The sequence below is a fragment of the Ylistrum balloti genome, unplaced genomic scaffold, assembly GCF_031769215.1.
Source record: "Ylistrum balloti isolate Yb309-2 unplaced genomic scaffold, AGI_CSIRO_Ybal_v1 Utg370560, whole genome shotgun sequence".
Classification (NCBI taxonomy): Eukaryota; Metazoa; Mollusca; class Bivalvia; order Pectinida; family Pectinidae; genus Ylistrum; species Ylistrum balloti.
In genome coordinates this window covers 151,883-223,971 of record NW_026782352.1, presented here as the reverse complement: position 1 = coordinate 223,971, position 72,089 = coordinate 151,883, and the positions used below count along the sequence as shown (strand labels likewise).

The window sequence follows — 72,089 nt, the reverse complement described above, 5'->3', positions numbered from 1 at the left end:
GTAAGGTTCGCCTCCGGTACGAAAACGAGCAGTATGTCGGAGATACCCCGCTGGTGTATACAGATTCGAGTGCAGGGAATGCGGAAGTGTGTTCGAGGCAGATACACGAGGGTAAAAGGAAGAATACGTCCAGAAAAGAACTTGTAAGTGATTTTAACATGTCAGGTGCAGTGAGCGCTAATCAGCTCAGTGAAAACCCAACCCGAACCCCTACCCATAGTGTCGATTTGCTATATTCCCCGACCAACTGAAGTGCTATTGTATACAGGAACGACAAGATTCAGCGTGTTCCATCAGTGGCTATCAAGCCCACTTTAATGCCGCCATGATAATAAACATGTGATTCCCAGACATGCGCAATGCTATCTACATATAAAAGGGAGGCTACTCGTTAGTAGATATGTTAAGGTATCAAGTAACCATATAATTAATATACATCGAGTGTATGATTATCATTACAAATCAATGGACATTTGATGTATACACAATTATCATTACACCATCAGCCAGATGTTCTCCCACTCTGAAAGGTTGGCCTATCACAAGGAATATGTTGAAAAACTAGTTAAAGCTTTACTACATCTCCCCCGTGAACAATATGTAAAGACAATGACTGAACTATGTGAGGGGTCTCAAGGGGCAATCAGCTGGTACAGAAATATTTTGTGGAGTCGAGCTAGGGATATTCCCGGTTGTCCCAAAGGTAAACTAGCAACAAGGGAAACCACAACAAGTAGCTGGAATCATGTCAAATACGGGAGAGACTGTTACATAATTCAGGCTTTGATACTCGGAGATTCGACCGAAATCGAAAACGTATATAGTAAGGATAACACGACACCGAAATGGACTGCGGGGATTCTAACGGACAGTCTGATTGATGGTACTCCGCTACATAACGCCCAACACAATCGATCTGTACCAAAAGCGACAAAAAATATTGAAAATAAACGTTCTGAAAAGACAACAAAAGTGTTCTTCATTCTATATGTGAACGAATAAAAAGTGTCGAGGACTCTCTGAAAGAGAGCCACAAAAATGACTGTCAGATGTTGAAAATATTGGAGGATTTGCGTATGGAAAACAAAGTACTTCGCGATAACCTCACAGATGTAACACGGGGAATTGTACATCATTTGTATTTCCTTGTTGATATTCATTCCCTAATGTTTTATCAAAATAATGTTATATAGATATTGTCTAAGTCGCATGACAGCCACGTGATACAAATGTACAATGTAGTTTAACACTACATGTATTTCAATGATATAAATTATTGTTGTTATAACCATATTATATTCTATGGATAGGCTCAGTATATGTAACGATTACGTAAGTTTATACACGGAATAAAACGAATTGCGTCGACTTATCGAATTTCAGCGATCAGTTCAAACCAATTTCTTTGTGATCGATCTGGCAGTTTGAGATCTTATAGCAGACGGCAAGAACCTGTTTCCAATCGTCTGAGTTAGCAATTTGATTTCTAAGTAATATATCTGGAGTTAGAACTGGCTAATGCTGATAAGGACAAAAGTCAAGAAGGGACAGCACCAGCCTGTGCAGGCTGAGCACACTGATAAGACATTAGAACTAATGACAACACAGTTATCTACACTTTGCGAGAAGCTCAAGAGTTTAGAGAGCAAGGTGGACAAGTGTAAATCTGGGAACAAAAATAAATATTTTTTAATAATTCCAGAGATGATCGCACCAACCAACAAGGACAAGGGAATGGCAGTGGACACTGCAAAGGTGGAAAGGACAGCAAGGACAAGCCAAAGGACGACAAGGCCCAGCAGCCAAAAGATTAGCTTCCTCTATTGAAAGGCGAATAGGTGAGGCAATCGGGTAAGCCCTAGAACGCTAGATAGGAGTAGGGTTAGAGATTCACTAGCAGGCAGTGCCATTGAAGCCTCAGTGGAAACTTGTGGAGTGTCTACTAGATGTTTAGTGGATACAGGTTCCATAGTGTCAACTTGTAGTAAGATATTCTTTGAAGAGTTGCCAGGTGGTGAGTTGTTAGCAATGTTGGATTTTAGATTAGATTTGTACTGTGCACACGGAAGCATTATGCCTTATCTAGGCTATTTTGTAGCTGAAGTCTTATGCAGAGGGTTGAGTGAAAAGGAATCGGTGACAGTGCCTATGTTGGTAGTCCCTGATACAGATTATAACAAACGTGTGCTCATTGTCATTGGTACTAATGTGTTAAACCTTTTTGATGAATGAGATGTGACATATGGCGATGACTTTAGAATCTGGATGAAGTCCGTAAGAAGTTTGTTAGGATTGGTAAATGTTAAGACTACAAACCGTACCCCTTTCAGTATAGGTCCAGGGGAGATTAAGGCGATCCACGGGTTGGTTAGACATGGGGTAGAACTGACACTGTGGTTGTTGAGTCAAGTTCCGAGTCCCCTAGTGGGTTGATGGCATGTCCCAGGTTAATTAAGTTGGAGTCTGGGAGCACAGAGAGGACACCAGTGAGAGTCTGCAATGTATCGGTTTATCCGGTGCAGAGTAAGCCTAAGTCAGTGCTCTGTTCTGTGAGGTCAGAGTTGTAGAGCATTGTGACCCAGGTACTGAGTCTGAGAGTCGTTCTAGTAAAGATGATTTGGAAGATGGGGAGTCTATTTTGAAGTTATGTATAAAGTTAAACACAAAAAGTGTCTATCGTCTGTAGAATTACTTGAGGCTAAGAGTATGCAAAGTGGTTGGAAGATTTTGTTCTCTACTAGTCAGTTTGACATTGGATGTTTAGACTTGGTGAAGCATCAGATAAAGTTGACAGATGAGAAACCTTTCAGACCACCGTAAAGAATGATTCCTCCAGCAATGTATGAGGAGGAGAGGGATCATTTGAACGATCTCAAGGCATCCAATTTTACTTCATTTTTTCAATAATAAAATATAACCACAATGCTGGGTGCAACTATTTATTGCAATAGGACATCATAACACAATAATACATAAACATGGCCTAAATAGGCTGAAACTATGAAAAAACCCAAGCATTTGACAATAATCATGTAGCCATGTAATACATTGTACATGTAGTAGCAAAAGCAAAATAGCAATAAAATAAAGCTGCGTAAACAACAATGCCCTAATGACTTAATGTCTAAAAGCAAGATATAAGCTAATGCATCCAGCCAATAAACTATTGGCGTGGGAGGGTGGGTTTTGGCAAAAGCAAATTTAAGCATGCGGCCTAGCTGCGGCCATGATGGCACTACTAAACGCTAAAAACGTATCCGGATGGGGCTCACAAAAATTCCGTAAAATGAATTTCCAAAATTCTACTTTACTTCATTTTTTCAATAATAAAATATAACCACAACGCTGGGTGCAACTATTTATTGCAATAGGACATCATAACACAATAATACATAAACATGGCCTAAATAGGCTGAAACTATGAAAAACCCCAGACTCAATGTGTGGAAATTGTGAAAAAAAAGGAAAGCAGTAGGGAATGCAATAATATATCTCAACCTCTAATTTGGAAGTTTCTGTCCAAAACTGCGAATGGCAGTAACTTTGCTAAGCAAAGAAGGCTCTATGTATCTCCGATATGCATCGCTTTTCCAAAAGCCTATGTCCTGGATCACTTCGCCTGGTAAACCAGCATGGAATGCCAATGTTGCACCTCCCCTACGAAACGAATGTCCTGTCAATTTGGATTGATACCCTGCTCCCATAAGTATAGCGTTCAAAAAGTTAAAAACTGTCATGGGACAAAGCTTTTAAAACATTTTCACAAAGCAATGGGGATTGTTCGTTTGAACCTAGCAGTACATGTAAACTAAGGAGACGAAATAAGGCTGAGGCTGGGCAGAGAGGATGACCAGTGATAAACGGGATGATGACATGTAACCTTTTCTCAAATTTTAATCAAATGATATAATATAGTCCATGTCCTTATTTGTGACTTGAAAAATGCGCAAAACTGGAACATTTGGATCACGCATAAGAAAATTTCCTGGTCTCAGCATCCCATAAAAACCGATCAAACATGCACACCATACCGATAAATCAAAAAGACGGAATAAATTCAAATGCTTCTTGATACAAAGCAACATATCTGGAGTCAAGAGAGGTGCACCAGTTTGTGCATCCCCTAAGGCTCTTTTCACACCATGTAGCAAATGTTCGACATGCCAACTGTCCTTCACTGGGTCCTTGACGACACAAGATTTATGAAGATGTTTTACAATTACTAAATAATTCTCAATTGTCCGATAACTGAAACCTTTCACATGCGCTAGAAAGGCAATGTAACTAGAAATACCATCCTCTGATATTGGTACCGCAGAAAATGACATTTGCTTACAAAAAGTCAGATAGCACTTTAACTGCGAGCTATAAACCCGCTTTGTACTCTCTGCCCAACCTTGTATTCTGAAACTATCCACAGCCTTTTCTAGGGTGTTTGCGTCCTGACAACCACCTGAAATAAACAAAATCATAAGACATATGACGTAATAGATCAAAAATGGTAAAGTGATCATACATATATTGACAAAAAGGCAGTAGTGTATAAACGTCACTCAATCTGTGTTCTTCATGTAATCTAGATATACTGTCTGCGATTAAATTCCTCTTCCCGGGAATATGTATTGCAAAAACAGAAAAATTACAAAAGGCTTGCATGAAAAATAGAAATCTTACATACGTAAGATAGTAGGGTTTTTGCTCGACATCTTATTAATTACACTTTTGGCTGTGACATTATCAGTGTAAATAATTACTTTCTTATTTTGCAGAAAAACAGACCACCTAAACAATGCCAACACAATCATAATGGTTTCTTTACAGTTAATATGAAGAGGAGAAATGTCCGGCATATCAATTGACCAATTAATGTACATATAGTCTCCTGAGAAGTAAGCACCTCCCCCTTCACAACAGGCATCACACTGAATATTAGTCACAGGTTTATCATCTAAGATTTTAGTTTTGCCATTAAACATTTTTATAAATACAAGCCACCATTTGAGGTCAGCAAAAAATTGTCGTTTAACAACACTTTGTCTGAATGAGAAACTAATGAGTTTTTTTTTAAGTCAAGCATACGGCGTAAAAAGGATCGACCCCCTTGAATAACTTGTGATGCCCAGTTTAGACTGCCAATCAATGATTCTAATTGTCTCTTTGTAGAACGCCGCTTCTTGCTAAATGTTTCCAATAATGAATGAAAGTCTGCAAGTTTGTCTTCTGGTAAAGAGAGTGTCATATCAATGGTATTAATTAATACACCAAGGAAAACTAGACTTTGAGTAGGACCTACAATTTTGCTATAATTAATATGAAAGCCAAGCAAACGCAGTAAACCGAGTAATTTATCTAGAGAGCGTCTACACCTCTCATAAGACTTGTCAATAATCAAAAAATCATCTAGGTATGCAATAACGATGACACCATGAAGTTTTATAACCCTACATACTGCACTTGACAAAGCCTGAAACACCCTAGGTGATTTTGAGGCACCAAAAGGGAGCTTTGTGTCATAAAAATATGTGAACTCCGAATCCCCATCAAATTTCCAGTGTAAGCCTGTAAGTTTATAATTGGATTTATGAATACGCACACTTCGATATGCATTCTTAAAATCAACTTTGCACAAATAATCGTTAGGCTGAATAAGCTTGCAAGCGTCACGAAGATCCATATATGTACAAGACTTTTCATTCACAAAATTATTGATACAAAATTTTGTGGGCATACTCGCGTCATGAATAAGGCGAACAGAATTATTTCCCTTTTGAACACTTCCTAAGGCACTAGTAATTAAGGGCTTTATTTTGGTTATAATATAGTTTCCATTCAAGATTTCAGACTTGATAACATTTTCAACTTGTGTTTTGTTTGATAGTGCAGATCGATAATAGTCACAACACACTGGCACGTTGAATTCCGGAAAATAATCCACAATAGAAAAGCCAACTCGAATGCCATTAATTAGAAAATGAAATTCTGGGTCACTGCAAGGTAATACTGAATCCCAATCTTGTAAATTCAGACCATATGTACGCTTGGGTTGAACACTACTTAAAAATACTACTTCGTCAAATTTGGTGTGTTTACATTCTCCTTTTTTGAATGCTCAACTGCCTTATGCTCACGTGAATTATGTGCCATGCGACAGCGCTGAAAATCACAAACTCCAGCATTGTATTTCCGACATATTTCACGTCCATCAGGCATAAATGGACCACGCCCCTTAACTTGTGATTTCCCACTGTCCTTGTTTTGAGGTTTTGTCATTGAATTCAATGCTCTCATCATGATACTATTTGACTTTGGTACAAGATGGAAATCCCGGAGATCCTTCTGGGGCTCACCCCACTTGAAACCTTCCTTAGCTTGAAAATCACGGTATTCCTTATCATATAGTAAGACGCTATGCCATAAATGATTTGATGCCAAACGAAAAATGCTCTGGGTATAGCAAACATAACCGTCAACTTCTTGCAGAGCTAAGTCCCCTGTACGTAGGAGATCTTTCATGATACCCAAACTTGCGTATCCCCACTGTTCAATGGAAACTTGACTTAAAGGGGTTTTCTTTTTGTCAAACTGTAGTTTTGCCCCACTGCCAATATCAATCACACACCCCTCATCTTGGATAGAATCCACTGACGTGAGAAACAGATAGTCAACAATATTTTTGGCTTTCTTATTAACAGTACATGTACCTGGCTCAATATGTCTGGAAGGGGCACTCTTCGGTTGAAGCTCCAAAGACAGCGCATGGGATAAGTCAGCTTGGCGCTTGTCAAGTCTGGCTTTAGCTAACTGTAATTCCAAATCATCACATTTGGCCTGAAGCCTAGTTATCTCAGTCTGTAATCTATCCTTGCTGGTGCGTATTGGAACATCAGGCTGGGTTTGAGTGTCTCGTCGGAATGAGGCCGAACATGACCTTGGGACAGTAGGCCTATGTTTTGTAATCTTAGGAGTGATTTCAATTTGCACGTCGTCATCGAGTTCATGCAAGACATTATTACTCTCGGACTCAGTTTGCAAATCACGACGAGGATGAAAACTGATTTCGTCACAGTTGTTGCCATTCAGCGCCATCAGCACCTCGGCATACCGATTGCCAGCATTTTTTCTAGGTGTCCTCTGCATCTTTGATGATGTTTAGTTTTTGGCAAAAGCAAATTTAAGCATGCGGCCTAGTTGCGGTCATGATGGCACTACTAAACGCTAAAAACGGATCCGGATGGGGCTCACAAAAATTCCGTAAAAATGAATTTACAAAATTCTACTGTTTACAAAATAGCATCTGGGGTTAAAGCTAATAGGTTTAAATCTGTGCTTAGGAAACTTATAAGTAAGGATCAGACTGGGTTTCTAGCAGGTAGGTATATAGGTGAAAATATAAGACTTTTATTCGATGTTATGAGTTATACAGAAGAAAATAATATTCCAGGTATGATATTAATGGTAGACTTTGAAAAAGCGTTTGATTCAGTCTCATGGAAATTTATAGAAAAGGTATTGATTTTCTTTGGCTTTGGTAATAATATTTTAGATTGGGTGAATCTTTTTTATAAAACTGTAGGTGCATCGGTAAATCAAGGGGAGAATCTTTCTTCGAATCTTAATATCAAAAGAGGTTGTCGACAAGGGGATCCAATAGCACCATATGTTTTTATTATATGTGCAGAAGTTCTTGCAATTAGATTCAGAAGTAACAAGATTATAAAAGGAATAGAGGTTGATGGTGAAATGATTTTACTATCGCAATATGCAGATGACACTTCTTTGACATGAGATGGTACTGAACAGTCTTTATGAGAATCAATAAATGAGCTTCATAGTTTTGAAAATATCTCAGGCTTTAAGATAAATATTGATAAAACAGAAATCATATGGATTGGGAGTAAAAAATATAGCCAAGACAAATTCCTACCAGATATAAATTTACAGTGGGGAAAAGAACAATTTTGTTTATTTGGGATTGAGTTAAGTATCCATGAAATGGTGAACCTTAATTTTGATAAAAAAAATAGTTAAACTAAAAAGTCTTATTAATACATGGAGCAGAAGAAAATTAACGCCTATTGGAAAAGTTCATTTAATAGAATCATTAATGATCTCACAGTTTAACCACTTATTTATATCGCTACCAAATCCAAATAATAAAACATTGAAGACAATTAATACAATTCTGTATGAATTTTTGTGGAACAGTAAGATTGATAAAGTGAAAAGAGAGATTATAACCCAAGATTATGCTTTTGGTGGCATTAAAATGCGCAATATCAGCAACTTTATTGATTCTCTAAAATTAAGTTGGGAGAGAAGACTATATCTGTCTAGTAGTGGGTGGAAAACTCTTTTAAAGAAATCATTAAATCTGTGAAGACTAATGTGTTTTGATGGTAGTTATATAAATGAAAGCCAAGAAAATTGTACAAATATCTTTTGGAAAGACATCTTTCAGGCATGGTCCAGACTAGAGAGCTGTGAAAATATGAAAAAAATAAAGGGGAAGTCACTTTTGTTAGTACCGGTTTGGCACAATAATGATATAACTATTCGTGGTAAAGCAGTTTTTTTCCACACTGGCATGAAAAGGGCATTTATGTCATTGGTGACTTTGTCAAAAATGCAAGTACAAAAACTCTATTTACTTATAATGAATTTATTCATAAATATAATATCAATGTTAACGTTTGCAGTATAATGGGTTAGTTTCAGCAATTAGAAGATGTTTATCAAACCATGAGTTACATGACCATCAACTAGCCAGACCTGCTTTACCAGTGAATATTTTGTTATTTATAAAAGAAATTAAAGCGTCAAAACACTTTTATGACTTGTTAAACAGTAAAACCACTCTTGAAGCAAAGGGCAAAGAAAAGTGGGATGGTCTGTTTGATATAAGTAAAGATGAGCAGACAATCAAGTCATTTTGGTGATAAAAAATATATATATACAGAACTAGGTGTCTGCACAAGTCCCTGAATATAAATGCACTTCTTTATTCTATATTTGACCGCTATAAGGTCCAGAAATATATCATTCATAGTAAGGAACAGACTGGTAAAGAATTTTTTTTTTAATTTTTGGAAAAAATGGGAAAAATTAATTAAAATTTTAGAATGATTTTTTTTACGCATGTGGGAATTTCAGAAATCGCCAGTCTCTGACAAAGCTCCATGTATAGTTTTTTGGTCTCTTATTATCATACACTATATACAACTTAACAGTAACTACCATCCTTTCCCTTCCTCCATTTTCTTATCTTTCCTCTCAAACCCCTTTTCTATCTGTCTATCTATCTGTTTGTCTGTCTGTCTGTCAGTCAGTCAGTCTGTCTGTCTGTTATTCCTTATCTATTTCCTTTTTAATGTATCAGAACAGTGAAATATATTTGAGTGAGGTATAAAAGTGTAAGAGTGGGAGTGAGGTGTGTGTACAAGTGAGATGTAAGAGTGTATGAATGAGATGTAAAAGTGTATGAGTGAAATGTAAGGGTGTATGAGTGAAATGTAAGGGTGTATGAGTGAAATGTAAGGGTGTATGAGTTAAATGTAAGGGTGTATGAGTTAAATGTAAGGGTGTATGAGTGAAATGTAAGGGTGTATGAGTTAAATGTAAGGGTGTATGAGTTAAATGTAAGGGTGTATGAGTTAAATGTAAGGGTGTATGAGTGAGCATAATGTTTAATAATTATTATATGTGTACAACATATACATACCTAAAGCTCCTTTGGATGTGTCATGTTGTGAAAGTAAATGGTGTCTAAGTGTTAAAATAAAATACATATATATAAAAAAAATAATAATAATAATGATGGTGGTGATGATGATGATGATGATGATGATGATGATGATGATGATGTTCATGATGATGAGGATGATAAAAATGAAGATGATGATTGCATTATATTGATGATGATGATGATGATGATGATGTTGTCATCATCCTCATGACCTAAGCGTGTGTGTGTGTGTGTGTGTGTGTGCGTGCGTGCGTGCGTGTCCTGTGTTATGTACATGTACTGAAAAATCTTGGAAAAATAACAAAATTAAAAAGAAAAACTTTGTTCTGACATATTAATGTCAATCTGCATCTGTTATTAAGAACCGACATATGTTTGTTATTCTTGACATTTTGTGTTTTGAATTAAACAACATTTAATATGTTTACTTTCAGGCGCAAATTTTGTTACTTAATAGCTTTCATTGCTTTTCCTTATTTTAATAATTACGACTTTTAAAAGAAAAACAATTCTTTCCTACCTACCCACCACTTGTTAAGGTGGATCGCGTAAGGGGAAACAAACAATATTTTAATTTATGCCTTTTGGGACTGGCAGCTTGTCTTAATTATATCAAAATTGTGATATTTCAAGATATAAATCATTTCTTTTGATGACAACAGAGGTGAAAAGGTGTCCAATGTCACGGATGGGTGCTCCGCCGGTATGGCTGCCTAGGTGTACCCGTCAGTGGACTTCATTGGACAAACCTGCTATATTACACCTGGTCAAGCCAAATTGTTTAGTACACCTGTAGTAGGCGCTGATCTATCTAAGCGCATGTTAAAGTCGCATCAAAATGAAGCAGATGCCCCTTATAAACGGCGACACTTCTCGCAGGTGTGAGCAAAGCTTCAATTCAAAATCCTCTGTTTATTAACAAAATGGCAAATGCACTTGTTACTCATTTCATCGAAACCGTTGCTGCTTTGCTAAATGACTTATTCGAGAAAAAGATTAACTAAATTATTGCAAACGATTCCAAAATAAGAGAGATTGTTGAATCTGAAATCAAATGTGAAGTGACTCACGACTTTGAAACCAAAGTCTGTCAGTCTGTCAAGAAAGAGTTCGACATGGAACTTGAGATGGCGATCCTTGTTAACTCACGGTGATTTCGCGGTGAGCAAGTTTGGCATTATTGATAATTATTAGTGACAAAACGGTAATGTGATCTAGCTATGACAATCTACTAACAGTCTGGAAACTAGATATTGTGATATTGTTGTGTTTTCTTGCCTGGAAGCTTTATTTTTAGACCTTTTCCCTCGGAAGCGAACATTCCTTTGTGTTGTCACCTGTGTTTTCCCGTGCATTTTACTATCTTGACGCATATATGTGAAATACGGCTCCATGAACCCAGGAAAACAAATGGCCCTATTATTACTCCTTGTACAACCTCCAAGAGGAAGACACCAGAAAACACTACCCCCAGTCCTGGCACTCCTTACCAGCTATTTCATCGACGCAGGAATTCAATGGAGGACAGGTAATTGACATGAACACACTTATTCACAGTACTGTGTCAATCCCTGCCCTTGCCTCAGCAGTCATCGAACCACTTAAGCGCACCATTAGTACCCATTCTGACCAGTTGAAAGAACAGTCTATTCAGATTTCTGAACTGAAACAGGAAAATACAAAATTATACGACCAATGCCGTACACTCCAGAATAAAATTGAGTTTTGTGAATCTGAAATAGAAGACCTTGAACAGTATGGAAGGCGAAACTCTTTGAGATTCCATAACGTTCAAATGACGAATGTTCCAACTCGGACCCCGTTGTCGTATCTATATGCAAACGGATGAATGTTGACATAACTGTTGATGATTTCTCAAGATCTCATATTCTAGGGAAGACTAGAGATGGTAAATACCAAGTCATTTGTCGATTCAGAAATTGGAAGGTCAAAAACCAAGTGTATCGTGCAAAGAAGTCACTGAAGCACCATCCTGACAAACTGTTCGTTATAGAGGACCTCACAAGATACCGCCAATCTATCATGAAAGAACTGTCGCCCGCCAAAGCACAAGGAAAATTAGAATCATTCTGTACCAATGATGGCAGAATATTCGTAAAACTTTATGGCCGCCCCTCAAAAATCCTCATCAAATCTCACAGTGATCTTCAAAATCATCTTCCACAATAGCGTGCATCTTCCTCCGGGATAACATTGACTTTGATTTACACAGACTTTATCTAACAGATTGTTGTGTACAAAGTATAATGTACAGAAAGTGTAATTACCAATATCTATTTTTATACTAAGTACCAGTTACATAAAGTATGATTTCCAGCACACAGCTGTGTACAACTAATCTTTATATAAAGTATGATTATCAGTTTATATCTGTGTACAAAGTACCATTTACACAAGATATAAGCAGTACATATTTTATTACAAAGTATTATCTATTCAAAGTATGATTATCAGTATATATTTGTTTGCAAAGTATCATTTACACAAAGTATGATTACCAGAATCTATCTCTGTACAAAATATCTTTTACACAAATTATGATTTATATATTTGTGTACAAAGTATCATTAACACAAAGTATGATTTAGTATCATTTACATAAAGCAAGATTATATTTATCAGTATATGTGTATTTACAAAGTATCATCTACACAATGAATGATTTATCAGTATAATTTTGTGTACAAAGTATTATTTACACAAAGTATCTATCTGTGTACAAAGTATCACTTACACAAAATATGATTACCAGTATATATCTGTGTACATAGTATCATTTACACCAAGTAGGATTATCAACACATGTATAGTGTTATTACCAGTATCTACAAATGTTCTAAGTATCAAATACACAAGGTGTGATTACCAGTACCTATCAGTGAACTTAGTGTAAAGTACACTAGGTGTGATTACCAGTACCTATCAGTGAACTTAGTGTAAAGTACACAAGGTGTGATTACCAGCACCTATCAGTGAACTTACTGTAAAGTACACTAGGTGTGATTATCAGTACCTACCAGTGAACTTAGTGTTAAGTACACTATATGTGATTACCAGTATACTATAGATTGTATACAGATAAGTTTATCAATAGCTGTTTGTCATGTTATACTAGGCTTGATTTATCGTTTTTGTAAACTTTCTTTTATGCCAAACTTTATTATCTCGTGGAATTTTTAAACATCATTTTAATGAATTTAATTTATTTTTCCGTCTACATGTTCTCTAATGTTTGCTTCATTTGCCCATCTTATCATCTATTTACTTTCATATCCTTTGTATGCGAATGTAATGACTGTTTTCATTTAAGTATGGTACAGACAGCTGATAGCCCAAATGCACGTATGTTTTGTTCATTGATTGACGATCATGGGTAATGATTTAAATCAATATCAAGCGGCTGTCGGTTGTTTTTACCATCGAACTCATGCTTTCTGGAATCAGTTTCGCTTTTCGTTAGAAACTGCTCTCCATGAAACTCCGTATATTTAAGAAGGCTAACCAAAGAATGATTTTTTTGGACATAATTAGAATTTTAGATCGCTACTCGGACCCTAAACATTTTTTAAAAATTGTACGAAGATTATTAAAATCTGCTGAAACAACGAACATGATACCCCCACTTTTAAACGACAATACTGGTAATCTTGAATTTACAGACAAAGGTAAAGCAAATATTTGAAATGATTATTTTGTCTCTGTATCAACCATTAACAACACAAACATAAATATACCAGAAGTAGAGTTACGGACGGACGCTACTATATCGGACATACCATTTCAACTTGACATAACGGACATTCTTAAATCGTTAGACATCAATAAAGCCGTAGGTAACGATGAAATTAGCCATCATATGTTGAAAAATACAGCTCTGTCGATATCTTTCCCATTGTCAGCAATATTTACATCTTCCCTGCACACTGGTATCTTTCCAAACCAATGGAAATTTGCCAAAGTTATGCCCCTATTTAAAAAGTGTGATAAAAAAGTTCTTCTAATTATAGACCTATAGTTTTATTAAGTACCATTGGAAACGTTTTTGAACGTATTGTTGTAAAATATTTTAAAAACTATCTAAGTAATAATTCGTTAATATATGAATATCAATCAGGTTTTCAGCCTGGTCATTCGACCGCCCATCAAATGATTGAAATATATCACACTATATGTGAAAATCTTGAAAAAATGAAACCAACTTGTTTAGTTTTGTGTGATATTTCTAAGGCGTTCGATCGTGTGTGGCACAGGGGACTGAATGTTCAACTAGCAAATTATGGAGTAAGTTGGAAACTATTGAATTTGTTAAACAACTATGTAGGTGATAGAACGCAACAGGTCTTTGTTGGAAATAGTCTGTTGTTAGGACTACGAATGCTGGTGTGCCTCAAGGCTCTGTTTTAGGTCCTTTACTGTTTATTATATACATAAATGACATTGCTGATAGCCTTGAAAGCCTTTCAAAATTATTTGCAGACGATACCTCTTTATTGTGTTCTGATAATTCTCTGATGTCAATCGAAACTAAAATCAATAACGATCTGGTAAAAATTCAAAATTGGGCAGAAAAATGGCTAGTTAAATTTAACCCACTAATAACAGAGGCTTTACTCATTTCCAACACAGAAAACGATTATAATATAGACGTAACCTTTAATAATGTAAATGTTGAATTTGTATACCATCATAAACACCTGGGAGTAATATTAAATGAAAACTAAACACATTGAAAATGTATGTACTAATGTTTCTAAACAGTTAAATGTTCTTCGTAAGCTTAAATATATACTTAATAGACAAATTTTATATAAGATTTACAAAGCTTTTATTCTACCATTGTTTGCGTATAGCTGTGAAGTTTGGGACGGGTGCACTCTCAGCGATGCAGACAAACTGGAAAAACTACAGTTAGAAGCTGTCAGAATCATAACCGGACTACCATCTTATGCCAGTAGGGAGTCTATTTTGAGAGTGGGCTACAACCATTGTCTGAAAGACAAACTTGAAGGAAGTCACAGTTATTTTACAAAATTACTAACAAGCTAACACCAAGTTACACGTCTTCCTTACAACCGCCGTTAGTTTCCGAAAAGTCATCTTACAATCTTCGTAATGCACATAATTTTTCGTTACCAAATTGCCGACTACAATTAACAAACTCATCTTTCTTCCCCTCCACTATTAGGCTCTGGAATCAGCTCGATTTAGAAATAAGGCAAAGTATATCATACCAATCTTTTAAAAATCCCTTAAACGCAACATAACTGTTCCAAACTTCTATTATTTCGGCGATAGAAAAAAATATACTCCACGTCAGACTACGAAATCATGCCAGCACTCTAAACAATGACCTCTATAGAGCTAATTTAATAAATTATCGACACTGTCGATGTGGACACCCTATTGAAAACACCTTTCACTATTTCTTTGTCTGTAACAACTATGTTAATCAGAGACATATTTTATTACGTGAATTAAATAGTTATATTCCGATTGACCTGCATCTGCTCTTATATGGTAATGACAATCTATCTGCAAATGATAATTTTAGAATAAGTCAAGTCACTCAACAGTATATTATAGACTGTAATAGATTTTGATTTCCTTCTGTTTCTTATATACTTTTTTACCCCGTTTATTTATAATATTGTTGCTAAAACCAACATATATCAACGTAGATATATAATTATAATTAATGTACATAAACATAATTATTGGTCTCTCCCGCAATGTATGGCACCAAGGGTGTGTATTCAGAAGGTTTCGAAATGAAGAGGAGAAAGCACTTGAGCACGGGACTTGATGAACATTAGAAGAGTAAGAAAGCAATGTACAGTGAACAGTTCATGGTGTTGTCCTTGTCTGGGAGAGACCATATTAACTATATTATCTTTATTAACGTCATATTACAATTGCTGTATATTTGTTTGTACAATAGTTTTCAGGAAAGGGCTTAATATAAGTTGGCCAACTTGTGCCCAATCCCAATGTATATATTAATACAATAAGATATCTGTAAATAAAAACAGAGTTCGACTGCCTCCATGATCAACTACGAAACCAGCGTACTGATATTTCTCAGCTGACAGCTAAGATATCCGAGTTAGAGTCGCGTCAGTCGAATGTATGTCGTTAGAAAGTCATGAGCAATACTCCAGACGCACGTGCCTAAAATTCTTAAATGTGCCTGTTCCTCAATTCGAGTCAACTGAGAGCTGCAAGCCCTTCCCTGTCGTGTCCAGGGCGAAGCCAAGTAGCTGACCCTTTGTATGTTAAATGTCCCAGCGGCGGCCGTAGGTAAGGGCCTCGTCCTGTCTGCACTTGTTAAATGTTTTCCCTCACGTAATAAACTACTTAATGTTTTCTTTGTGAGTTGTTTATTTATTTACATGGGACCACAAATGGAACACCAAATTAGAACCTGGGTTTACTCTATACGAGGAACGGGGAAATTACTCCTACAAATGGTGCCGTGACAAAATTCTGGGTTACTTCCACGTGGTTTCCACGTGTTTACATGTTTACGTGTTTGGGATATTTTCTGTATGTTACCTGTGTATTTTTGATTTGTTTTGTGAATTGTTTCAGGTACTTTGGGCTTGAATTTTCAACTTAATTCCTATTACTGTTGGTTATATTTTGTTAACGGTATGCAGAACATTACGTCCTCTGACAACGGGAGGTTAGGGGGAACCTTTGGTGTTGGTGCAAAACCCAAAACTCTCAATTCATTCTACCCTTATGATAATGTAGATAGTGGGCGTCATTCTGCAATAAGGGGTGGCAATTCCAATAATACATTCCCTGTAGTTTCTGATGTTATGTTAGCTAGCGGTGTAGGCCGTGGACGTGACGTTCGCCAACCAGCTACTACTAGCGCGACAGCAGGTCAAATGTCATTTGAGGCCCTGAATAGGCATAGCATTAGTGTTGATACTAACCACGTGGTTTCTAGTCCATTACTCACGCCGGGTGTATTTAACACTGTTAAGATGGAAGGTTTAAAACCTGCTATGTATTCTACACCTGTTACTAGCTCCCTTGGGACATTATATTTAGATTATCAGGGGTTTGAACCTCATGGGCAGGCTCTCACACCTTATCCTTATGTTTCCTGTTGTCCAACATTTACCCTGACTGTGACTTCTACTGGGTTTACCCTGATATACTCCAGTACCCCTCTCATAACTACTACCAATGTGGTTAGATCTGCTTTTACGGTACCATCATGGTCAGAAAGGGCGCTACCTAGACCCCATTCTACAGATACTAATTCACAAGTGGTTAGTAACTCTCAGTCAGTTATCACAACAAAGAGAAAAGAAAAAGAACCCCAGACATATGATGGTACAACCAGTTTTGAAGACTTTTTGATTCATTTTGAACAAATTTAAGCTTGGAATGGTTGGTCTGATTTAGAGAAGGCACAGCAGATAACAATTTGTTTAAGGGATCCTGCACAGAGAATTCTTTCAGAATTGCAAACCAGGGATATGGGGAATTTTCAGTCAGTTAAAGATGTCCTGCGTAAAAGATTTGATCCCCCAGGTAGGGAAGCGGCTTATGAGTTCCGAAACAGAACGAGAAGGGAGGGAGAAAGTTTAGTAGATTACGGGGAGGTTATTAGAATTGCTACTCGTAAGGCCTACCCAGGTAAACATGTTGACCTGTTAGAAGGGGACATAGTTGACCAATTTATAGATGGTATGAACAATTATGAACTTGGACGTTATGTACAGTTCTGTCACCTCACTACACTAGATCAGGCAGTGAGTACTGCCATAGAGTTTGAATCTTTCATTGCTAGGCAGGTTGGTCAAATTCCTGTTAGGAAGCCACGAGAGTTTAACCTTGAAGGTCCTGTGTTTGCCCAGGCAGTACAGACAGAATCAAAAGTAGACACTACGTCTGACTCTGATTTAGGTACTCTCATTTTAGGGTACGGGAGAAGGTGAAATGTGGGCAATAAAAACTTTGAGAGGTTACCACTTTCTCAGCGTAAATGTTTTGTTTGTGAGGAATTGGGTCATTTGTCTTATGATTGTCCTGAAAAGAAAGATTCTAGTAATAAAAAGTGAAACTAGACAGAGCTGTTCTCGGGGCCAGAGGATCAGCTCCCAATTCTGAATGTGAAGGGTCCGTCATTGTGTTAAACACTATACAACCAAGTTTGAATGCTGGTGTCAGGATAGGTGATTGTAATGCCTGTCTGCTAGTTGAATCAGGTTCATCGGTTACTATCATAGATGTAGACTTGTATCAGAAATTACAAGGTAGGCTTAAGCCTGTTTTGAGAAGCTGTAATATTAAGCTAACAACAGCCTCAGGAAGTAACCTTATTGTTTTTGGTAAGGCTGAGTTTGTATTGAAGTTGGGAAGTCACAGTTTTGTGCAAGAAGCTGTAGTGGCTACACTCCAAGATTTACAGGGTATATTAGGTTTATATTTCCTATCGAGGCATGAAGGAGACTTGAGTTTTGTGGACAATACTCTGAAATTAGGAGGCCACAAGGTGTCAAAGAGGTTGACAGTGAACTTGGTATTATTGAGCCTACCAAATTTGTGTCTAACCAAGGCCTATTGTTGGCCAAAACATTGAGAGCCCCTCAGAAAGGAAGGGAGATAACTCTGTCGGTCTTAAACTTAACTGCTAAGGATATATGGTTGAACATACCATAGATACCCAGGGAGCTCTTCCCATAAATATACCTCCTAGAAGGATATCTCCTGCTCAGAAGGTGGTTGTTGAAAAAGAAATAGACAGTATGCTAGAGAAGAATGTTATTCAACCAAGTACCAGCCCTTGGTCCGCCCCTGTTGTGTTATGTTCTAAGAAAGATGGTTCTGTACGCTTCTGCACTGACTATAGGGAATTAAATTCCATTACCAGGAAGGATGCTTATCCTCTACCAAAATTAGATGAAGCTCTTGAAACAATGTCAGGCATGAAATGGTTTTCTACATTAGACTTAGCAAGTGGTTACTGGCTGTGTAGCATGGACCCATACAGTCTGGCAAAAACAGCTTTTGCTACTCATAAAGGTCTTTAATGTAATGCCATTCGGTCTATGTAATGCTCCTGCAACTTTTTCTAGACTCATGCAGTTAGTACTAGGGGGATTACAATGGCCCAAGTGCCTGTGTTACCTCGATGATGTAATCTGCTTTGGGAATTCCTTTGAGTCAGCTCTAGTTCTTTCAGAATATTTTATTGTCATGGTGGTATTGACAGTAGGAATTGGGCAACAGGCAGAGCCTATGAAAGCCCTCTCCTTACAGTGCATAAACAAGTATACAGACACATCAATCAAAATTAGAGATAACAGATAATAATAATATTAGGAATAAGAATGTAGAAGATAGATTCAAATGGGTGATTATATCACCGAAATGCAAAATAGGCATCACCATCGTTTGTATTATTGAGTACCAGAACAGTAACATAAACTAAAAAATACAAATTAGGTATCACAAGATATTACAAGACTGGGTCAAAATATGTCCATTTGTGGTGGGCCTGGCTGCAGGTTCAAACAGTCCATTTGCACATAATCCTGAGCTGAGTCCCTAAAATGGACAGGCGGACCCACACTTGAGACATCAAATACAAACGAGAGATAGAAAAGATAGAAGTATAGAATGGGATGTACATTTGCTAAAATAGGCGACCAGTGTCAGTTATGAATCTCTGAACTATATCAAGAATAAATTTATTCATGTTTGCATCAAGTATAGGAGAACCTTTGAGAAATGTATCAATTGTAGGAGGTATAGAATCACTAAGGTCAGAAAGGGAATTAAAGAGGAGTTGTCTCTGGTTAGTAAAGAAGGGACAGTGGAAAAAGAAGTGGGCACAATCTTCAACTGGGTGGCCACAGTTACAGGCAGGGTTATCTTTAAGGTGGGAATTGAATAAATCAAAATTCAGATTACTTGCAGAGTTTCTTAGTTGACATAAAATTATGTTAGCTTTTCTTTGTCCTTTATATTTGAAAGTATCATTACAGTGGAAAGGAGGAATGGTAGCTTGCTGTGATAAATAGAAGATAATGAGGGATACAGACAAGATGGGTCATTCCATTCATTCATGAGTTTTGGAAAGAAGCTAGTGCTATATTGACAAGTTCTTGTATGGGGCACATCAAACAATCTATTGTGTCGAAGTGGATAAGGAGCATTATTATTGTTTATAAAAGGTTGGGTAGAGTCAAATACATGAGGAGGGCATCTGTTATTTAAAATCTTTAAAAAATGGATATTTTGATGTAAGTGTCTTCTTTTAGCTAAGGGTATTAATCCAGACTCATTATATAGAATTGCATGACTGGTGCCCCGTCTTAGGCCAGTAATAATGTGAATTGCCTCTAGTTGAATTGATTCTAAGATGTTGCATTCCCTTTCTGTGCAATTAGCCCAAACAATATCAGCATATTCTAAAATAGGACGAATAAATGTAATATATATTAATTCAAGTGACTTTCTGTCAATTTTATACTTTAACATTCTAAGTACATTTATTCGTTTATAAGCTTTCTCATAGATAGAGTTTATGTGGTTTGACCAATTAGCATGACTATTAAAAGTTAGACCAAGGTGCTTATGGAAGGTAACATTTTTAATAACTGAATCATTAAAGTACAGATTTGGATGCAACATCTCCGAATCAACTCTCCTTGAAAAAAGTAGGGATTCTGTCTTGTCAGGATTAAAAATAATACCCCATCTATTGGCCCACCTAGAAATTTTTTTGAAGATCATTATTGAGTATATTAGCTGCATCTTGTCTATCGCCCTCAATTAAGCCATATAAAGATGTGTCATCAGCAAATAATTTCACATTAGATAGTAAATCATCACCAATATCATTAATATATAACAAAAACAGATAAGGACCAAGAACTGAACCTTGAGGGACCCCAGCCTGTAATGTTTTCCAGTTGGACTTGTATCCACCCAAGACCACTCTCTGTCTCCTGTTAGTTAAATAAGATGAAAACCACTTTAACATGTTATTACTAATGCCGTACTTTTTCAATTTAAAAATTAACCCATCATGCCAAACTCTATCGAACGCTTTGCTTATGTCGCAGAATATCATTCTTGCTTCTTTACCTTTATCCAAATGCTTAGTAATTTCATCATATATAATTAATAGTTGATTAACAGTGGAATCTTTAGGTAAGAACCCTGATTGATTTCTGGAGATAATGTTATGTCTTGAGAGATAATTATAAAAATATTTAAAGACAATTTTCTTAAGGATTTTACTGAAGATGGGAGTAACAGAGATTGGCCTGTAGTTGGATGGATCACTTTTTCCTCCTTTTCCTTTATATATAGGTGTTACATGAGCATTTTTCAGCTCTAGTTAACATGAAATGTGTGTTCGAGTGTTTCCGTACAGCTAATTTTAAGCTTAAACCCAAGAAGCGTACCCTTTTTTAAGCTAAAGTATCTTATCTGGGCCATGTAGTTTCGGAAGCTGGAATCAGCTGTGACCCCAAGAAGGTTAAATCGGTCAGAGACTGGCCGCAACCTGAGTCCTCTTCTGAAATTAGGAGTTTTCTGGGCTTAGCGGGATACTACAGGAAGTTTATTCCCAACTTCTCTCACATATCAACTTCTTTGATAGCTTTAACAAGGAAAGGGAAGATATTTAAATGGGATGAAAAGTGGCAAGATGCATTTCAACAGCTTAAAGATCTGTTAGTATCTAGCCCTATACTATCCTATCCACAGAGTACAGGTACTTTCATACTAGACTGTGATGCAAGCAATGAGGGAATGGGTTGTGTGCTTAGTCAGGTACAGGGTGGCGAGGAAAAGGTAATTGCGTACGCCAGTAAAACCCTCAGTAGGTCACAACAGAACTATTGTACAACCCGTAGGGAACTACTCTCAGTGGTCACCTTTTTAAGGCATTTTAGGCATTATATTGGGGGTTCACATTTCCTCATACGAAATGACCATGCAGCTCTAACATGGCTGAAAAACTTCAAAGAGCCCGAGGGTTTGCTTGCTAGATGGATTAGTGTCATAGATATGTTCGATTATGAGATTCAGCATAGGCCAGGTAGACAGCACGGAAATGCCGATCGGCTGTCCCGCAGACCCAAGAAGCAATGTGGTAGACAGACATGCCCTGATTGTATTACAGCTACCGTACATGTTGTCTCTCCCCCAGAAGACGAAACTAATATGTCTGAGGAGTTGACCCAACAACTGGTTAAATGCTTGTGGTCTGGAGAAACTTAAAAAAGAACAAAACAGTGACCCCCACATAGCCAAGTTTAAACAACTTAAGTAAAAAAAAGACAGAACAAACCAAAAAGGGATGAAATGGTTGGGTTTGCTGATGAGGTGAGAAGAAGTGGGACCGCATTTCCCCTTTGGAGGATGGGTTGCTATCTGTACAAGATATTGGGCCAGATGGTAACACCATTTATAGGGTGCTTGCCGCTGTCAGGTTAAGGGAACAGATTTTGTATCATTTGCATGACAGTCATACAGCAGGTCATTGGGGAAAAGATAAAACTACATCCCAGATAAGGAGAAGGTACTATTGGCCTGGTTAATCAAATGATGTTAGGAGATGGCGCAGAAAATGTATTATTTGTGCACAACGAAAACCTGGTCCTGGGATGGGAAAGGCCCCTTTAAACACCTCCATAGATCAGGTATCTCGTCCTCTTGATTTCTATAGATATATAGAGTGGGGTACCTGTGACACCAAATGGGAACTGTTGTATCATGGTGGTTTGTGACTATTTTACTAAATGGGTAGAAGCTTATGCTCTCCCTAATCATACAGCTATAACTGTGGCTGATAAGCTATGTTGACCTTGACCATGACCTTGACTGTGACAGTGACCATGGCAGGATGGATATTTCTCCCCGTCAGCCTCCTTCAGTAACTCCTAGAACCAGTAGATTTGGCAGGAAAATAAAGCCTAAAGTTCCTTTCAGCCCCACCATGTAGTTTTCAGATACCGTCCGTTGTGATTGTCTTGTCTTTCGTTTGGTGGTGTTCTCTTGTCCAATTGTTTATATCTGTAATAAAATGACATTTAGGAAATATTAATTTTATTTCTTTGCTGAGTTTCAAAAAGTTATTTATTTTTATAGTAGAATTTCAACTAATAAGGCTGGATGAGAAGACTTTAAGCCTGAAACCAAATGCAATTAAAAAGGAAAAAAATAATTTTGTAGAAATGGATATATTGGAGATAGATGTACCTGTCACCGAGTTAGGTGATATTCAGAGGGCCACCAGACCCATCTGGATGCCAGGTGGCATGCCATGCCCCGTCCCTGTCTGTAGCCAAGGGGTTATAAGGACCTACGCCGCTATGCTCCGGCACTGGGCGGAAATCCATACTCGGACGGTACAGAGGGTGCATTGTCCCCGCTGTACTTATTTTCATATTAGGGTCAATCAGGTGACTCGGCATCTTAAATTCAGGCACCATGTGGAGACTGATGAAGCCAAAAGGCTGATTTCTGCGACGAAAAGGGAGCGGGTGATGAACACTAAGTTCGTGTCCTCAGGAGGGGTCCAAATCCCGATCCGGTCAGCAAGACCAGCTGCGAATGAGGATTCTGAGGAGCCAGCAATCCCTTTGGATAGTCTTTTGACGTATGTGGACGACATGTGGCATTAGGTGAAAATAAGTGGAACATTTAAAGGACATGACCGCTCCGGCTCTCTAAGGGAAAGGAAAAGAAAACAGTAAATAGCAGTTGTCATGTGTTTGTGAGCGAGCCCTTACTGCGAGCTGTAAATAGTATTTACTATGAGTGAACTTTGGAAATTTTTTGTAGTTTATTTTTGGTATTTTTGTAGTTAATTTTTTGATAAATTTTTGTTTTGTTTGTTAAGTTTTTACTTTGTTGGGAAAAGAAAGGGGACAACGTTTATATAGAGGCTGTTAGGGAACCCGGAACCTTTAATGAATTATTTAACATTTATATCTATACAGCTATAAATGTGGCTAAATTAATATTGTTAAATCTATATTATGGATCACTAAATTTTTTCGTTTTTTTTTTTTTTTTTGAACGTTGATAATTTAGAGTAGCAAATATTTGATGGACCATAATTCATTGAAATTTTGTTATTCGCGTGTGCTTTATGTAGAAAAATAATAATTATTTTTCTAAAAATGAAAGGGAAGCGTGTGAGAGTTGCTTTTGTTTATGAAAGGATTCTGGCCAGTGGTGTGTTGTATGTGAATGGTGCGATGTGTGTGTGGTCGTATGGTGATATTGAATGGGTAATGCGATGGTTGAGTGCACGTGTGTGAGGATGGAGTGATCGCTGTGTATGTATATATACCTTTTGTCTGTTAACAATGTATTTGCCGCTACTGGGGCTCATATGCTGTCACTTGTTTTGTGTGAATATTTTGTATAAACATGTACGATATGAAAATAGCAAATGTATATAGCTAAAACTTAATTTTACACCGCCATGTGTACCTCCAGGTGGAGGCCGATTGTATCTCAAATTAACATCATTATTATCATTGTCATTCTAAACTTGGAATTTACCTGTTATTGGTATATATGGATGTTGAAACCAATCTTGGCCCGAGTTTTGATGAGCTTTCAGTCTTTCGCCAAAATGTCAGAAGTGTTAGGAATAAGTTAGATTACATTGAAGATGTAGCTGGAGAATTCGATATTGTTTGCCTTACTGAAAGTCATTTGGATTACCAAGTGTGTACAGATGATCTACTTATACCAGGTTTCCATGCTCCGTTCAGGTTAGATATACAGTTTGCTGGTGGTGGTATTATTGTCTATGTAAACGATCTATTAAAAGTGAAACGCTTATTTAATTTAAAATATCCAGGTGATGAAGTAATCTGGTTACAAGTTGTCTTAAATCATATTAGTTTTATTATTTGTACTGTATACCGGCCCGAAAGTTCAGTCATGACATTCTGGGAAAACCTTCAGGCGTCTATTTATAATCCCTTTGATATTTCTCCAAAGTTGATTTAATAACTGTTACACCAAATCATATTTTTGTAGATATCATTAGTTCTTTTATTTTCTCAAATGTAATACATGAACCTACGCGTATAGGTCTAGTCTAGTCGATCCAATTTTGTTGAGTGATTTCTTATACAGTATTGATTCTTTTCTCATTAATATAGATAGAACTGTCAGTGATCATGAAGGTTGTACTGTTAGTATAAAAATACCATGTACTTTTAAATATGTATATAAACGCAAGGTTTGGTTGTATAAAAGAGCTGATTTCGCTAAGTTAAATAATCGTATCGGTCAGTATGATTGGAGTGGTTCTTTATCAAATGCTGACTCAGCAGATAGTAGAAACTTTTACCAAGGTTTTTATTAATTTTGCAAAACAGAGTGTACATACTAAAGAAGTTGTAATTAGGCCAAACGACAAACCCTGGATGACATCAGACTCGTATATAGCCAAAAAGTGACAAAAAGTACAAGGAACGTCAGGAACATTAAAAATCTTTGCACCAAAACTCATCAACTCGGCTATCTCGAAGACTCGGATAACTCGAAGTATTTTCGTGGTCCCATCGACTTCGAGTTAACGAGGTTTGACTGTATAAGCGATCACCGTGCTATTTTAGTATCTATACATGATAAACTGTATTGACTTCTACCGTTTAAGCGAAAAAGACGGCCGTACAGTGTAGGAAATAGTGTAGGATTGCAAACTGAAATAGCTGGGATGAAATGTTTAGAACTGAGATTGGTATCGATAATAAATATAAAAGGTTTACTGATGAAATTTTGACAATATTTGAAATAGATATTCCATCAAAACATGTAACTGTAAGACCAAATGATAAATGTTGGATGAATGGCAATATAAGGAAATATATGCGAATTAAAAACAAATTGTGTTTTTATCAGTAACACAAACAGAGTTATCTCTCGCAAATTATAAAAAAAGCTAGAAATAAGGTAAGCAATATGATAAAGTATGCGAGTGAACATTCTTATGAAACTATTGATGATGTCACAGCAAGAAAAGTTAAATACAGATGTTCCTCCTTTATTTGATAATACATCTAATAATATATTTTACGATGATTAAACAATCATTTTCAATCTGTTACCGACCTTGGTGACTCTAATGAATCCTCGCCCTATTTCGAGAACAAACACTATTACTGGTGAGTTAAATGTCACTCCCCAAGATGTAGTATATAATATTCAATTTTTAGACGTAAACTTCAGGTCCATACAGAATAAGTCGTTTATTTAACGAGTCTCGTAATATATGTCAATTTCCATGTCCTTGGAAACTGCCTTAAGTTATAACACTTTACAAGAAACGTCGTTCTGAACACTACCGACCAATTTCGTTATCAAGGTGTATTGGGAAAGTTTTTGAACGTATCTTGTATAAACATGTATATGATTATTTTGTTGACCAAAATTTGTTATATAAACTACAGTCTGGGTTTCTCTCGAACCACTCTACTACTCATCAGCTGATAGAGGTTAACCATAAAATTTTAACATATCTAGATAACAAAGAACATACAGCGATTATTTTTTGTGATTTTTCGAAAGCTTTCGATCGTGTTTGGCACAGGGGATTGATTTTGAAGCTTGAAAGTTACTGAAATGGCGGGAAAGTTACTGAAATGGTTTGATCTCTAAGAGAAAACAATCGGTTGTTATGAAAAATGTACTTCTTCTAAAAGAATTCTTAATGCTGGAGCTCCTCCGCGGTGAGTTGTAGGGCCGTTGTTATTTATTAATGATATTGCATATACTTTACTATCAGTTGCTCGACTATTCGCCGATGATACAGCATCGGCACACGCAACTAGAAATTTGACAGAATTGGAGCAAGTTATAAATTTTGATTTAGAGCAACTAAGACTTCGGTCCGAAAAATGATTAATGTCTTTTAATCCACTTAAAACTGAATCATTATTGTTTTCATTTGTTAACCTACCTACCTTATGGACCTAAATTTGAATTTGATGGCAACACGATTCCCTTAGTCAAGTCAAACAAACATTTAGGAGTTAACATTAGTGAAAATGCCAAATGGAATGTTTATGTTGATAACATTATAAATAAAACTAAAAAGTATCTGTCACCTCCTAAAATATACTCTAAACAGGAAAAATCTTGAACAATTATTTTTAGTTTATATTAGGCTTCTTCTAGAATATGCTTGTGAGGTTTGGGATAACTGCAACGAAGGAGATACAGAAGCTATTGAAGATATCCAGTACGAAGCCGCCAGAATTACCACTGGTTAGCCCATCTTTACAAGTAAATCACTCTTATATCTAGAATTAAACTGTACTTAACTTAAACTTAAAAGAACGTAGGGTGTTTAGAAAACTCTTTTAATTAGATTTCAGTCGTGTAATTCACCAAACTATCTTGTGTCTGTCCTTCCTCCGAAAGTATCTGACTTGTCCACTTATAATGTCAGAAACAAAGATAAATATCAAATTATCGTCTTAGTCTAACTCTGCCTTCTGTTATTCCTGACACCTTTAATTTTGAAACAGCTTCAAAATTCTATCAGACCAGCATAATTACCTTTATATGGGAAGATTTTTAAAGAATAGGGTTAAAGGAGAGTTAATATTTTACATTGTCGTCTCCGTAATAGTGTTAGTATTCTTAATAATGATTTATTTCGTATCTAACTAACAGTCCGTCCTCTCGATGTGGACATACTGTAGAGGACAGGCCACATTTTATATCTCATTGTCCATTATACAATGTAGAAAGAAATAAAATGCTGAGACGTTTGATATGGTGTGGTAATTTTACATATGAAACCTTATATATGGTTATAATTCCTAAGACGTAAAATTAAATGAACCCATTTGTAAACACGTGTAAAATTTTATTGTCGGTAGTAAAAGATTTGTGTAAGTACAACTACCGGTCATTATATTTCTACATGTCGACAGTGTCATTTGACTAGCCCTTAGCACCTCCTTTGTTTTCTTATTCATTATATCAGCATCCCTTTGTCTTTCTGTTGTTTGTACCTTTCTTCTTTACTGTCCTTTTTCTTCTTTAATTAAAATTTGAAAATTTCATTTATATACCGATTAATTTAGACCATTGCTTAGCTGTGCATGTGTATAATTGTATTATGGAGAGGACATTAATAAGTTGTGACAACTTGCGTCCAATCCTTTTGTGTAATATCTATGCAATAAAATTTATTTAAATTCAATATTTGTTTGTTTGTTGTTGTTTTTTTTCCCTTTGCAATCTTCACCCAAGATCAAGAAACAAACTGAAGTATGTTCCCCCTTAAAATCAGCGAGAGAGTGTCGTTCACCAAGTAGGAATTCTGAAATTTGAAATCAGTGATCCGTGGTGATAATTCACGCAAAATTCCACATATCAACGAGAGAGCGCTGACATTTTCGATAAATCAGTCAACTCCGCTGTCAAAAATGTAGGAAATTAGGAAATCACTTCGGTAGTCAAAATGGATGTACAAAAAACTTTTCTAAACTCACAAAGAGCCCGCTGTTGCCAGAGATTAAGAATATGACATCTTCACTGATGGTAACTGGAATTAATTTTCTTTCAAATTTTGACCAGAATCTCAAAATATACATTTTGTGTATTCGAGATATCCATTGTTGAAAACGATTAAAAATGATCGAGAAACCGAAGAGGAAATCAATCCGGATGACTGGTAAGTATGAGAATGTGGATTAACAGTAACGGATCAGATGATTGAACATCGACATCTAACAACCCAAAAGTCGAAATTGGCAAAACGAAAACATTTTGCTAAACAGGAGTAGTAAAAACAAAATTCTGTATGTCATGAACAGTGGCACGGTTCAAAATACCTATACATACTTCTGAAATTATCAGATATATGAAAATCTTGAACTTTGTTGATTACGATAATTTGGGCATTTCTTACAATCACTTAGGATTTTCCCCACTCGATCCTAAGTTTCAAATTTCAGTCCCATGGCATCACTGATGAGAAGGATGCAGTTTATTCATTCTTAATTCGTAAGAAAAGTGCTGCTCACTTCCTTCTGTTCAATTTTCATTACTGATTTCAATATGACTCCACACATCTGTTGTTACTGTATCAAAACCATTAACCTACTCCAACAATTGAATTAAAAGTTCAAAGATTCTTCACGGTCTAGTCGTCGACTTTTGAAATAGAGCTCCAACTGATATTCCTATAATCCCGACACTTAACTTGCACTGGTTTCTCAATCGACGCAAAAATAGCTACAGCAAGATGCTGCTCTATCAACTACATTTCATTCTGTCGCCTTCCTCATGGTTTTTCTATTGTGAGATTGAAGAGTGTACATAGTTGAAAATGAATAAGTTTCAAGATAATTGACCATATTTTTTTTATCTGTAAAGAAATTTGGCAGGGCAGTCCATCGTCGAGTACCCCGATCTGTCTGTTAAGAGCTGACGGAGTGAGGGAGACAGTCAAGATCATCGGGGTCAGTTTAGACAGATTTAGTGTGATTAGTTTAGATTTATCACTTTTGTTTGTTTGATACGGGTGACATAGTGCGAGGATATCCGAGTGACATAGTGCGAGGATATACGAGTGCGATAGTGCGAGGATATACGAGTGAGATAGTTCGAGGATATACGAGTGATATAGGATATACGAGTGATATAGTGCGAGGATATACGAGTGTGATAGTGCGAGATTTATCACTTTTGTTTGTTTGATACGGGTGACATAGTGCGAGGATATCCGAGTGACATAGTGCGAGGATATACGAGTGCGATAGTGCGAGGATATACGAGTGTGATAGTGCGAGGATATACGAGTGATATAGGATATACGAGTGTGATAGTGCGAGGATATACGAGTGTGATAGTGCGAGGATATACGAGTGTGATAGTGCGAGGATACACGAGTGTGATAGTGCGAGGATATACGAGTGAGATAGTTCGAGGATATACGAGTGATATAGGATATACGAGTGATATAGTGCGAGGATATACGAGTGTGATAGTGCGAGGATATCCGAGTGAAGTCCACATAAGTGATGGTAATTATTAACTATTAAGGCCCGTATAATTGGAAACTATTTTGATGTTTGTGACTCGCCATCTTTATGTATGTGGACATGTATATACTTTTTATAGATAAACTTTAAATATTGTACAGACTTTTGTCCTTGACTTGAACTCCGTCACACTTTTCAGCAGACATATGCCATTGTTTCTGTGCTATTCTTAATCACTTTGATTTTCGTGAATACCTTATACCCCTCAGACAAAATTTGCATCCGCATTGTTTCGCGAACTGAAATGACTTTAAATTCGAGAATGAAACTTGGATTCTTCAAGTCTCTGATATCGGTAAGAGAACCAACACGAATGCCATCCATAGTTATTATAGCAGGAATTTTCACAAGGAATTTGATTGGCGCTCCTCGCGTGTTAACGCGAAAATAGAGAGCACACGAAATAGAAATGATTGATAGTACAGTGTATATTGCACCAGCAATCGTGTGCTAAGACTCTTTATCAGTCGTATAATGTCTTAAAACTCATGACATGAAAAATACCTTAATCCAAAACGCAATATTCATGATACATCATATTTCAGATAACATTCTTCTGAATTCCCGAACACTTTGGAATACTCATGAATGAAAACACAGACTAAGCAGTCACATATGTTGTAAATCTTATGCAGACCAGCATTTAACTGTCATATATACTGATCTTGGACTGACTGTCACTGCTGTAATTAAAGATGATTGGCAGCAACAGTGATCTGGTGGAATGAATAAAACATTCAAATTAAAGTTTAATATTAAAACACGCCTCCTAAACAGATAAACTGTAGAGAAACGGCAATAATCACAAATATGTTTTATTTTACAATATTTTTTTATAATCATTTTGACAGTATCTGGAATCATTTTTCAAAATACAAACAAATATAAAGGATATAGAGAGGTCCTTGTTAAAGACATTGGTCAATAGTATGAACATCTGTTACAAGTAGAGGTACTCCTCAAAGTTTTACCAAAATGCATGATTTCATGTGTTGTATTTTATGTACCCTTTGGTTTTAACCTCAAAGTCTTCAACTAATTCGCATACCGAAGCTTCCAATAATTTGGTTCAAAATACATCCGATACAGGTGTCAGTGGTGACTTATCTACACACCAGATACAGGTGTCAGTGGTGACTTATATACACACCAGATACAGGTGTCAGTGGTGACGTATCTACACACCAGATACAGGTGTCAGTGGTGACTTATCTACACACCAGATACAGGTGTCAGTGGTGACTTATCTACACACCAGATACAGGTGTCAGTGGTGACTTATATACACACCAGATACAGGTGTCAGTGGTGACTTATCTACACACCAGATACAGGTGTCAGTGGTGACTTATATACACACCAGATACAGGTGTCAGTGGTGACTTATCTACACCAGATACAGGTGTCAGTGGTGACTTATCTACACCAGATACAGGTGTCAGTGGTGACTTATCTACACCAGATACAGGTGTCAGTGGTGACTTATCTACACACCAGATACGGGTGTCAGTGGTGACTTATCTACACCAGATACAGGTGTCAGTGGTGACTTATCTACACCAGATACAGGTGTCAGTGGTGACTTATCTACACCAGATACAGGTGTCAGTGGTGACTTATCTACACACCAGATACAGGTGTCAGTAGTGACATATCTACACACCAGATACAGGTGTCAGTAGTGACATATCTACACACCAGATACGGGTATCAGTTGTGACTTATATACACACCAGATATAGGTGTCAGTGGTGACTTATCTACACACCAGATACAGGTGTCAGTGGTGACTTATATACACACCAGATACAGGTGTCATTAGTGACATATCTACACACCAGATACAGGTGTCAGTGGTGACTTATCTACACCAGATACAGGTGTTAGTAGTGACTTATCTACACACCAGATACGGGTGTCATTAGTGACATATCTACACACCAGATACAGGTGTCAGTGGTGACTTATCTACACACCAGATACAGGTGTCAGTGGTGACTTATCTACACACCAGATACAGGTGTCAGTGGTGACTTATCTACACACCAGATACAGGTGTCAGTGGTGACATATCTACACACCAGATACAGGTGTCGGTGGTGACATATCTACACACCAGATACAGGTGTCAGTGGTGACATATCTACACCAGATACAGGTGTCAGTTGTGACGTATCTACACACCAGATACAGGTGTCAGTGGTGACTTATATACACACCAGATACAGGTGTCAGTGGTGACTTATCTACACACCAGATACAGGTGTCAGTGGTGACATATCTACACCAGATATGGGTGTCAGTGGTGATGTATCTACACACCAGATACAGGTGTCAGTGGTGACATATCTACACACCAGATACAGGTGTCAGTGGTGACTTATCTACACACCAGATACAGGTGTCAGTAGTGATTTATCTACATACCAGATACAGGTGTCAGTGGTGACGTATCTACACACCAGATACAGGTGTTAGTGGTGACATATCTACACACCAGATACAGGTGTCAGTAGTGACGTATCTACACACCAGATACAGGTGTCAGTAGTGACTTATATACACACCAGATACAGGTGTCAGTGGTGACTTATCTACACACCAGATACAGGTGTCATTAGTGACATATCTACACACCAGATACAGGTGTCAGTAGTGACTTATCTACACACCAGATACGGGTGTCAGTGATGATTTGTGTACCCGTACAGTATGAGCTCTGAGGTATTTCTTGTCTATAAACCCTTTTCCACAAACCTCACAGACATGTGGCTTTTCTCCTGAGTGAATCTTTAAGTGTCGCTGTTTATCTCCTGAGTTTGTGAACCTTTTCCCACACACTTCACATTTAAAGGGTTTTTCCCCGGTGTGTACCCTACGATGAACTTTTAGGGCAGACTCCCTGCTGTAAAACTTCCCACATATATCACATTTGTTCAATCTTTTTCCTACGTGTTCCACACTATGACTCAGTAAAGCTTCCCTATCATCGAATCCTTTCCGACATATGTCACACTTAAACGGTTTCTCTCTAGCATGTGCCTTCAGGTGTTCTTTTAATTCGTACTGTATGGAATAACCTTTCCCACATTTTTCACAAATGAATGGTTTCTCGTTTGTATGAATCATATGATGTTTCCGTAAGTTACCAGCTTCACTGAACTTTTTTCCACATATATCACACATGTGTGGTTTTTCCCCAAAGTGGATGCAGCGATGACGCCTCATTCGATAAAGGTCATAGAAAGGTTTGTCACAGATATCACATTTGTGCTGTTTTTCCTCTGTGTGGATCTTGATGTGTCTCTTCAGGTGACCTTTACTGGACAAGATCTTACCACAATGGTTACACTGGTGCGGATTGTAGGACGGATGTGTGGACATGTGGGATTCATATTTGTTTCTAAACTTGTAATTTTTCCCACATATGCCACAGATAAACAATGAAGGTGTCTTTGGTGTTTCTTCTACAGTTGAAACTTTGATAGTTGTGTGTATCTTTCTGATTTCTTCTGAATCTTCATGTTTACCATCATTATTTTCTGAAAAAAAATAAAAACTCATAATAGACATAAAAGTATATAGGACTTTACAGTATTTCTTCTGTAATAATAAATAACTTAATTTATGCAAATTAAAAGTATTGCATACAAAACATTTTTGATATACAGTAATAAAAGCGTGACAAACTCATATACCCTGACTTAAATTAAGGGGATAAATATGGATGGGCTTATTACCAGGTGTGGGTTTCACTAATACAGTAAAATATTTCCATGATAAAGATAGATAATGATTTTATAACCAGTTACATTAACCAGGGAACCTGACAGGAATCAGACAGGGTTAAATTACAATAAACTAACCCTCATCAGCTTTGACAGGTTTGTCATTTTGTGTTGAAGAATACCCTAAAAACATCTTTTGTTGATTGTAATTCTGAAGAAATGTTGAACACTTCTTCTCCAGTCCACCCACACGGTACTGACGAGCCACATGTAACATAGAAGTGGCAAGATCTGCTGTCAGTGATATAGTGTCTGTATACAGGTACCTGAAACATAGAACTAGTAAATATCAGAAAATCTCAGAAAGATAATACCATACATGGTCATTTCAAATTACAGACATATAACAAAGGTAAGAATTTTTTTTTTTAAATCAGAAAACAGACCACATTTTTGTATCTCAAGAAATAAATCTTCACATAAGGTTTGTTTAAGAAAAGCCTAAGAAACAAATAATATGTGACCGTGTAAAAGTTTATTCAGACATGAAGTATAATGACTGTCATGCATGCATGGAAGAAGGATAGCCAAACAGACAAAGTTGTCACGTGACTAATTCAATCATAAATCTAAAATTTAGAAAAAAGAATATATATGATTTTAGTGTAATTTCATGTCTTACTTATGTTTAAACATTTTTCACTTCTGACAGACGTCATATGTTATTTGAATCTAATAAAAGTTAAACTGCTTTTAACTATTAGCATTGTTTGGATATCAATGACTGTTAACGTATATGATTCATAAGTTTTGCTAATGTTAGCAGAAAATTCATGGCAGTAACTGATATCTAGCCCGTGGTCATTTAAATTCAGTAAATAAGATATGTTACCAATCAATGACTTCTATTGTATGTAGATTTTTATACCAAAAATGATATTTATAACGACTACCCAGTAATTAATGTTCTTGATATTAACATTTTTAACTAAAAGTTCATGTTATTTATTTACAGCTATCATTATTATTTATTTTTGTAACAAACAGATTTATCGTACATTTATCATATTTATTTGATACCTGTTTGTTATCCTGTATTCATCACTAATTGTCAGTAATCAGTCATCTATAATTTTGTTAGGAAATTTATTTTTTCTGTTAGCATTCACAAAAGTTGTGTTCAATTTTTACAGTGTAATAATTTATAATTATAACTAATTTTCTATTATTTTTCATTATTCTTACATTAGTTATCTTACTTGATAAAACAGGTGATTTACCTGAGAAAGATAGTGAAGGTATCCAGTGTTACATCTGGTACACTAACTTCCAATAATTCTGCGTTATGTTGTATAAACATGGAGTAGAACACTGAACTCCTGCTAAGTAAAATCATTCTGTGGGCATAAATCCTTTTGTTCTCGATAAGGAAAATGACATCACTAGCGATCCCTTTTGAGAAGAGGTAGTCCAGGCTCTGTACCAAGGATCGATCAAACTGCCAGTTTTCTCCTGGTAGAGACTTGTCCATACCAAATAGTTACCTGATATAGGTAGAATAGAAAAAACATAAACATACTTATAGATTTCAGTTGCACATATCTTCAGCAATTTTAAACATTTGCTCCGTGATACAAATTTAAATATACATGCATGTATGGAGGTCAGGTATTCTTGTATATAATTCATTAGGATGTAATACTGATCTTACTTTACACTTTTTAACAGGTTCCATCATTAGCTTGATCAAACCTTTTCCATCCTTCTTTATAATTTCTACATTGACATATCAAACACAAAAACATAAACTCAGTTTTTAAGAAAAAAGTCCTAATGTATAATAAACTGTATAAGCAAACATATGTATATTTTTGTTACTCATATTTCTATAAATAAAAACTTATTTTTCCATTTCACAACAAGTGCGAGCAAGCTCTAAGCTATACATCATTGTTGTTGGCCCAGATGGAATCATACATGGTTTTGTCTGTGGGAGAAAACTAGTGATCCAGAGGAAAACTTGTATTTCTGTGAATGCTTAATATTTTAATTAGATCAGGCAATTTCTTTTAATTAATTGATTAATAGCTGATCGTCTGACATTAACATATGGGAGCGGGCGGGGGGTGGGGGGTGGGGGGACTTGGGGGGGGGGGGGGGAGTATGCCTCAGACAAACGCCTGTGCAGTTGTCCGCCATTGATCATGACCCTCCACAAACGCCTGTGAATATATATAAAAAAATAAAATTAGCTTACAAAGTCCTGCATAGGCCAAGCCAGGATGAAAAAAATGAGCTGGTATAAATATTCAGATAAAGTTGGATTTTTCAACTTCCTGTAATGACTGTTGACAAAAATGATTATTCAGAAACAACATCTAAACCGGAAGTAAGGAAAGTTATGAAAATACTTCTAATTACCGCGCGAGATATTTCTGTGCAAATTATTGACGAGTGATTCCTGATTCCCCATTTCTAGTTTTTATCATACCTTTCTCTTCTTCTTCTTCCCATCCTACAAAAAAAAAACAAAAACAAAAACAAAAAAACAATCATACCTCTTTCAATTATTTCCCTACAACACCGTTACAACGTTATTCCGTGCCCCATGGTATACATTTGACCCGTACATGTTATTACATACATAGATTGTTTTATTTTAGCGATGCTTTTATTTATGTATCATCAATTTAGATTTAAAACTGGCAGTTCATATCATTTTCCTCAGTAGTGCACGGGGTTTGAATAAACTCTGTTGCGAGCTGATACGTGTTAAAATATTTCTTTAATTTGTAATTGTTTTAATTGGAATTCCGTTCAGCTTTACCAGTTACTCCCCATGTACATCATGTTGTTGACAGTTGTTGTCGTACCATTCTGTCATATGTCGTTGCTTGTTAATCTGTATATTCGTCACATCCGGTATGCGTGCACCTGCACATTGACCTGAATAAGGTGGATTTGTGATATTTTTTAAAAATGAAACAAATAACAACGATACCATGATGTAAAACTGAATTTCACATTCAAGGTGAGATATCAGGTCACAAATGATATTGTCATGTTCTATTGTACAACATACTTGCGTGAAGTTAGTTGGGATAGTGTGCACAGGGACTTGGGTCGTGACAGCAATTGAAAGATATTTTACGTCCTGTTGCAGGCTCCACGTTTGATATTGTGAAAAAACACATCGAACACAAAACGATGAAATGACGGATGGTTTTATTTCTATTTTTTCATAATGATTTTGAGGACGTTTGATGGTCATACTGTTCTACGTATTAACTGCTATTATTAAATAGAGACAATAGGACCTAGTCACGTGACATAAATCTTTGCCAATGAATATTCAACAGGTTCTGAAAAGGAACACCATACATCTTACGGTGTATGTCTGGTTAGATATATGACAGATGGATAATCAGCCCTCCAGACTGAACACATACATGTATGTTTACCAGTTTCAAGGCGGATATAACAGAGTAGAATATGATATTCCATGTTCAACTTTAATTATTATTATGAAAATGGGCTATAAATAGATATATATAAATCCAGTGGTAGAGCCAATGCCGTAAATTGTTATTGAGGTTCTGTTGGTTCTTTATATCCCTTGCCCGGATACCACCCGGTATGCAGGGCGATTGACGAATAGGAGAAACTTTTAATTATATAAGTCAATCGCAACAGGTTTGGTATAAGTTGATTTTTTATTAGTGTGAAACGTTTACCGGTTTCGCCCGAACAGTGGGCTTCTTCAGGACAAAATTTGAACAAATTTTTACCCCTAAGGTACTAAAAATCGGGAAAAGGTTTTTATTGTTATTTGTGACGTCTTACAATAGACATCCTATGATTATAAAAATAAATCTTAAAAAGTACTATGATCTTCTATAACATTCCATCACGGTCATTTATAGTTTTATTTTCGGAATTAACAAATTAAGGTGAATACGGGTTAGTTTCTAATCAGGTTGTATGGTGGTACGTGGTAGAAACATATATACATATATATTACATAGTCATTCTTCTGATCCTCATAGACTAGTCATCATAGACTCGTTCATCTAGGCACACCGTCGACATAGACTCAGACCGGTATACTTAGATATATATAAGATATCACAATTATTTCTTACATACTGAACATCAACTGACCAGCATTTTCCTCGAAAATACAAGAAAAAGTTCAACAAAACTCCCAGATCATTTTAGTACATAACTTCAAAGTCATATAATATTTTGTTTGTGTGCAAGGTAGGATATTAGATATGTATCAGATAGTTCAATATTTCTAGGTATATATGGACTCTATATTTGAGTTTAAGTTGAAATTCATTTGTTAATGTAAGGAGGAATCTTTTCTGTCGGCTCCAAAAACCAGGCACACCCCAACTCCTCCACAAAAAAAAAAAACATTTGTTTAACCTTGACAAACTTCCAAGGTCACAAGTGCCAGTTGTATTAAAGTCTTCCAACAACTTTTCCTCAATTATCAAAATATAGGGCATGTTGTATTTTGAACTGAAGTGTAACCATGTTTATTCAAATGGTTTATCATGACTCATTTTCTGGGTTACAGGGGTCAAATGTGTTGAAATCTTAGGGTGTTGATATTGGACATATTGAGTACTGGGGTGAAGACAACCTAGATTGCTGTGTGTCAGTTTTTATGTCGTAGGGTGAAATGTCCTAAGCATTTGATTCATTTCTCATTAAGCAATAAGCCCTGCTAGGATACTTATATAGGACCTTTAGCATGCAGGGATGAGGGGTTACCAAGTTGTTAAAATGAATAGCATCAACTAACTATTGTGGTCACAGGGGTCCTATCTAATAAGAACTTCAAATTTTTGAATTTTTTTTTTTTTTTTTGAAATAAGTGTTAGGTTTGCTATAACACATGTAGGTCATGGTATTTGTGTAGTGGCATGCTTGGAAGCTGAGATATATAGGCTTCCCATGACTTTAAAAACAGACAAAATCATTTTTGTAAGCTTCTGAACAGGTTAGTGGTTCAAGCTTGATGAGGTTTGTGGTAAATTGGAAATGAGGAAGATGTATGATATCTAGAACACCTGTAATCATTTTCCATATTTTCCTTTTCAGATGACTGCATTGCAGCTTCCTGGTGGGGATTGGCAGTGTGAGAAATCCCTCCTGGATTGCTTGGAGTACCTGTTGTCATCTGGTACTGCTAGTGATGTTGCCTTCGTGGTCAATGGGGGCAAGGAACAAATCCTGGCCCACAAAACAATACTGGTGTCACGGAGCTCTGTCTTCTGTTCTATGCTGGATGACCCAACAATTAGTAAATGGGAGATAACTCTTTTGGATACACAACAACATATATTCTCCCTTTTCGTGAGGTATGTAGTGAAATCACTATTCAACACCATCCTTTATAAGGAGAAAAATTGCAAGTTATTGTTCTTAAATTGTTAATGAATAGATTTCATAATATTGCAGTTTTTTTTTTAATACTTTTGAAAAAAATTCACAATCTGAAAGTATTTTTAAACTGAAAGGATATTTGGATGTGCATTTTCAGGTAACAATTTCCTTTTACTACAAAATTGAAAAGACGTGCAAACATAGTGAAAGTGTTTATCAGGTTACTTCCCTTTGTATCAGTTGTTCATTTTATTTAGATTTAAACATCAACAAAACCAAATAACTGTCCTTTTTACTTTTTCAGACTTAATTTTCTCAAGAGCATTGCACTAAAACTATACCAGTTATCAACATGAAACCTCAGTTATCAACATGAAACCTCATAAGTAGATAGATCACAGCAAGGAGGAATGCAAGGCTTGAGAAGCATCACTCTCTTTTGCATAATGGCTGTTACATTGTAGGGATAATGTCAGAACAGACTGTAATAATGGCTGTTACACGTAGGGATAATAATGTCAGAACAGACTGTAATAATGGCTGTTACACGTAGGGATAATGTCAGAACAGACTGTAATAATGGCTGTTACATGTAGGGATAATGTCAGAACAGACTGTAATAATGGCTGTTACACGTAGGGATAATAATGTGTTACAGAATAATGTCAGAACTGTAATAATGGCTGTTACATGTAGGGATAATGTCAGAACAGACTGTAATAATGGCTGTTACATGTAGGGATAATGTCAGAACAGGCTGTTACACGTAATAATGGCTGTTAATGGCTGTTACATGTAGGGATAATGTCAGAACAGTCTCTGAAATAATGGCTGTTACATGTAGGGATAATGTCAGAACAGACTCTGAAATAATGGCTGTTACACGTAGGTATAATGTCAGAACAGACTGTAATAATGGCTGTTACATGTAGGGATAATGTCAGAACAGACTGTAATAATGGCTGTTACATGTAGGGATAATGTCAGAACTGTTAATGGCTGTTACATGTAGGGATAATGTCATAATGGCTGTTACATGTAGGGATAATGTCAGAACAGACTGTAATAATGGCTGTTACATGTAGGGATAATGTCAGAACAGACTGTAATAATGGCTGTTACACGTAGGGATAATGTCAGAACAGACTCTGAAATAATGGCTGTTACATGTAGGGATAATGTCAGAACAGACTGTAATAATGGCTGTTACATGTAGGGATAATGTCAGAACAGACTCTGAAATAATGGCTGTTACATGTAGGGATAATGTCAGAACAGACTGTAATAATGGCTGTTACACGTAGGGATAATGTCAGAACAGACTGTAATAATGGCTGTTACACGTAGGGATAATGTCAGAACAGACTGTAATAATGGCTGTTACATGTAGGGATAATGTCAGAACAGACTGTAATAATGGCTGTTACATGTAGGGATAATGTCAGAACAGACTCTGAAATAATGGCTGTTACATGTAGGGATAATGTCAGAACAGACTGTAATAATGGCTGTTACATGTAGGGATAATGTCAGAACAGACTGTAATAATGGCTGTTACATGTAGGGATAATGTCAGAACAGACTCTGAAATAATGGCTGTTACACGTAGGGATAATGTCAGAACAGACTGTAATAATGGCTGTTACACGTAGGGATAATGTCAGAACAGACTGTAATAATGGCTGTTACATGTAGGGATAATGTCAGAACAGACTGTAATAATGGCTGTTACATGTAGGGATAATGTCAGAACAGACTGTAATAATGGCTGTTACACGTAGGGATAATGTCAGAACAGACTGTAATAATGGCTGTTACAGGTAGGGATAATGTCAGAACAGACTGTAATAATGGCTGTTACACGTAGGGATAATGTCAGAACAGACTGTAATAATGGCTGTTACACGTAGGGATAATGTCAGAACAGACTGTAATAATGGCTGTTACATGTAGGGATAATGTCAGAACAGGCTCTGAAATAATGGCTGTTACATGTAGGGATAATGTCAGAACAGGCTCTGAAATAATGGCTGTTACATGTAGGGATAATGTCAGAACAGACTGTAATAATGGCTGTTACACGTAGGGATAATGTCAGAACAGACTGTAATAATGGCTGTTACACGTAGGTATAATGTCAGAATGGACTGTAATAATGGCTGTTACACGTAGGGATAATGTCAGAACAGACTGTAATAATGGCTGTTACACGTAGGGATAATGTCAGAACAGACTGTAATAATGGCTGTTACACGTAGGGATAATGTCAGAACAGACTGTAATAATGGCTGTTACATGTAGGGATAATGTCAGAACAGACTGTAATAATGGCTGTTACACGTATGGGCCAATACATTTTCAGATATATTGCTAGATAAATGGGACAATGCCTGTCCCGTCTATTCACTATTTTGAAATTTCCAAGTTTTTGAGAAGAAATAATTTAATGTAAATTGATCCTAGTTCATTCTCTATGACGATATTTTACATGATCATCAATATTTTTCTTTCAGGTACCTGTACACTGACAGGATAGAGTTGACTGTAGATGTGGCTACCTCCATTTTACCGTTGGCCCGTCAGTATAGTGTAAATCATCTAGTGAGAAAATGTGAGACATTCCTGAAAGACAACTTCGCATCTCAGAATGCTGTCATGTTTGTCCAGAACTCCAGATTACCGACTGTTGATTCGCACGAAGATGACATGGACGATAATCAAGACACCACTTTAGAATCAGAGAATGAAAAGATTCTAGAAGAGTTGGACACATCTGAACACAATCAAGATTTACAAACAGGTAAATACCCCAACATATGACGACGGCTTTGATACACAGTCATTCATTAACTCTAATAAATGACTGGACTCAGCAAAAATATTTCATGTTGAAATTACAATTTGTAAATTTCTTTTTGATGTAATTCTATATTTTCATGAATTAGTGTTGAACAAGACATTTTGATATTCTGTCATGGCCAGCAGTTGATCTTAGAAGGATTTTAAATGTTGATTATTTCTTGAATCTTACCTATTTGATACTTTTCATGGCAGAAGCTCTGGATTTTTTTAACTTCTGAAAAATAAACTAACTTGTGTGAAAGAAATTCAACATTCAACAACCAATCATTGTTTAACCGCTATTTATAACAGTACCTGGGATGAGAAAGTCTTACCTGTGATAGTTCTGATATATAAAACATATTTATCTGACTATGTGGGGATGGGGGTTTGGAAGGGGGGAATTTGGAGTCACAATATCCCTCAGTTCAATTCAATCCCGATTGGAGACATGTCAACAACCTTTCATCTGTCTCCTATCAAAGTGAAGTAAAGTTTGTCCCTTTTTACAGATAAATCTGTGAAGGCAGAATCTGGAACAATGGATGTTGGTGGTAACAGGCTTACTGTTGATGAAGATGTTCACTCAAACTCTGACAATAGTGACGAGGATTGTGATGTAGATTCCAATGTTACTGATACTGGGAATGAAAAACAGTCTGCCATGGATGAGGAAGAGGATAGAAAATGTTTGGATGAGGAAGACAAACAGTTAACTGATGTACACCCTGACAATTCATCAAAGAAATATGTTTCCATATTAGATAAAAGTATGTAGTGTTTGATTATTTTATACTGACATTAACATACCCATTTAAGATATTCAGCATTTGTCTTTAACCTTTTGGTTTGTTTAATGTTATTTCCTTTTGGATCGCTGTGTGTTTTACCGGTTGATGACCCTGATGACCTTTTATGTGTTGACGGGCCGTTAAGACTGTAAAAATAATTATAATAATACACCAACAAATGTAATATCAGTAATTTTTGTGGGTTTTATTTTCATTGTTATCGTTGGTATTTATCGTCCATGCATTCATATCCCCGCGATTAATGAAAATTGGTAAAACTTTGATAAGTACGTTTAGTGTAAGATATATTCTGAGCCCTCTTTAACCAATCAAAACCTCATATAAACCTCAAGTCCCACAAAGTGCGTGATTTTACAGGAGTATGACTGCCATATCAATAACACATTGGATTTGAAACACAAGTTATGTTAGGTATTTAACCACCAAATATTAATGTTATACTATTTCAATGTTATATTAGTGACACACATCTTGTGAGTTGTAACTTGTATAACTCAGTAGATGAATTGATAGGTACTTTCTGTTTAGAAAACTAGAGGAAATTTACAGTAAAGTCAACTTGAATAAATTTCTTTATCATTTGTGTGAGCCAGTGGATGGAATACCAAACGCCAATCCTTCAAAGTCAGGCTAAAATGAACTCTTTTACTGTTAGACCTTATGAAATAAAAAAAAAATCTATCGATATGTTATCATTTTTCTAGAATTACAACCGCATTCAGTTCCTGTTCTAAAAGAGGTGTCGGCTATGGACCTCTCTATGGAAACCCCTGAAGTTGTACCAGAAAAACTCTATGCAGCAAAAGAATATTTAACTACAGCCCAATTAAGAGGTAAGAGCACTTCTTCAGTAATTTGTGATGATGTATATATGTTATCACAGTCATTAGAATCTCAAAACTTCTATAAAGTTTTAAAACCAAAAAATTGTAGTAATTTGAATGAAAACTTTTCTGACTAAAATATCATGGCTTCATTCATTTTCTTTAGGTGTCACCCTCCAAAAAAAATATTTTTTTGATTCAATTGAAAAAAAAAGCTACACAAATTACTTATATCTTACAGATAGTTTAATACATATCTATGAGTCACAGTACTGTGAAATTTTCTGATGTTTATATATGAGAATTATAAAATCTATTGAGTTATGGGGCTAGTGCACTTCCCCATATAGGCTTTGGCTTTTCTTTTGAGCACTTCGGATTTTCCTTAGTCGCCTCCTAGGATTCAAAATTTAGGCCCTTAGCATCACTGAGGAGTTCTAGAAGAATGAAATAGCTCTATGATGCAGTTTAATTCACTGATTGGTTCTACTGTATCTCACACTACATTATTATGTTTGGGACTACTGTATCTCACACTACATTATTATGTTTGGGACTACTGTATCTCACACTACATTATTATGTTTGGTTCTACTGTATCTCACACTACATTATTGTGTTTGGTTCTACTGTATCTCACACTACATTATTATGTTTGGGACTACTGTATCTCACACTACATTATTGTGTTTGGGACTACTGTATCTCACACTACATTATTATGTTTGGGACTTCTGTATCTCACACTACATTATTATGTTTGGGACTTCTGTATCTCACACTACATTATTATGTTTGGGACTTCTGTATCTCACACTACATTATTATGTTTGGGACTACTGTATCTCACACTACATTATTATGTTTGGGACTTCTGTATCTCACACTACATTATTATGTTTGGGACTACTGTATCTCACACTACATTATTATGTTTGGGACTACTGTATCTCACACTACATTATTATGTTTGGGACTTCTGTATCTCACACTACATTATTATGTTTGGGACTTCTGTATCTCACACTACATTATTATGTTTGGGACTACTGTATCTCACACTACATTATTATGTTTGGGACTACTGTATCTCACACTACATTATTATGTTTGGGACTACTGTATCTCACACTACATTATTATGTTTGGGACTACTGTATCTCACACTACATTATTATGTTTGGGACTACTGTATCTCACACTACATTATTATGTTTGGGACTACTGTATCTCACACTACATTATTAAAAGGAGCAATACACCATTCAGCAAAAGTCAAATTCTTCAAATCCTGCTTTTTCATTTATATTTAATCCAAAATATGAAACCTTGTCTCGAAACAAACTAAAGACCATTCCACCATTCGGTATTCGGATTTCCACTCTTTTACGAAACATAAATATTGATTTTGACAAATTCAGTCATTTGGAATGAAAGAAATTCCACCCTTTCTCTTGAATTCACCTGAAGTTGAGTTTTCACTTCATGAAATGGTTAAATCAGACACAGACAGTTGCACCTTTCGTTCAACCTTCGGGAAATTGCAGTTAAAATATAAAACATTTCTACATTTATATACTGATGGTTCAAAAGATAATGATAAGGTTGCCACGGCCATGGTTTCACGAGATGAAGCCTATGGATGCCGGCTATGGAACAACACCTCAATATTCTTGGCAGAAGTGTGAGATATCTACCTCACCCTTGAATATATTCAAAGAAACAAAGTAATGAGAGCTGTTATCCATTCAGACTCTCTTTCTATACTGCAGAGTCTTAGCAATAGAAATATCGAAAATATTTTCATTCATAAAATACCTTAATACTATACCATGAACTTACCTTTAATTTTCGTTTTGCTTTTTGCTTGGTTCCTGGGCACATGGGAATACCAGGCAAAAAAAAGGCAGATCGTACCGCAAAGGAAGCTTTATCACTACCACCTGTTGTTTTTAAACTTCATTTTACTGATTTTAAACAATTTATCAAACAATCATTAACAGTTCAGTGGCAGGAGGAATGGAATCAATATACCGATAATAAATTGCACTCCATAAAACCTATCATCATCGGTGAATGGTCTCCATGCTATAGAGACAACTATCGAGACCAAGTTGTCCTTGCCCGTCTTCGGATAGGTCATACCTTACACATTTATATATGTTAAAAGGCAAAGATAACCCTCGGTGCATAGGATGTGATGAGCCATTCACCATTAGATATTTTTTATTGAACTGCATTGACCTTCTGTCTACTCCAGAACTTTTTTATCGTAACATTACATGTCTAAAGATCCTTTTTGAAACTATTCTGATTAATAAAATTCTAGGTTACCTGAAGGATGTTGGCCTGTATTATAGACTATGACTTCCAGTTTTTAATCTTTTGTGATAATGTAACCATTTTAATTTTTTCTAATATATCTGTCTTTTACCTTTTAGTTTGTTTGATGTTATTTCCTTTTGGATCGCTGTGTGTTTTACTGGTTGATGGCCCTAATGGCCTTTCATGTGTTGATGGGCTGTTGAGAATGATCTAAAAAATATGAAAAGGTGCTATTTAATTGTGTTTCTTTTGTACAATCTTTACAAAACTTACACTTATATTACCCTGATTACTGTAGAAAGCATCTTAACCTGAAGTAACGATACTGTGTTTGTCATATAAATACTGTAACAATCATATTGCTTTACCTGTGATATTGTTAGCTTAAATTAACGGCCAAAAAATGGAAATTCCACTCGCTTAATGACACTGTTTATAACAAAATTTGCTGTTAAATTCCCATCTGATTATAGAAGTCATTAAAATAATACACTATTGTTAAAACAGCTACGTAAACATATTGATCAAAAGCCAAGTGCAATATTTTTCTGGTGAGAATGATAAAACTAAATTGACTGTATAGTGTGAAAGTTCCCCACACAGGATGTCAAGAATAATAGGACGAACACTCTGATCAACAGCAAGATGCAATACTGGTGTTGAAAATGGCACTGCTGTGTTTGGTTCAGTTCTACTCTACATGTGTCAATTTAAAGTCAGAACTAGGCATTGAGTGATTGAAAATTGATGGTGATGAGCTAAGTGGTGTAACAGATCAGAAAAATACTTCATTGGACTTCATTTTATTGATTATTTTAATTGGTTATTGTGAAATGAGAAATCACTTCCACAAGGAATGTTGACAGATACAAAGGTAGAACTTCTATTCCAGAACCTGTCTAAAGCTTGATTAGCATGTATGGTTTCAGACATCAGTAAATCTCTGTATGGTTTCTGACATCAGTAAATCTCTGTATGGTTTCTGATCACATTAAATCTCTGTATGGATTCTGACATCAGTAAATCTCTGTATGGTTTCTGACATCAGTAAATTTCTGTATGGTTTCTGACATCAGTAAATCTCTGTATGGTTTCTGACATCAGTAAATCTCTGTATGGATTCTGACATCAGTAAATCTCTGTATGGATTCTGACATCAGTAAATCTCTGTATGGTTTCTGACATCAGTAAATCTCTGTATGGTTTCTGACATCAGTAAATCTCTGTATGGATTCTGACCTCAGTAAATCTCTGTATGGTTTCTGACATCAGTAAATCTCTGTATGGTTTCTGACCTCAGTAAATCTCTGTATGGTTTCTGACATCAGTAAATCTCTGTATGGATTCTGACAATAGTAAATCTCTGTATGGTTTCTGACATCAGTAAATCTCTGTATGGTTTCTGACATCAGTAAATGTTCACTGGACTGGTTGAGGATGCAGGGGAAAGGACTTTGTTCCTTTACAGAAGTAAAATAAAGTGATTTCTTGTGTTAAACATGTGGTGTGTCACTGATCAAACAAGTGATGTACTTAGTGACTGATGCTTACTGTTTACCTGTAATTAGTTCTGTTTATGTGAAGTGTGATTTACCTGTACTCGTCATTATCAATATGAAAATGTGAAACATGACCTGATTCTGGTGCAGCTATACATACTGGGAGTATATACCACTCAACATGTCACCAGAGAATCGACTCGATTAAACAACGCCCACCTATCAATATCTATTCAAGGTGGCACGTACATAAAATATATAAGATATAACACTGGATAAGACTACATATGTATGTAGACACCTCCAGAGTGAGAAAGGTAGCCAGCATACATCCAGATATATATCATTGTGTGGAGACACGAGCTGTGGGAGTCTTTGTGTACGGAACTGTTTTATACGCATGTGATCCTGATTTGGTGAAGATATTGCCTTGGTAACTCAAGTGAATCAAATACACATATGAAAAGTCATAGATTTTTAATATTACAAAGACATACATATAGGGTCAAATTTTCATATGACAAGAGTAGAGAACTCTGATATTTCAAGACATTGTCTTGGTATATATATCAGAGTAAATTAAAATTCTAGGTGACAAGGATATGGAACCCAGATATTACGAAGATTGACTGAATACATGAATATTTAAGTGAAACAGAATTACTATATGACACGACTAAGTACAGAACTGTGATTATATAAGTGGTGTAAATCTAGTATTTAACCAATATTATGATGTTTTAAAGGAAACAGATTTCTGTGTGACTTGATTATATGATTGTGATATAAAGATGCAGTCTGCGTGACTTGACTTATGAGGATCAAACATCTATGTGATCAGATTTTATATTTGTGACTTGTCATCATCATGATGTCATTGGGAAATCTTACCGCCTTGTGGAACATGTACAACTGATGTCCGCTGGTTTTGTTGTGTTGACCTTGTTCTTATACAGGAACATGACATTGTTTTCTTGGATTTACAAAAGATTTACATTAAGAATGCAATCTATAAACATACTTACCGTTTCATATTGCCAGATCTATTCTCGTTTTCATTTAAAGAGTCTCTACAGAAATAATTAGAAGTATTAGTATCTTATACTCGTTTCACCGATTTGATTTATAAATTTCGATTTTGTTGTCGGTATTTTTTTGTTGATGTTATGAAGACGCTGCCTGTCTGCCTTGGCGTATTGACACAACTTGTACCTGTTTTTCAGAAGATGAGGAAATGGTGGATGTTGGTGATAGAAGAGCTGAGATGTCACATTCAGAACCATCATATACAATAACCAGCATGGTGCGTGGACTTCAGCCCAAATGCCTGGAGATACACTCAGGATGGCAGCCCAATACCTGTCGTACTTGTGGAAAGATATTTTTTGACTTAATCGCTTTACAAGATCATGAAAGCACACACAAAAGGAATCCTGAGAGCCCTACATTAACAGTGTGTACTACTTCTGATGTTGGTGATCACACAACAGGTTCTGTGTCAGAACACAAGTTCTTGTATGTGAATCCTCCGTCTGGTTTTGATGTTTCAAATTCTGATCAGGAGTTTGATACAGATGTATGTAAAGAATCTAGTTTAGTATTAAGTTCTACTGATGGAGAAAATAATGATCCAGAATCGTTGTCAAAACTTCCTGGTAGTACCCAGGTATCAGATTTACGGCCTGTATCTACTAAGTCATTGTCATTTGGTCCGACGCCCAGTCAACAGAACAAACACTTGAGGATAAGCATGGCTGATATGCCTTACTCCTGTCAGATCTGTGGACGAGGTTTTCAACAAGAGACACAGTTGGAAAAACATAGCAAAAAGCACTTGTGGAAAACATTCAAAGATAGCTTTAACCCCCAACTTCAATTACAAACAAAGGACACACATGAAGGCTTTGCCAGTGTGGACTGTAGATACTGTGGAATGACTTTCCCATATGAGAATCAGTATAAAGAGCATGTTATGAAGGAACACCAGGGGGTCAATATGTTTAATTGTCAGTTATGTGAGAGAGATTTTAAGTCACGGTTGGGATTGAAGCTTCACATGATGGGGCATACCGGCGAACGTCCTCATGTTTGTACTATCTGTGGGAAAGGCTTTCGTCAGAAAGTTTCTCTGATCACTCACAGTAAGAAACACACAGAGGACATCCATACTTGTAATGTATGTGGTGAGAATTTCCGAAAAGCTATATCACTACGTAATCACCTTGTTGTACATACGCAGGTGCAGATATTCCGATGTGTCAAGTGTGGTAAAAAGTTCAAAGATGAGAAGTTTTACATAAAACACATGGAAACACATGGAGTTAGTATGACTTTAGCCTGTGAACACTGTGAGTTAGAATTTGAGGAAGAAGAATCGTACAGAGTTCACTGTGCTACAGAACACGAGGGAATAGCATTTGATGAGCCAGGTCCTCTGTCATGTGGACAATGCACAAAAAATTTTAAATCTGAGAAGGCGTTCAATAATCACCAAATGATGCATGTTAAAATGAATGATGATCGACAGACATGCGGGACATGTGGTCTTGTCTTCACATCTCTTCCGTTACTACAGCAACACAGTCGCACGCACGAAAAAGAAAAAACCTTTCAGTGTGAAATATGTGGAAAACAATACAAATCCAAGTGTGCTCTCGTCAGACACGTCATGTTCCACACTGGTGAGTGGAAATACAGGTGTGAAGTCTGTGGACGGGGATTAAGCACTAATGCTGAGTTAAAGAAACACATGTTAGCACATTCGTCGGAAAGATCACACATGTGTGATGTCTGTGGAAACCAATATAAGAATCAGATAACATTGGATCGACATTTGATGAGTCATCGTGGTGACCTGCCACACGTGTGCGAGATATGTGGGAAAGGGTACACAGATAAATACCAACTTAAGATGCACTTAAAGGCACACGCCAAGGAGAAGCCATACAAGTGTGATATTTGTAGAAAAGGCTTTGATGATGGAGACTCATTACTGAATCACACTCTGGAGCACATGGGCAAGAAGTTGTTCAAATGTGATATCTGTGGAAAGTTCTATAGTAGGGACTCTGCTCTAAAAGTTCACCTCAGGATTCACACAGGAGAAAAACCATATAAATGTGAAATGTGCGGGAAAGATTTCACCAATTTAGGTGACAAACAACGCCATATTAAAATCCACACTGGAGAGAAGCCATTTGTCTGTGATATTTGTGGGAAGGGGTTCTCAGACAAAAAGTACCTGAGGAAACACACTTTAAGTAGTGCACATAAGCCAAAAATTATAGACATGTAGCTGTTTTTATATCTTAATCTAAATCTACTTGCTTTAGATAATATAGTTCTTAAATTATACTGTATACTTTGTCAAGGTCAAATGTGATTCACAGGGTTGAAAATATTAACTTTCACCATATTGATTTAATGAGTGTTTTTCCGTCTTGAGTTTTCAAAGGACAAATAGAGTTGCTTTAATGTATAATGTACTTGTATGTATGTTATTCATTGATTTGAGTATTGGTTTATAAACTATGTAATAGAGAGGGCTTTATAAGTGTGTAAACCTTGTGTCCATTCCTATTGTACAAGCTTTCTGCAATAAAGTAATTATTAAATCAAAAAACAAAATTCATTGACAATATTTCTAAACAAAAAAAATAATCCTGCAGTACCTGTACAAAAGTTTAAAATGTAGAGAAAAAAATTGTTTTGTAGACAGAGTACAAATAATTGTTAAAGACATTCAATGTTCACCTCCACATACTCTGTGATATATACAGTAGGATGGGAGGTTTTATAAACACATGTGACATCTAACTTTCTTTTTCTCCACATACTCTGTGATATATACAGTAGGATGGGAGGTTTTATAAACACATGTGACATCTAACTTTCTTTTTCTCCACATACTCTGTGATATATACAGTAGGATGGGAGGTTTTATAAACACATGTGACATCTAACTTTCTTTTTCTCCACATACTCTGTGATATATACAGTAGGATGGGAGGTTTTATAAACACATGTGACATCTAACTTTCTTTTTCTCCACATACTCTGTGATATATACAGTAGGATGGGAGGTTTTATAAACACATGTGACATCTAACTTTCTTTTTCTCCACATACTCTGTGATATATACAGTAGGATGGGAGGTTTTATAAACACATGTGACATCTAACTTTCTTTTTCTCCACATACTCTGTGATATATACAGTAGGTTGGGAGGTTTTATAAACACATGTGACATCTAACTTTCTTTTTCTCCACATACTCTGTGATATATACAGTAGGATGGGAGGTTTTATAAACACATGTGACATCTAACTTTCTTTTTCTCCACATACTCTGTGATATATACAGTAGGTTGGGAGGTTTTATAAACACATGTGACATCTAACTTTCTTTTTAACTCAGTGATTAGTTCTGTTACTTAGAATTTGAAATTGAACACCATTTCTGGCAGACATGCCTAACAACTCGGATGACCCAACAGCCAAAGCGATCGCTATATCTTCATTTATTTTGTGTTGTTTTGACTAAAGGCTATGTATAAAATAGCATTATTCTGCAGGGTTTTCCATAAGAGCCAGTCGCCTGCCAATTTGACCGGCTACTTTGATCATTTGGCTGCCTACACCAATCCAGTTCCGTAATAATGTTCCGTACACGAATACACGTATACGGCAGGCCAGCCTCCTACTTTCACTACACAGCCTACTACTAACAAAATTATGGAAAACCCTGTTCTTTCTTGAAGTTGAATATGTTCATACAAGCATAAAACCCATCTTTGGTTTAACCTTTAGTCTTGGGAGTATCTTTTAACACTTCTATACAAGTGAAGAGATTGACAAATGTACTCTTTTACTTAATTATATGATTATTATTATTTCAGGAAGGGCATTTTATTTCATTTTGAAATAAATAATCAATTTTAAATAAAATTTATGTAATAATCAATACAAGTTTACCATATTTTGAAATAATGTGATATAATTGAAATTAGGATTGACCTTGATTGTGTCTCGTATTCAGCCCCTCAGATCCATAAGGAAAGCCCAGATTGTTTAAATATTGTCATCTGAATTCAAAATAACTTACAGATCCAGTATATATATGTGTGTGATAATTTCATAAAAATTCAATCACTGAGCTTGAAGTGTAAACAATATTGTACAGTAATTTCTGGTTTTGGTTGTTAGGTCTTTGATGTTCATTTGTTTGCATACACACATCTACATATTTATTGGTGCAAAAAGGTCATAGAAATTAAATATTCACTACCATGGCTGTGGTACATTGTAGTTAAGAATAGACTTCTAAACTGTGTCAGATGTTGATGTCTTTTTGTTTCTGTATGTGTTGATTTATGGAGATTAATGGTGATTTGTTAATAAAATAACATTAACTAAAATCAAATAAGTTGTCCTTTTCATCATGACAACAACATTGTTGGAGGAAGGATTTCAGTACAAATTTAGAATTTGATAGTGTACTGAGCTGAAGATTGAACGTAAAGTTATAACTTTGATGCTAGGTTGGAAACATTTCAGACCAAGATTCCACAAAAAAAAAAATTTACCAAAATGTACAAAAAAAATTATAGTCAAACAATTAAAAAGATATAAAAATTGTCAGTGACACTGCAGTGTAAGGTGCTATGTTTTAAAGGCGAGGAATTGACGGAGGAAAAAGTAATCTAGTTATACACTGCATGTCAAAAAATTGGAGATCTTCACTAAATACTACATAAAATTCAGTAGTTGTCATAATTTTTAGCATAGAATGATTTCTAAAGATGATCAGGTTCGTGTGTATGTTTTGAACCACCTGCCACTATTACAATGAATGTGACCAGCCTATTATAACAAATTACCATATTGACTGACTAATATCTGTATTACAAGTCGAGTACAATGAATGAGTAAGACCATTTACCAGATATCCTTCTCACTGTTTATATATTTGATAAATCCAATCTGAAATCTTGCATTGTATAAGCATTTCAACCCAATGGAGATCATTGATAATTTTACATACAACATGACTGTCCAGACATGTTTCAATTTTCCCCACCTCCCTCCTGGACTTTTGCGATCACTAATTCTAGTGTGGCCTGACTGTTACTCCCACATACAGTTAATTTGTTACATTCTGAAGAATCACTGAAAAGGTTTCCTTAAAACTTGGTATTTGAGTTCCTAGTTGTGCATACCTTTTTTCAACAATATCATATATTCAAGATAGCTGCACACTGCCATTTAAAATTTTTCACCTTTGAAGTTGTTACCACTATTTCCAAACAGCTAGCGATTGAAAAGTTCTTGAAACTTTTTTAAGGTGTTCATTATGTCATACTGTGAACATACATGGAGTGATTGTATTTTCAAGATGATAATCAGCAGTAACCATATTAGATTTTAAGAATTAAAGTTTGATTTAAATATTTTGTTGGCATTGTTGTCAAAAGAAGTAGTTGTACCAATTCTATAATGATACACCAAATATCTAAGTGATTAGAAATAAATAGATACAGGATCTTATGTGATTGATATATGAAACATGATGACAAGCTATAGAAAAGTTCTGACAAGATTTCTAAACCATATATCAATTGGAAACATATGTAAGATCATTTTATCACATGGCTGATTATATAGGTCGACAATGTGGAAGACGACCATTTGCAATTCAAACTTTAAGTCATTTTAGATGTATGGTCGACATTTATTTCTCAATGCTGTCTGTTAGTTCTAATGGTATCTCATTATCGAAACTTAATATCACAATACACAAATATGTCAGTATATTGACTGAATAATAGGGCAACCCTGTGATAAATCTGATGTGTACTTTATATCAATGCATGGTGTAATGATATTCAAATAAATGTTCATTGATACAACTGTGATACATCACAATATATCCATTTAAACACTCCTGGTATTACTCCGAAAGAAATAACTATTAACATATCTTTTAAGAAGTTGGTAGAAACTGCGCCCTCGTTATATAAATAACGAAATAGTTCTCCTGATCTAATCATCATTCTACTTATCTCAAATTACAGTTTAGAGCTTGGTTTTAAACTTTAAGGAAAGGAAGGTGTTTTTGTGTTTCATTTTGTTTCTCGTGAGCCACAGATTGTGAGATGATTATACTGTGAGTACACATATAAACGTACCATGGTACAACATGATGGTACAATACTTAAAGCAAGTTGTTTGGCTAGACTTTTTCATTAGGAGTAAGTTATGTGATATCTGTAATGTTTCCTCTATCTGTCAGATGTTTAGGGTCATTTTGTGACCCCCTGGGCTGGGTAATTTATGTTGAAAAAGCTTGTTTCCTGACCCCTAGACTAGATATTTTATGTTGAAAAAGCTTGTTTCCTGACCCCCAGACTGGGTATTTTATGTTGAAAAAGCTTGTTTTCTTACCCCCAGACTGGGTATTTTATGTTGAAAAAGCTTGTTTCCTGACCGCTAGACTGGGTATTTTATGTTAAAAAAAGCTTGTTTCCTGACCCCCAGACTGGGTATTTTATGTTAAAAAAAGCTTGTTTCCTGACCCCCAGACTGGGTATTTTATGTTAAAAAAAGCTTGTTTCCTGACCCCCAGACTGGGTATTTTATGTTAAAAAAAGCTTGTTTCCTGACCCCCAGACTGGGTATTTTATGTTAAAAAAAGCTTGTTTCCTGACCCCCAGACTGGGTATTTTATGTTAAAAAAAGCTTGTTTCCTGACCCCTAGACTGGGTATTTTATGTTAAAAAAAGCTTGTTTCCTGACCCCTAGACTGGGTATTTTATGTTAAAAAAGCTTGTTTCCTGACCCCCAGACTGGGTATTTTATGTTAAAAAAGCTTGTTTTCTGACCCCCAGACTGGGTATTTTATGTTGAAAAAGCTTGTTTCCTGACCCCCAGACTGGGTATTTTATGTTAAAAAAAGCTTGTTTCCTGACCCCCGGGCTGGGTATTTTATGTTGAAAAAGCTTGTTTCCTGACCCCCAGACTGGGTATTTTATGTTAAAAAAAGCTTGTTTTCTAACCCCCAGACTGGGTATTTTATGTTGAAAAAGCTTGTTTCCTGACCCCCAGACTGGGTATTTTATGTTGAAAAAGCTTGTTTCCTGACCCCCAGACTGGGTATTTTATGTTGAAAAAGCTTGTTTCCTGACCCCCAGACTGGGTATTTTATGTTGAAAAAGCTTGTTTCATGACCCCCAGACTGGGTATTTTATGTTAAAAAAAGCTTGTTTCCTGACCCCCAGACTGGGTATTTTATGTTAAAAAAGCTTGTTTCCTGACCCCCAGACTGGGTATTTTATGTTGAAAAAGCTTGTTTCCTGACCCCCAGACTGGGTATTTTATGTTGAAAAAGCTTGTTTCCTGACCCCCAGACTGGGTATTTTATGTTGAAAAAGCTTGTTTCCTGACCCCCAGACTGGGTATTTTATGTTGAAAAAGCTTGTTTCCTGACCCCTAGACTAGATATTTTATGTTGAAAAAGCTTGTTTCCTGACCCCCAGACTGGGTATTTTATGTTAAAAAAAGCTTGTTTCCTGACCCCCAGACTGGGTATTTTATGTTAAAAAAGCTTGTTTCCTGACCCCCAGACAGGGTATTTTATGTTAAAAAAAGCTTGTTTCCTGACCCCCAGACTGGGTATTTTATGTTAAAAAAAGCTTGTTTCCTGACCCCCAGACTGGGTATTTTATGTTAAAAAAAGCTTGTTTCCTGACCCCCAGACTGGGTATTTTATGTTAAAAAAGCTTGTTTCCTGACCCCCAGACTGGGTATTTTATGTTAAAAAAAGCTTGTTTCCTGACCCCCAGACTGGGTATTTTATGTTAAAAAAAGCTTGTTTCCTGACCCCCAGACTGGGTATTTTATGTTAAAAAAAGCTTGTTTCCTGACCCCCAGACTGGGTATTTTATGTTGAAAAAGCTTGTTTCCTGACCCCTAGACTGGGTATTTTATGTTAAAAAAAGCTTGTTTCCTGACCCCCAGACTGGGTATTTTATGTTGAAAAAGCTTGTTTCCTGACCCCTAGACTGGGTATTTTATGTTAAAAAAAGCTTGTTTCCTGACCCCCAGACTTGGTATTTTATGTTGAAAAAGCTTGTTTCCTGGTCTTTTGGCCAGGTATTTTACATTAATAAAAAGTGTGGTATTTGATGCTGAAAATCAACAGTCATTAAGATAAATGCACTGATATTTGTCGACAGTCATTCTGGCTATCACTCCCTGCACCTGTTCAACATTTCAAGGCAACATTTAAGGCAACAGCAAAGTTATTTGAGGGTCTAGAGTGTGTTCCAGTAATAAAAAACTTGTCTATTGGGATATTCATGGACTGATACACTCCTCGGAAGGTTACAAGGGAGAAAACCCCGACTTCATAGCCAGTACAACAACATACTGCGACTTTGAGATTAGTTTGATGTACTTTAAATGATGAAACCAATCTTCTCATTTCACCACAAGGTGTCACTCATGGAACTCTCAATTTTGCCATGATATTGTTCCAAGGGTGCAGGAGAAAGTGATCCTAACCCCTGTAGTACCCAGAATAGTTGGCAATGTCTGGTGATAATGCTGTCTATATGTTTGCTGTTCAACAGATTTAGCAACCTTCAATACTTTATTGGCCACCCTCGGGATTCCATGAAAAGTTGACCTTCCTAATGCTTACTGTAGGATGTATGGTACTTGTATATGTGATAACGTTTTCACAAAACATATAAAACATACATTCTATCAAATATGACCACTACTTTTTCCTACACAAACTTTTGTGATTTTTTGTTAATTTGCTTTTCATAAGTTGAATTTTTTTACCTCCTTGATTGAAAAAGAAGTGTGGTCTTAATTCTTCACCGTCACTTGTAAAAATCAATAATTATCATCTGTATACATTTATACTGACTAGTAAACCTTACACATCTTTTTCAGCAGAAGAGAGAACTTTTACTGCAATCAAAGCAGAGCCAGGTCAGGATGAAGGATATACACTAACTGCAGGTATTGGAAGAGAAGATCATGGATTTTCTCCATTGATGGGAGTCCAAATGCAGGACGATAGCTATTTTCCTATTGAGGCTGAGCAAATACAGAACAATCGGAACTCTTCAATGGATTGTGCCCAAAGTCAGAGCTATGACCTTACAGGGGCTGTCCAAGGTCGTGGACAGAGGCTAGTCATTGCACAGTCAGCACACAAATTTCATCAGCAGGATATTTGTAAAAGAGAATTTTTTGATCATATATCTCCTGAGGAATCTGTTAAGATAGGAACTAGGCTTGCCATATCTGAGGATGAAGATGTGGATACTTCACAGTCTCAAACCAAAGTTTACATAACTGAATCCAGGTCAGTGCCCTCAGATGGTGGTGTGGGATCTGCTGTAGGTTCTGATGGTATTGATGAAATGTCAGAGGATTTCCCAACAACTCTACAGAATGAACACCTGAGGGTTAAACTAGTTGATCTATATAACTGTAAACAGTGCAGCAGGAGTTTTAAGGATGAATCTGCATTTAAAAAACATTGTAAAAAGCATGTTTCTAAGACAGGATCTGTTTTTAAATCTGATACTAGAGGGAAAACGTTATGTAAGAATGGTCAACTGAACTCACAAAGTAAATCACAGGCTACAAAAAAGAAACTGAAACATGTAGAACAGTTAAGCTGTAGAAAGTGTGGCAAGAATTTCAAGTTTGAAAGTACTTATCAAGAACATATGACGAAAGAGCATGAAGGGGTGGATCCATTTTCATGCGACGTGTGCGAGAAAGGATTTCAGTCTCGTCATCAGTTGAAAAATCACATGACACTCCACACAGGCGAGTGTCCATATGTATGTTCTCTATGTGGTGTAGGTTTTCGTTTGAAAGTCTCTCTTGTGGACCACGAAACCGTATGTCATGAGCGATTGCCTCACACATGTACCGTGTGTGGGGAGAACTTTAATACAAAAGCATCCCTAAGTCGGCACCGTAAATCTCACAAGCAGACTGATGCTCGATTTCGTTGTGATAACTGCCGACGAGAATTCAAATTCGAAAAAACATACAAGAACCATCTTGCTACACTCCAGTGTGTTTCTGTGGATGAACATCCTCCATACACTTGTGATGTATGTGGGAAAGAAAAATTAACACTTCAACTTCTTAAGAAACATAAATACCTTCATTCAGAAGAACTTTGTGATTTCTGTGGTCGTCAGTTTAAATCCCAGGAAGGCCTTCGACGTCACATGTTGTTTCACACAGGTCGTTGGCCGTACAAGTGTGAAGAATGTGGACTTGGTCTTGCGACGAAAAAAGTGCTAAAAGTTCACCTGTTGAAGCATTCAAATGAAAAAAGTCACATGTGTGATGTGTGTGGATCTGCATACAAGACTAAATATTCTTTAGAGCGTCACATGTTCACACACCAGGAAATTAAACCCCATGTTTGTGATGTTTGTGGCAAAGGGTTTGTAGGGAAACATCAGCTCACCCACCACTTAAAGGCGCATGCCAAGGAGAAGCCGTTTAACTGTAATATATGTAGGAAGGGTTTTGATGATTCAGTTGCACTTCTCACACATACTATAGAACATGTGGGACAGAAGCTACACAAATGTGATATTTGTGGAAAGTTCTATAGTAGGGACTCTGCTCTAAAAGTTCACCTCAGGATTCACACAGGAGAAAAACCATATAAATGTGAAATATGTGGGAAAAACTTTACTAATTTGTGTGACAAACAACGTCATGTTAAGATCCACACTGGAGAGAAGCCATTTGTCTGTGATGTTTGTGGGAAGGGGTTCTCAGACAAAAAGTACCTCGCTCGACACCTCCGCTCTGGTGCACATAATAAAGACATTGTTCAGTTTAGAGATGCAGTATATAGTAAAAGCAGTACAGGTACTTTGTCTGATGAAGGACCTTCTGGCTCCACTCCTCTTTAGAGAAGTTGGTTACCGTCCATGTTTTAGGGGTAATCTAAAGAAACAGTACTAAAATATTGTGGCGTTAATCACAATTTCTGTCATCTACATAGCAATTCTTGTAAAAACATAATATGTTATTTCGTTTTTTTGTTGATAAGTGATATTCTGATGAAATCTGACTGCATGAAAATAGAAACATCATCTTCATGAAGGGTTATATACCTTATACAGTGGACTTTTTACAGCAGTGTCTCATTTTTGGTATTTTTGGTATAAGATTGTACATTTACATGATGTTATCGTAGTGTCTGCTGACACCGTTGGAAAATATCTCACGGATGAAATTAGTTAATCTGGTTTTACACCATTCGGAAATTTGTGTGACAAAATAAATGTGTTGTGTGGTTATTGGGTTGGTCTTAAGAAACATGTTAATGATACTGTATAGTTCTTTGGCTCATTTCGTTCTGTTTAAACTTCTTCACTTTGCAGATCGTGTGATAATTTACTGTGTGAAGTATGGCTGGTAGTTGTCATGGGCTAAAAATTTTTTTAATGATCCGATTGTATTCTGTGTGTTAAAATTTCACAATCTGGACTCATACATTTTACTTGATGGATTAAATTTTGAAACAGTTTTTATGAACTGTTAAAGAACAAAATAGCCACCCCATCAACTGGCTATACTGTATTTTGAAGCTTACCAATAATTTTGTTATTTTATTAAAAGAAAAATACTTTTTAACTCTTATTTGTCGAACCTCTGTATAATATTCAACAATACTCAACATGTTTTTAGTTATATACAACTCTTATTCAACAACCTCTTGCATATCTTCAGGTATCCAGACAGGTGGCCAAGGATTAGTATACAGTTTAATTGATGGTTAAGACCTTAAGTTAAAAACGAGATTTATATTGGTACCGAGGACAAATTTAACACCTGACAAAGATAAATATTTTGATGCAAGGGTAAAAATAGCATCAGGTGAGTGTTTCCATTTATACATAATGTATTAACTAACATGACAGATCAACTTTTGCTTGCCTATGAGCCCCTGTATTTTCCAGATCTGTCCAGGGAATTCCCAACCATTAATATGACCCCAGAAACAACCATAGCATCCCTCTCCTAGATACCAAATCAAAATTTAGGAATGAGGAAACAGGCTGAATCTCCCAGCTAGGGAGTAACATTGGTGTGAAGAAAACTTCACAGGCTCAAAGGGTCCAAAATCTTAAGAGATATTGCCCATTGGAATACATCTGCAGGCCTGTACATATGTCTCTGGGAAGTCATTACTTAACTTTCTGTGATACTAGGAACAAATACTATTTTCTTGTACAAGTAATTCTGTTTGTTACACATTTACAGGCTCAAAGGGTCCAAAATCTTAAGAGATATTGCCCATTGGAATACATCTGCAGGCCTGTACATATGTCTCTGGGAAGTCATTACTGAACTTTCTGTGATACTAGGAACAAATACTATTTTCTTGTACAATAATTCACAACACTTCAAATGAAATTGAATGAAGTTTAAGGATATTGCTTGTACCCTCCATATATATAGCTTTACAACATTTCAACATATCGTGTGTGAAAATGTGTAACAAACAGAATTACTTGATACCAGACATATATAACAGTTTATGAAACAAACAGACTTACTTGATACCAGACATATATAACAGTTTATGTAACAAACAGACTTACTTGATACCAGACATATATAACAGTTTATGTAACAAACAGACTTACTTGATACCAGACATATATAACAGTTTATGTAACAGACAGACTTACTTGATACCAGACATATATAACAGTTTATGTAACAAACAGACACTTGATACCAGACATATATAACAGTTTATGTAACAGACTTACTTGATACCAGACATCTATAACAGTTTATGTAACAGACTTACTTGATACCAGACATATATAACAGTTTATGTAACAGACTTACTTGATACCAGACATATATAACAGTTGATGTAACAAACAGACTTACTTGATACCAGACATATATAACAGTTTATGTAACAGACTTACTTGATACCAGACATATATAACAGTTAATGTAACAAACAGACACTTGATACCAGACATATATAACAGTTTATGTAACAAACAGACTTACTTGATACCAGACATATATAACAGTTTATGTAACAGACTTACTTGATACCAGACATATATAACAGTTTATGTAACAGACTTACTTGATACCAGACATATATGACAGTTTATGTAACAGACTTACTTGATACCAGACATATATAACAGTTTATGTAACAGACTTACTTGATACCAGACATATATAACAGTTGATGTAACAGACTTACTTGATACCAGACATATATAACAGTTTATGTAACAAACAGACTTACTTGATACCAGACATATATAACAGTTAATGTAACAAACAGACACTTGATACCAGACATATATAACAGTTTATGTAACAAACAGACTTACTTGATACCAGACATATATAACAGTTTATGTAACAGACTTACTTGATACCAGACATATATAACAGTTTATGTAACAGACTTACTTGATACCAGACATATATAACAGTTTATGTAACAGACTTACTTGATACCAGACATATATAACAGTTTATGTAACAAACAGACACTTGATACCAGACATATATAACAGTTCATGTAACAGACTTACTTGATACCAGACATATATGACAGTTTATGTAACAGACTTACTTGATACCAGACATATATGACAGTTTATGTAACAGACTTACTTGATACCAGACATATATAACAGTTTATGTAACAAACAGACTTACTTGATACCAGACATATATAACAGTTTATGTAACAAACAGACTTACTTGATACCAGACATATATAACAGTTTATGTAACAGACTTGATACCAGACATATATAACAGCTGATGTAACAGACTTGATACCAGACATATATAACAGTTTATGTAACAAACAGACTTACTTGATACCAGACATATATAACAGTTTATGTAACAGACTTTCTTGATACCAGACATATATAACAGTTAATGTAACAAACAGACTTACTTGATACCAGACATATATAACAGTTGATGTAACAGACTTGATACCAGACATATATAACAGTTTATGTAACAGACTTACTTGATACCAGACATATATAACAGTTAATGTAACAAACAGACTTACTTGATACCAGACATATATAACAGTTTATGTAACAAACAGACTTACTTGATACCAGACATATATAACAGTTTATGTAACAGACTTGACACCAGACATATATAACAGTTTATGTAACAGACTTACTTGATACCAGACATATATAACAGTTTATGTAACAGACCTACTTGATACCAGACATATATAACAGTTGATGTAACAGACTTTCTTGATACCAGACATATATAACAGTTTATGTAACAGACTTGATACCAGACATATATAACAGTTAATGTAACAAACAGACTTACTTGATACCAGACATATATAACAGTTGATGTAACAGACTTGATACCAGACATATATAACAGTTTATGTAACAGACTTGACACCAGACATATATAACAGTTTATGTAACAGACTTACTTGATACCAGACATATATAACAGTTTATGTAACAGACTTACTTGATACCAGACATATATAACAGTTTATGTAACAGACTTGACACCAGACATATATAACAGTTTATGTAACAGACTTACTTGATACCAGACATATATAACAGTTTATGTAACAGACTTACTTGATACCAGACATATATAACAGTTGATGTAACAGACTTGATACCAGACATATATAACAGTTTATGTAACAGACTTACTTGATACCAGACATATATAACAGTTGATGTAACAGACTTACTTGATACCAGACATATATAACAGTTTATGTAACAAACAGACTTACTTGATACCAGACATATATAACAGTTTATGTAACAGACTTGATACCAGACATATATAACAGTTTATGTAACAGACTTACTTGATACCAGACATATATGACAGTTCATGTAACAGACTTACTTGATACCAGACATATATGACAGTTTATGTAACAGACTTACTTGATACCAGACATATATAACAGTTTATGTAACAGACTTACTTGATACCAGACATATATAACAGTTTATGTAACAGACTTACTTGATACCAGACATATATAACAGTTTATGTAACAGACTTACTTGATACCAGACGTATATAACAGTTTATGTAACAGACTTACTTGATACCAGACATATATAACAGTTTATGTAACAGACTTACTTGATACCAGACATATATAACAGTTTATGTAACAGACTTACTTGATACCAGACATATATAACAGTTTATGTAACAGACTTACTTGATACCAGACATATATAACAGTTTATGTAACAGACTTACTTGATACCAGACATATATAACAGTTTATGTAACAGACTTACTTGATACCAGGTACTAGCCTGTGATGGTATGTAGATGATATCATTGTTATTGGCCAAAGTGAAGAAAGATGTTGAATTTAGAAGTGATTTAAAAACTAAATTGCAGAAAGGTAGTCATATTGGATTTTGACAGTTTTTTATGGGTGCTTTTTAAGAAGTGGAGGTTCTTTCTCCAGTTTCTCAGGAAGGTACTCCTGAGTCCCTAGATGTGTCATTGATATTATTATCAGCAATACAAATTGGCTAAGAGGCAGCCACATCTGATTTTGACAAAGAAAATTTATTATCACTATTTTTGGAAGACATAATGGAAAATAGATGTTTCTAAATACAGGGTACTTTGTTCAGTGTTTGCTGAGTTTAGAACTCAATCCTCTCGAAAACTCAGCAAAAGTTATGTTCGACAGATATCAATCATCGATGGTTGAGAATCTCCTATCTACCCCTAAATGGGATAAATGATTACATTTCTCTGTTTTCTGAATGTAAGACAAAGCGTATGGTGTGTAAACAAACACACATGGATGGTGTATGAACAGTGGTGATTCTGGCGCTGTAGACGTTTTTATGTGATTTAATCTTACACAATATAATTCTAGTGTACATCCCAATAAAACATTAATCCACACATCTACTGGTCTTAAACTTCCATGTAGTACCTGAGGGATTAAAAACAAGTATTGTGATCCATATCACATAGAGGATCACGATTCTAGCTCGTTGCCAAGATCATTTACTTAACAACCAGATATTCCTGCTTTCAGACACCTGGTTTTACTCTGGCTGACAGTAGCTTCCTTGTGGAAATGTGGTTATTATATTCCGGATTCTGAATATATTTATGAATTGTACAAATAATTTTAAATTACTTTTGATTGCTTTCAGTTACAGATGGATCACTTTTCGCACACTCAGAAAGTCTGTCTGTCAATCCTAGTATCTGTGCTATTGCTGCTACCCCTGGAACCGTGTCAAAGTTTACTACCTTGTTTAAGGCAGAGGATCACCCTATATACCAACCCAGTAGTCAAACGGATCCCGCGGATCAACAATTTCATGATATCGACAATAAAATATCGGATATGCATGAAAACCTGATTAAACAAACAAGAAAAAAATTATTTGCATGTAGTATTTGTGGAAAAGGCTACAGACGTGAAGAAAATTTAGCAAGTCACTTTCGTGTTCATTCAGGCGAAAAACCTCATCAATGTGAAGAATGTGATGAGGCCTTCAGCCTCAAGTCAACGTTAGTTACTCACCGTAAAAAACATGTAGGCGAGAAGTCACATAAATGTGATACATGTGGCCTCGAATTCGATCTGACGATTGAGCTAAAGCGACATCAAAGTACCCACAGAGGAGACAAACCACACATCTGTGACTTCTGTGGTAAGGGCTTCCGTGTGATAAGTAACTTACGGGCGCACTTACGGACACATACTGGCGAAAAACCACATAAATGTGATATCTGTGGAAAGGGATTTAACGAAACTGGTAATCTTCGGCAACATTTGATGACACACCAAAACGCCGGTGAGAAGTCGTTTATATGTGATGTGTGTGGTAAGGGTTTCGATCAGCCGTCGTATCTAGGGAAGCATCTTCGAATTCATTCCGGAGAGAAAGAATTTAAATGTGAGGTGTGTGGTAAAGCCTTTAACAAAAAATATAACCTTCAAACTCACAACAAAACTCATACAGGAGAGAAACCCCACAAATGTAACATATGTGGAAAGGGGTTTGGTCTAGCTGCCAGTATGAGACGCCATCTTCTTATGCACACTGGAGAAAAACCGCACATGTGTTTTATTTGCGGGAAAAGTTATCAACAAAAAGAGAGTCTTCAGCAACATCATAAAAAAGTTCACAATTCATAATCTCATTATATACTGATAATTGGTTAGATATCTGCGATGATCACATGCTTACTGAAACCTACCGAATCAGACATTGTCACCCTACACCCTACTTTTTATCAGTAAACATTTCAGTATTTTAGATGTCCATAATTTAATCGTTTGCTATTTCAAAGACACAACGACTTTAATAATCGCATTGATTGGTTTAGTTGAAAGTTAGATTGCTTTTATCCATAATGGTGTTGTCACAACACAACTTTTACATGACCAAACACTCATGCTGAATAGAATAGAAAGGGCCGTTACTAAAGTCCCCAAACTTTCACGGCTGCCGAAAAAAAAATTACTGCACAGCTAAATTATCTACACTAGTGCATGCTACCTGAATGTTAGCCCTTATACACGTATTTACACTGGAGAGATTGTCATGCATGACTCGGGTAAAGCATGGCCTGTAAGCAGTAGTGTAACGCCTATAAAGTAGTTATCAACTTTGACAAGAAGGAAAGAAAGGGCTTAGGAATACACCATTGACAATATTGAAGTTTCAAAGTTTTAACGTTTTCTGTGGCAATGTTTAATGTTCAATTAAAAAAAAAAATCTTATAACATTGAATACCTCATAGTGGAACACACTTAAGTAGTAACTTTCGTAAAACGCGGACTTTCATATTTCAGTGACTGCAGGGGCCATGTTGGATATGGAGAAATATCTCAAGCATATCTTTATATGGTTATCGATATTCACTCCAGGTCTTATATTATTTATAACACGTTATCTCTAAGCCTATCAGAAGCTTAAACTGCCATAATTGACGTCAAGTCGAAAAAAAAGAAAAGGATAACTCTGCATAATCATTTATGCTCATGTTCAAGTGGAAGAATAAAGACAGATAAGCCTAAGATTACACTATATATTATATAACATGTATCTGAAAACACCTTTACAAAGAGGATATGATTACATGGGAACACTGTAAAAACCTTTACTTGTTGAAATATACGTCATTTAAATTCCTGTTCAAGCTATCTGGAGTTATAACCCGTTAACGGATGTTAAATAAACAATCCATTTAATGATTAAATTATGGCAAATTATGAAGAGAAGAAAAAAAATTAAAAAGAGACTCCTGAAAATGGAGAAGGAGAATCAGTCCGGGTGTACTGGACGAGGAAGGGTCTGCTTCATCGGCTACAGCCGTCATAAAAATATTGTTCAGTCCAAGTAAGTAATGTCAGGAGAACAGGGTTTACAACAATAGAACCAACAGACAAACTAGCATTAAAGAAATAGCATATTCCTTGGAAGGAGGTCACGTACAAACAATAACACAACTTTACGTCCCAGTAGCCAGATTTTGACTTACGTTGATGTTTACTTTTCAATAATTCCCTGAAAAGTCTCAATTATGCTGAAAGAGTGAATACAAAAATTGAAACCTGATGAAAACAGTGAATAAGATATAGAAACATGCTGAAGGAGTGAATCAGAAATAGAAAAACGCTGAAAGAGTGAATCAGAAATACAAACATAGTGAAGGAGTGAATCAGAAATAGAGACATGCTGAAGGAGTGAATCAGAAATAGAAACATGCTGAAGGAGTGAATCAGAAATAGAAATATGCTGAAGGAGTGAATCAGAAATAGAAACACGCTGAAGGAGTGAATCAGAAATAGAAACATGCTGAAGGAGTGAATCAGAAATAGAAACATGCTGAAGGAGTGAATCAGAAATAGAAACACGCTGAAGGAGTGAATCAGAAATACAAACACGCTGAAGGAGTGAATCAGAAATAGAAACATGCTGAAGGAGTGAATCAGAAATAGAAACATGCTGAAGGAGTGAATCAGAAATAGAAACATGCTGAAGGAGTGAATCAGAAATAGAAACATGCTGAAGGAGTGAATCAAAAATAGAAACATACTGAAGGTGTGAATCAGAAATAGAAACACGCTGAAGGAGTGAATCAGAAATAGAAACATGCTGAAGGAGAGAATCAGAAATAGAAACATGCTGAAGGAGTGAATCAGAAATAGAAACATGCTGAAGGAGTGAATCAGAAATACAAACACGCTGAAGGAGTGAATCAGAAATAGAAACATGCTGAAGGAGTGAATCAGAAATAGAAACATGCTGAAGGAGTGAATCAGAAATAGAAACATGCTGAAGGAGTGAATCAGAAATAGAAACATGCTGAAGGAGTGAATCAGAAATAGAAACATGCTGAAGGAGTGAATCAGAAATAGAAACATGCTGAAGGAGTGAATCAGAAATAGAAACATGCTGAAGGAGTGAATCAGAAATAGAAACATGCTGAAGGAGTGAATCAGAAATAGAAACACGCTGAAGGAGTGAATCAGAAATAGAAACATGCTAAAAGAGTGAATCAAAAATAGAAACAGCTGAAAGAGTGAATCAAAAATAGACACCTGCTGAAGGAGTGAATCAGAAATAGACACCTGCTGAAGGAGTGAATCAGAAATAGAAACATGCTGAAGGAGTGAATCAGAAATAGAAACATGCTGAAGGAGTGAATCAGAAATAGAAACATGCTAAAAGAGTGAATCATAAATAGAAACATGCTAAAAGAGTGAATCAGAAATAGAAATACGCTGGAAGAGTGAATCAGAAATACAAACACGCTGAAGGAGTGAATCAGAAATAGAAACACGCTGAAGGAGTGAATCAGAAATAGAGACATGCTGAAAGAGTGAATCAGAAATAGAAACATGCTTAAAGAGTGAATCAGAAATAGAAACACGCTGAAAGAGTGAATCAGACACAGAAACATGCTGAAGGAGTGAATCAGAAATAGGGACATGCTGAAAGAGTGAATCAGATACAGAAACATGCTGAAAGAGTGAATCAGAAATAGAAACATGCTGAAGGAGTGAATCAGAAATAGAAACATGCTGAAGGAGTGAATCAGATAATCAGAAACATGCTAGAAGCTTAAAGAGTGAATCAGATACAAACACGCTGAAGGAGTGAATCAGAAATAGAAACATGCTGAAGGAGTGAATCAGAAATAGAAACATGCTGAAGGAGTGAATCAGAAATAGAAACATGCTGAAGGAGTGAATCAGAAATAGAGACATGCTGAAGGAGTGAATCAGATACAGAAACATGCTGAAGGAGTGAATCAGAAATAGACACCTGCTGAAGGACTGAATCAGAAATAGACACCTGCTGAAGGAATGAATCAGAAATAGAGACAGGCTGAAGGAGTGAATCAGAAATAGAAACATGCTGGAAGAGTGAATCAAAAATAGAAACACGCTGAAAGATTGAATCAGAAATAGAGACATGCTGAAGGAGTGAATTAGAAATAGAAACATGCTGAAGGAGTGAATCAGATATAGAAACATGCTGAAGGAGTGAATCAGATACAGAAACACGCTGAAGGAGTGAATCAGAAATAGACACCTGCTGAAGGAGTGAATCAGAAATAGAAACATGCTGAAGGAGTGAATCAGAAATAGAGACATGCTGAAGGAGTGAATCAGAAATAGAAACATGCTGAAGGAGTGAATCAGAAATAGAAACATGTTGAAGGAGTGAATCAGATACAGAAACATGCTGAAGGAGTGAATCAGATACAGAAACATGCTGAAGGAGTGGATCAGATACAGAAACATGCTGAAAGAGTGAATCAGATACAGAAACATGCTGAAGGAGTGAAACAAATACAGAAACATGCTGAAGGAGTGAATCAGAAATAGAAACATGCTGAAGGAGTGAATCAGAAATAGAAACATGTTGAAGGAGTGAATCAGAAATAGAAACATGCTGAAGGAGTGAATCAGAAATAGAAACATGCCGAAGGAGTGAATCAGAAATAGAAACATGTTGAAGGAGTGAATCAGAAATAGACACCTGCTGAAGGAGTGAATCAGAAATAGACACCTGCTGAAGGACTGAATCAGAAATAGAAACATGCTGAAAGAGTGAATCAGAATAGAAATATGCTGAAAGTGTGAATCAGATACAGAAACATGCTGAAGGAGTGAATCAGAAATAGAAACATGCTGAAGGAGTGAATCAGAAATAGAAACATGCTGAAGGAGTGGATCAGATACAGAAACATGCTGAAGGAGTGAATCAGATACAGAAACATGCTGAAGGAGTGAATCAGAAATAGAAACATGCTGAAGGAGTGAATCAGAAATAGAAACATGCTGAAGGAGTGAATCAGATACAGAAACATGCTGAAGGAGTGAATCAGAATAGAAATATGCTGAAAGTGTGAATCAGATACAGAAACATGCTGAAGGAGTGAATCAGAAATAGAAACATGCCGAAGGAGTGAATCAGAAATAGAAACATGCTGAAGGAGTGAATCAGAAATAGAAACATGCTGAAGGAGTGAATCAGAAATAGAAACATGCTGAAGGAGTGAATCAGATACAGAAACATGCTGAAAGAGTGAATCAGAAATAGAAACATGCTGAAGGAGTGAATCAGAAATAGAAACATGCTGAAGGAGTGAATCAGAAATAGAAACATGCTGAAGGAGTGAATCAGAATAGAAATATGCTGAAAGTGTGAATCAGATACAGAAACATGCTGAAGGAGTGAATCAGAAATAGAAACATGCTGAAGGAGTGAATCAGAAATAGAAACATGCTGAAGGAGTGAATCAGAAATAGAAACATGCTGAAGGAGTGAATCAGAAATAGAAACATGCTGAAGGAGTGAATCAGATACAGAAACATGCTGAAAGAGTGAATCAGAATAGAAACATGCTATTCCCATCTGTCGGGGTTTGTTCACTGGGAACACAACCTTCAACTCCACCGCGAATTTCCATTTTCATGGCAGTCAGCAGACGATGCAAGTCAGTAACTCTAACTATGTTATCAGTGGTCAAACCCATCCCCGTTCAGAGAGTCTTGAGTGTTGACCAAGGCATTTTAAAAGAATCCTTGTCATTGATAGTGACCGCCACTAGGATGGCGGTATACTTTTTCATGCGCAGAAGAATTGATCAAATATTGTTTTTATTTTTTCAGTTAACGTTTAAACCATTTTATTGTGTATAAGTGACATGAATAAATTACAAAATCCATGTCCAAACACAAATAAACATTCATTATGATTTATTTATGAGTCTGTATATTTTTACTGATTTTTCATAAAATGGACTATTTTTTTGCTGCGCACAACATCGTTGTATAATGAGTGAGTAGTGTCTGGAAAAAACATGGCCAATTACCCATTTTGTAGTTATCGTAAGTCATTGTTTTGGGTTATTATTGCGACGAAAATGTAATAAACAGAATATTTAATAGTGTCTTCAGCAATAACAAATATATTTCACTCGTGTGGCTACTATTTTGGTATCTTTCACGAGTGGGAATACCCTATAAGTATTTATGCATGATGTGCGCACGATAGGAAAACTGCACGAAATATGTTATCGCACATTTGTGTGCGCGTTGTGCGGTTCTATCGCGCAGATATGCGATTCTATCGTGGTTGATATAAATTTAGAAATGATTGACGGATAAGTGTGGGTTAGGGTTAATTTATTTATAAGAGACTATTTTGGAGACAATTATTACATACATGCTATATAGTTACATACACTTGTAAAAAGCAAAATGTCCTTACTCCTCAATAACTCACATTGTTCTATCATCTATTTACATATCCGTATAAATCGTGTTCGGGACCTCAGACTTCTGATTTAAGTTCTTTAACCGAGCGATGTGTACTGTATACTGATTCAACACATACACTCTCGTGACATACCCCGTATCTTAATGGGACATTACGCAATGTTAAGTACCTAATTAGCGTATCTTGTTTAATGCCAGCTATTATAAACACAAGCCATGAATATTTCAAACCACGCAAGAATGTGGAATTGTAAATGAATAATACATATTCATGAGATTTGTCATAGGAGTTCATTACAATGTATTTCAATAATTCTTGAATAAAAGAACATGTTCTCAGAATAATTAGAATATTTAAGGTACGAAAGGTTTTAAAGGAAATCGTTAATAGTAACATATGGAAACATATGTCATGCCGGTTATTCCACGATTGAACCTTAACCAGTTTGCCTTTACCAAGCAAAGCTCGGTCACCAATGCCCTAAACCAACTTCGCTTAAATTTTGATCAGAATGAACCATCGAAAATCGGAACATGGATGATAAACATGTGCTGTTTAATGAAAATAATTTGCTTTTAACTTCTTTAGATGAAAAGTTTATAGTAGCAAAATAAATTTGGTTAATAGTTGTAACATTTTCACTTACCACAAGACATTTGATGATATATGGACACTGGGTTTGGGGTTGCTAAGCAATCGTCCGCCATCTTGACATCAAAGTCCCCAGTATCCAATTATCATCATGCGGGTGTGTGACATCATCAGTTTTGTTTACATATCATCACAGGAGTGTGACGTCGTCATTTTTGTTTACCTATCATCACAGGAGTGTGACGTCGTCATTTTAGTTAACTAACTATTTCTGTATCTTTCTCTGTAGTACATTCTGTGCATTATAGCATAGATCGAGTGCTTGGGATACTAGTGAATGTGAATAAGGACAGCATGGTTCGAGTGC

General features: G+C 36.0%; 3 protein-coding genes across 6 annotated transcripts; 2 read left to right on the top strand and 1 right to left on the bottom strand.

Annotated features, from left to right (window-relative positions):
• Positions 1 to 32,490: 32,490 nt before the first annotated feature.
• On the bottom strand, positions 32,491 to 33,279 carry LOC132556331 (gastrula zinc finger protein XlCGF7.1-like). Its single transcript, XM_060220716.1, has one exon. It carries the CDS (start codon positions 33,208 to 33,210, stop codon positions 32,491 to 32,493), a length of 720 nt encoding a protein of 239 aa, XP_060076699.1. The 5' UTR covers positions 33,211 to 33,279.
• Positions 33,280 to 36,498: 3,219 nt separating this feature from the next.
• Positions 36,499 to 60,227, top strand: LOC132556338 (zinc finger protein 235-like). 4 transcript variants are annotated; one of them, XM_060220729.1, is made up of 6 exons: positions 36,499 to 36,585; positions 38,667 to 38,926; positions 41,465 to 41,751; positions 42,305 to 42,562; positions 43,309 to 43,437; positions 57,216 to 60,227. In XM_060220729.1, the coding sequence occupies exons 2-6, from the start codon at positions 38,667 to 38,669 to the stop codon at positions 59,216 to 59,218; spliced, it is 2,937 nt and encodes a 978-aa protein (XP_060076712.1). In that variant the 5' UTR covers positions 36,499 to 36,585; the 3' UTR covers positions 59,219 to 60,227. The 4 variants fall into 4 exon arrangements, with proteins under 4 accessions (XP_060076712.1, XP_060076711.1, XP_060076710.1 ...); XM_060220728.1 differs by having other exon boundaries at positions 57,213 to 60,227; XM_060220727.1 differs by lacking the exon at positions 57,216 to 60,227 and adding an exon at positions 48,479 to 51,419.
• A 1,818-nt stretch (positions 60,228 to 62,045) lies between these two features.
• On the top strand, positions 62,046 to 65,685 carry LOC132556330 (zinc finger protein 239-like; the record flags this gene model as incomplete). The annotated part of the gene is made up of 3 exons (XM_060220715.1): positions 62,046 to 62,087; positions 63,657 to 63,672; positions 64,532 to 65,685. Coding segments are annotated over 3 exons (1,053 nt in total), but the record flags the coding sequence as incomplete, so codon positions are not given.
• Positions 65,686 to 72,089: the final 6,404 nt, after the last annotated feature.

What these genes read in the sequence shown, in the direction of transcription:
- LOC132556331 (XM_060220716.1), bottom strand. Translation starts at nt 33,210, where the DNA reads ATGTCCACACATCCGTCCTACAATCCGCACCAGTGTAACCATTGTGGT.
- LOC132556338 (XM_060220726.1), top strand. Translation starts at nt 38,667, where the DNA reads ATGACTGCATTGCAGCTTCCTGGTGGGGATTGGCAGTGTGAGAAATCC. An exon ending in CAATCAAGATTTACAAACAG is followed by an intron (nt 41,752 to 42,304) that starts GTAAATACCCCA and finishes CCCTTTTTACAG; the next exon opens with ATAAATCTGTGAAGGCAGAA. An exon ending in TGTTTCCATATTAGATAAAA is followed by an intron (nt 42,563 to 43,308) that starts GTATGTAGTGTT and finishes TCATTTTTCTAG; the next exon opens with AATTACAACCGCATTCAGTT.